This window comes from Oryx dammah, unplaced genomic scaffold (genome assembly GCF_014754425.2).
Source record: "Oryx dammah isolate SB20612 unplaced genomic scaffold, SCBI_Odam_1.1 HiC_scaffold_24, whole genome shotgun sequence".
NCBI lineage: Eukaryota > Metazoa > Chordata > Mammalia > Artiodactyla > Bovidae > Oryx > Oryx dammah.
Genome location: NW_024070208.1, coordinates 19,541,495 through 19,613,384, shown reverse-complemented (window position 1 = coordinate 19,613,384; position 71,890 = coordinate 19,541,495). Strand labels below are relative to the sequence as shown.

Below are 71,890 nucleotides of genomic sequence, written 5' to 3'. Positions count from 1 at the left end.
AGAGCAAAACAAAGGATCTAAAAGGACTCTAGAGTCAGAATGACAAAACTTCCTATTTCCTAGAAAACTCAATAAAACCAATACACATAAATCAAGAAAAAATATATACCTTAACTTTTCAGATTGACTGTGCTGTGCTTAGTCGCTCAGTCATGTCTGACTCATTGCAACCCCATGGACTATAGCCTGCCAGGCTCCTCTGTCCATGGGGATTCTCCAGGCAAGAATTCTGGAGTGGGTTGCCATGCCCTCCTCCAGGGGATCGTCCCAACCCAGGAATCTAACTATGTCTCGTGCACTGTAGGCGGATTCTTTAGCATCTAAGCTACCAGGGAAGATTGCTTTAATAATGTCAACATAATAATATCCACAAAGATACAGCTATATTGCCCCTTCTTTATCTACCATCCAGGATGTTTTTTATGTCTTTGTGTCCTCCCACATGACATGAGTCTGAACAAGCTCCGGGAGTTGGTGATGGACAGGGAAGCCTGGCATGCTGCAGTCCATAGGGTCGCAAAGAGTAGGACACAACTGAGTGACTGAACTGTCCTCCCACCATTTGTTTATTAAATGTGGGGGGAAAAAAAATTAGTTCCAGGCTGCCACTAAACTGTCTGTGGTTTCACAGGATAAAAAGAACCTTGGGGACACCCGTAGCCTCCTTTTAATTATGATTGATAGACTGGTTATTGTAGTTCACATTTAGAAACTCATTCTAGACAAAAGAATTCGATAGTAAAATGTAAGAATTATGAAACTACAAAGTACATACCCCAAAAATGTTTATGTTTAATACAGCAAATTTTTAACATTAGTAAATGATTTCATCTACCCACAAGCCCCAGATCTTGATTGTAGAGCCTAGAGACATTTGTCAAAGAAAAAATGTTACAGAACATCTGACAAAATTAAGATGCAAGTAGTATTGTTGTTCAGTTTCTAAGTTGTATCTGACTCTTTTGCAACCCCATGGACTGTAGCCCTCCAGGCTCCACTGTCCATGGGATTTTCCAAACAAGAATACTGGAATGGGTTGCCATTTCCTTCTCCAGGGGATCTTCCTGACCCAGGAATCGAACTCACGTCCCCTGAATTGGTAGGCGGGTTTATCACTGAGCCAAGTGGAATGTACTTGCAAGAAATCACTAGGCCTAAATATCAGATTCCCTAAAATGCCAAATTGAGAAATGAAAGATTTCAAGGCACAAGAAAAAGAAAAAAGAAACCAATGGGAAATGGAAAATCAAAACTTCTTTTAAAAACTTAAAAGGCAACTACACGTCTCCATTTGAGCTAATTCAAAAAGGAAAAGACAGATAGAATATGCTACCAAAGACTCTAGAGTCCTGTGACCATAACTTGAGCTTGATAATGTGGTATCATATGAATGGCCCTCTGCAAGATGCATGCCAAATATTTTTAGTACTATGAACCTAAGAGATAATAACTGAGCAACTTGCTAGGTTACCAAGACCTCAAAGTGATAAATCATATTAGTAGAACATAACTGAACAGCTGGATGATATATCAGGCTCTGAGGAACCATTCAGGCTTACTTCTCCACTTTTCAACTTCAAAAAAAAACATCTGAATGGACAGATTCAGACCAAGGAGTGAACAGGAAATAAAAATGATTGCCAGCTAAGTGGGATATACCTAAGGTGGGCCTCTTAAGACCAAGAAGTTTCATCCGATGACCTAAACTCCCAATAATGTCACCGGATTTGGGTTATCTCTGTTCAGTTCAGTTCAGTTCAGTCAGTTGTGTCCAGCTCTTTGCGACCCCATGGACTGCAGCACTGCAGCCAGGCGTCCCCGTCCATCACTAACGCCCAGAGCTTGCTCAAACTCATGTCCGAGTCAGTGACGCCATTTAACCATCTCATCCTCTGTTGTCCCCTTCTCCTGCCTTCAAACTTGGGTTATCTACCTCTACTTTGAAATTGGAGTTATAGAAAAAAAAAATCATGAACTACTTATCAGCTGAAAAAATTCTAAACTTCAAACACTGAAAAGAATACTATTTGGTGATGCATTAAAAAATCTAATTTTAAAAATCGCTTCTAGTTTTAGAGTTATCTATTTTGGAATTTAAGTATAATGCCATTCTCTTATTAGGATGAAAAAAATCTGATTTGTAAAACACAAACACTAAACGAGAAAGGGGAAAGTACTGTCATTGTACACATACAAATATCTCAACTTGAGTTTCTGTTTTTCAAGATTACAAAAAGATTACATTTCAAGATTACATTTTCTCCAAATGTGTAGTTTTTAAAGATCATTTAGTATTTCTAGGATATCTTTTTACCTTGTATGTTTCTCCTTGAAATCAATTATACCATTTTTCCTTATGTTTTTAACTTTTTAGAAAGGGATCCCCAAAGGTCTTAATCACGCAAATTTTTAAATAAAAACTTGTAATTCCCCTTTGTTTATTTTAGTGTCCTACCAATTGTGCACAGAGGTTATCTTAAAACATTTTGAGGTGAAGATAAGGTCTTAGGTTTTCTCCACAATCAGCATGTTAATTTAACTGGATCCCTTTCCCCAAAATGACATTTCATGAAAGACAGATTATAAAGTGTGAAAACTTAAGAACTGTCATACTGCCCGGGATTTTTAAGCTGGTATGCAGGACCACGGGGTATGTTGTGGGAGAGGTAAACGTTCATTCCTGGTGTCTACTGCAAAAGTTAATATCCCCAAATATGTCTACCTTTACCCCCAAAAAAGTACATTTTATTTAAATACTATCAGTAAAGAACATATACAGACTTTTTTTCCCTCCTGAAAATTAAAGCCAGCTTTCACAGTTGGTAAAATAATAGTGGGACCGCATTAAGACATTTTTAAGGGGGAAAAGAAGTGTCCATGACAGTAGAGTGAAAATCAGCCTGAGGGTCCAGCCAAGAATAACGAGGAGAAAGTGAATAACTGACTCAGAAGCAACTATCCTTAATATACTGACAGCCTATCCCAATATTTTGAGTTGTGCAAGAGTGCCAGCGATGTAACAGGAGACCAGATTTGCCATGGAATATACCTGCCTTAATGGTGTTTAAGAAATAAAGTGGAATAGAGAAAAATTAGTAGCCAAATCAGAATGGCTCAAAGAACAAATATACAGAGTGTAAGGAAATCAGGACAAACTGTTGAGCCTTTACTCTATGCCAGCAACCAAAAGAAACCCTTAGGATAGAAAAAGGCGTCTCATTCCATGGGAGTGGAACATAATCTATGAAATTATTTCCTCCTACAACGTGAATGACCATAGACGCAGTTTTCCCTGGACTATTTTGATTTATTCTTGTTGTCCCATGTAATAAAAATTCTTTCACTCTGAAAAGTACCCCAATCTGGACAATAATTATCTGGTCATTCCACCCAACTCTACTAATTCCCTCCCCCACTCCAAAAAAAATTATTTTTAGTCATCATTTTTTCTAAGAAAATTCAGGCATGAGAAAATTTCAGTTTTGAGGGGAAACATTAGGAACTGGTATAGAATAGAGGCTTCAAAGTACAAAATAAAGTACAAAATACCTGATTCCTGTTTGGTTATCAGTAGTGCTGTCAGAGCCGCATTGGAAAACCAGGTCATGATAAGATGGTCTTTGTGGAGGCAGTGGAAGTAAGGTCATCTGAGGGGAGGCTGGTGCAGAAGATTGTTCTATAAACACTGTAATCCTCCCAGTTAGCATCTCAATTGTTTTGCTGCAAGAGCCAAACACCCTGAAGAAAGCCTGAGTATTTCGGCTTAGGAAATGTACCTCCACAAGAGCAGGTCTTGGCTGTAACATGTGTTCTTGGTTTAAGAGATCCACCAGAGGACTGAGTTCATAGAATAGAGCCTCTCTCTGAAGTCTAAGATGATCTGAAAAGTCAGTGGGTAGTAGAAGTTGGTGAGTTCTCAAAAAATCTAAGATAAAACTAAATAAAACACCATCTCTGTCCACAAAAATCTGGCCACCAACCATCTTGAATTCTTTGTCTCTGCCATCTAGCATTCTCATCAACCGAGAGCCAGGAAATTGCTTTAAGGTGGAAGACCTTGTGGTGAATACCTTCCCTCCCACATTCAAAGTGACCAGTTCCTGACCACTCATTCTTCTCTTGCTTCCAACTAAAGGCCACAAACCATCAGATACAGCCTTAGGAACCTGTAAATCAACCTTAACCACAGTGTTAGTTATATATGATTAAGAAATCCAGGGGAGGGGAAAATAACAAAAACAGAGACCTAGAGTTCCAGGTAACTACTGTTAAAGCAAATAGTGTGTCCATAGCTGGGTTTACAAATTTGAGAGTTGCCTGGGAACCTGCAGTATACAAAGTGAAAAAGCAACAGATGAGAAACTGGATAGTTTAAGGAAACTGCCAATAAGTCTGAGAACAGGGAACAGTTACAGTATCCCATTTAAAAAGAAAAATCCTTCATAAAAACCTCTTGTAAATATGTATTAAAATATATCCTGGAACCAAAAAACCATTCAGCCTCTCCACACCTCGTATCTACTCGAGTCCTCATGGCAGAGACACTATTTCTAAAGAAACATCTTAATTTCTTATGACCCCTTTAGAAATTTAGTGGCTAAATCCTAGATTGACAGTTGACCTCAACCAGCAGCTTAAGTTGACTACTCTTCTCATAACTGCAAAGATTCTTCTGTACTTGAAATTTAGTTACCACTTTTTTCCCATCCCTGCTTGTATTACCTCCTCTTAACCAAATTAATGTACTGGGGTAAACACCCTCTGGGCTGTCAAGGAATGTCTTGCCCCATGACAGAAATAAGTTTGACTGAAAGAGGTTCTAAGTCACTTCCTGTTTTCGTCTGAAGCCTAAACAAGGTGAAAAAAATTACCTATTTTTGTTCTGTGGGAGATAGGGCATCTTTATCTCACGTAAACAGACAGGATAGTACTAGTGTTTAGCTGATTACTTTGTACTTTGTAATAGCTGATAGACTGCTTCATCTACTGTCAAATGAGTCTCACTAAAGTTCTTTTAAACAAATGGATTGGTTGGTTGTACAGTTGCCATTATATTTTGGAACAACACTTAGTTGCCAGTAAAAAGGAGGCCTTCCCACTTCCTGCTTTTGCCATGTGTTCTTTTTAACCCATGCCTTGGCTTACACAGTCACTAACACTTCTGTAGTTTACCACCAAATTCCTTTGGTGATAAATTTACAAAACCTAAAAGCAGATAAAAGGCAAGCTGAAATAAATCTCCACCCTCCTAAAAATGTCAACTTAGCATAAGAAAATGCCAGTTTTTGTTTACATGAGATTTACATTGTATTGAAAAAGGAAATCAACCCTCTGCAGAAAAAGCTGCAAATTCAATCCATCTTATTTTATTCCTTTTTTAAAGAAAGCTCACTCTCAAAAAACAAAAACAGTTGCTTTACAAGAGTAGTCTTTATTACATGCTTAAAAACAATCATTATTACACTACTTCATCAATACAATATTAAATCATGTACTCTCTTACCCCCTCCTTTCATAGCACAAACATAACCGATACTGGGGATAGGATGCTAATTTCAAAAGCATCTTAAAAAGGAAGGAGGGCTGGAGACTAAACTATTAAATTTCACTTTTATTTTTATGCTACCTAATTTCAACATGTATAAGACATTATTTTTGAAAGGAATACTTTTAGAGGGCAATATCTGACTGGAATCTTAACCAAATCTAAACTATCACTCTATTCTAACAAATTTATAACAAAAGACACAGAACTATGTACTTGAAACAGATTTTATAATAGTTTATATTTGCACACAAATTCTGCCACATTGTTCAGCACCACCAAAGTAAAACTCTTCAATCTCTCACTGAAAATGAAAAGCCCATCTGTCAACTGTTCCCAGTAAAAAACTGATTGTTCTACAAAATCAGCTGATCTAGGCAGGTAGGAACTAAAGTTTGAAAGATTCTCTCTCCAAGTTGCGATTTCGTCAAATAGGGACCATTCTAGGAACATGGTGGGACTGAAGAAAATGAGAAGGCCAAGTAGAATGACCACCACAAATAACGGATAAAGTCTCCAGGGAATCTTGCTAATGAACATGCCAGTGTCTTGAGGCAAAGAAAGTTTATCCACGTCCACTAGTTTTATGTCTTCCCACTGACTGGTATCAAAGCTCTTCATCAACGGGCTTGAGGGCAAATTTGAGGGAGGCAAAGGAGTTTCCTTGATGACTTTTATTTTCTCCCTGAACTCCTGCATCTGCTGCAGAAATATGATGGGTTCTGACACGTCTTTGAAAGCCTCAGCAATGTTAAAGGCCATTCGCTGTTCCTGCAAGATGGTGTTGAGTTTGTTGATCTCTGGGTCATAGGCCTGCATCACTGCAAGTTTCATGGTCTCAAAGTCAGACAGGATTTCATTCTTCTTTTGATCTAACGTGTGTTGTAACTTCTCAAAAAACTCCTTCACTTTATCTGAATCTTTAGTCAGCAACTGTAGAGACTTCCTTTTGCTAGTTTCCAAGGTATCCAAGCGAGAAAGGGCATCTCCCCGACGCCAGGTCTCAAAGCTCTGGAAGAGGGACTCAAAGGCGTCCCTTTCCTGAGCATAGGCATCTTCGATAGAACAGAAGACATGCTTAGTGTGCTCACCCCGAGTCGCACAGATGCCACAGATCAGCTGCATGTCAGTCAGGCAGAAAATGTTGAGAGGCTGTCCCAAGTGTCCTTTGCACACTGGCATTTTGGGAGAGATCTTAATCTTGTTATACTTTTCCACAATACCCTTCAGGGAGTAATTAACCTGCAGGCTATTGACTCCCGTCGCTGAAGTTTCCTTCCGGCACGTGGGGCACTTAAATGGAGAGGATCTCCACAGGGAATTCCGCACATTCCCCTCTAAGATCCCTTCTAAGCACTTTTTGCAAAAGTTGTGTGAGCAAGGCAAAACCCGGGGATCATCAAACAGACTGCAACAGATTGGGCACGTGAGGTCTTCTTCGAGCAGCTCCATCACATCTCCTACCAGAGAGAGAGAGAGATTTTATTTTACATCAGGAATCCCTTCCATTTGGACTATGAAATAATTAGAAGAAACTATCTTCACAGCCATTAAAAAATGCTCTTGTCACAGAAATAACTGGTCAAACAAAATAAGAGAAATTTGGGATGGGAATGCACACCAAAGCAGATTTCATCTGCGGGGACTAGAACACACTCCTTATCAGTGGGGCTCCCTGTACAGAATGCCTTTGTGTGGGCTCTCCAACAACAGGCATTGGCTGAGACAGGGCGAGGGCCAGGACAACTGCAAGTGGAGCCAGCAGGGCCCAAATGCTTGCTTTAAAACAGAGCTGACTACTAGCTGTCAGAAACAAAGCCACTCAGTGTCTGAGCAGAATGAGCTCTTTAGTCTGGGCCCACAATCATAAAATGGTATGCTATTTAAAGAAAGAAGCAGAGAGATAAATCCAAGCATGTTCTCTCATGGAGACTTTTATTAAAAACTGGCACATTTTCCTATTTCAAAGGCAAGATTACAATTATTAAAATCAGGGGTAAAAACAAAATGAGAGAGCTGCAATTCATTCTTCCCTAGAGAATTAAATGGGTATTTTTTAAAACCACTGGGACAGTAATCAAAGCTGTTTGCACTGTCTGGAGCAATCAGTTCTCAAGATGCAGTGGGGAGAAACCTGGGCTCCCTAAGGCTCTTCCAGGGCACCTGTGAGAACAATACTATTTTCACAGTAATACTGAGATGCTGTTTACCTTTGGCAGTGTTGACACTGCGCCGTTAAAAAAGCAATGGTAAGCAGACACAGCTGGGGCCTTAGCAGGAACCAAACAAGACCACAGGTAGCCCCAAACTGGATTCCTAATATGTTCTTCACCACCACACACCCACAGCTGGGCAAAGGTGAGGGCAGCCAGTTTCATTTTAGAATGTTCTTGATGAAACAGTAAAAATTATTCATTGTACTGAATCTTAATACTTGTGTAAATGTCTTTTTAAATCTTTCATATAATGAAATATGAAGTAACCACAAAGTATTTCTATTGCATACCAGCAGATACTGTCTGGAGGAAAAGCAATTAGGCAATTTAGCCACAAGCTAATCAGCTGCTTTTTTCAGAGAATGCTGTTTTTATACTTGAAACAATGAATGACAAACTATGGGTGTGGAGACTTAGGTATCTGGCAGACATTTTTCTGAAAACAAACAAAATGAGCCCATCACTTCAAGGGAAACAAATGACAGTGTTTCTCGCCAATGATAAAAATTTGAATTTTTAAGTGAAAACTGGATTTTGGCAAACATAGTTGCCACTTAAGAGCTTGATAGCTTACCATTAATTAAAGACTTTTCTAATGAAACAAGTGGTAATATTAACATGCGTATTGTTTTACGACAGAGACCTTTGTATAATGAAATATGTCACTGTTTGGAGATCTACTGGAGAAGGAAATGGCAACCCACTCCACTATTCTTGCCTAGAGAATCCTGTGGACAGAGGAGCCTGGTGGGCTGCTGTCCATAGGGTCACAGAGTCAGACACGACTGAAGCAACTTAGCATGCATGCATGCGTGCACTGGAGATCTACATTACACAGCAAATTAACTGGTTCAAATCACCAATGCATGTTACAGGTCATGCCTGGGTAAAAGATCAAAAGACCAATATGTTAAAAAAAATATGATTTCAGATTTCATACTTCAACTAACTTTTAAGAAACTACCCCTTGTTGAGTTTTGGTATAGTATCAAAGAAGAGTGATAGTTTTCCAAAAAGGGCATTAAAATATTCCTCCTTTTACCAACTATGTATCTGTGCCAAGCCAAATTGGATTTTCTTTGTATATTTCAACCAAAATAACTGATTTTAACAGATGTAATGCAGAGATACAGAAAAGATTCCTGTTGTTGTCTACTAAATGGCGATTCTTGACAGAGATCTCTAAATATGTAAAATAAGGCCACCCTTCTCACAATTGTTCTGAAAAGTTATTTTTCACAAATTATGTATGTTAACGTGATAGGTTTATCATCATTTTAAATGAATTACCTTGTATTTTTTCTCAATTTTAATTTCAAATACACATGTAAATAAAAGCTCTTGGGAGCCTCAGCTTTCAAGTGTAAAGGGGTCCTGAGACCAAAATATTCGAGCCCTCTGAACTAGAGAATACTAATTCTCAATTAAAGTTTATTCTTTTAAAAATGTATATTTTAAAACCTTTATCCCTGAAGTTTTAGAAACAAAAATAGCACTAAATATGTCCCCATTCAGTTTACTAAGATAAATATATCCTTCAGTATTTATATGACCACCAAAGTAATAAATAAAATTTATAAATAAATAAATAAAATAGGGTCTACTAATCTCTATGTCATCTTATCACCAAAAGTAAGTAAACCTTTTGACAGTAATTTAAAGAATCACAATTGGACCTACAATGTCGAAGACTTAAAAGATAAGCTGAACTTGCAGGACTGTTTATGGTCTTAGGTTGTGAGAGATATATGTATAATAAATATATAGTACATATATATGTGGAATTGGGGCTTCCTTGGTGGCTCAGTGGTTTGATCTCTGGGTCGGGAAGATCCCCTGGAGAAGGAAATGGTAACCCACTGCAGTATTCTTGAAATCCAATGGACAGAGGTGCCTGGTGGGCTACGGTCCATGGGGTCGCAGAGTCAGACACGACTTAGCAACTAAACAACACTGTAGAACTAAAGTAGAGTATTCTGTCAAACTTTAGTGTTATATGGAAAAAATGGTGATGAGCTTATTTTTCTGAAAAATCTTTTGTGACATGAAAAATCAATCTTTGAAAAGCACTGGAAAGAGAATGGCTTCCGAGACTGAGGTTAGTGTGCTGAAAGGTTATCAAGCAGTTATAGAACACTCTCTTTAGAGCAAAGAAAACTTTTCATGATCTTCCACCACTAGTCCTGGTTCTGTCACCTCCCCTGCTCTCTAACATGTTTCACCTAGAATTATATAAACCTAATTTACTCTTCCTTGCCAGGTTAGTATTTCCAGAGAATCCTATCTAAGTACGTTAAACAACTAACAGAAGAACAAAGGAGACCAGGTTTTGTCATGAGAAGGAGAAAAAGGCACCCAAGACAAAGAAACTTTGAAGAAAACTGAGGATACTGCAATAGCGGCCAAGAAGAATTTTAAGGCAATCAAATATCATCAAAAAGAAAAAAGGAAAATGTCACACACAGGAAAATTGAGAAATAATAGTCATCCCAAAGCCATAATCAATTTACAGCTCTTAAAATGAACCAGAGAAAAACGTAATTTGGAAAGTCCCTTTTCTAAAAAAATTGCATCATAACCATAGTAGATCCTGTTGTTCCACTTTTAGTGATACAACTTATAAATTTTAGTTCATAATTTAAAGACTTTCATTTTAATCCACATTAAAACAATTTTATTTTCTTAGCTTTATACTCAAAACCTTATGTCAAAACTCTGTGACCAATTCCCTAGCTTACTTTTAAGAGAAAACTGAGATATATTAGCCTAACAACCCAAGAAACCATGGCAAGTTTGCTGCTTTTAAAGTTTTAAAGGAAAACAATAAGGGTTTTAGCCTCACCAAGAGAAGGGTATGCTTCACAGAAAAGGAACTTACAGATTCTTTTCTTAAAAATGTGCTAACATAAAAATCTAAATAAATCACCTGAGCTTACTTCTTCAATGAAACTAAAATATACGTCCCCTTTTTGGGGGGACAAATATAGATGTCAAGAAACTTTATTATGTGAACAAAATTTCTGTTCACCAGTCATAAAATTTCAACTTAACCAATCTCAAACTAAGTATACAAAGGCAAAAAAGTTTTCCAAGATTCATTTCTTATTTTGAATCAAAAACTTTCCAAGTTCTGTTTATTTTGGCTGTTCCACACAGCTTGTGGGATCTTAGTTCCCTGACTAGGAATTGAACCTGGGCCTGTAGTAAGGAAATCGCATTCTTAACCATCACACTGCCAAGGAATTCCTAAAAATCTCCCAAGTTCTATACCAACAAAGAAAGTAGCAGAATATATAACTAGTTACCTACCACCTCCTCTGGTTTTCAACTGCATTTGTCTACTGTTATTTATACTTTAAAATATATTTTTTAATTTACAGAGAATAAGACTCCTTTTGGTACATAATTCTATGAGTTTTGACAAATGCAGTTGTATAACACCACCACAGATTTATTTTTAAGCAAACTTTCAAAATATCCATCAAGGAAGACTACAAAAACTGTCTGATCAATACTACCTTGAGTGGGTATATATTAATAGCAACAAGAATATTTAATACAACAACCAGAATATTTAAAAGATAGAAAAGCTAACAGTTACAGGCTTCCCTGATGGCTCAGACAGTGAAGAATTTGCCTGCAATGTAGGAAGCCCAGGTTCGATCCCTGGGTCAGGAAGATCCCCTGGAGAAGGGAATGGCTACCCACTCTAGCACTCCTGCCTGGAGAATCCCATGGACAGAGGAGCCTGGCGGGCTACAGTCCATGGGGTTGCAAGAGTCAGGCATGACTGAGGTCTAACCCAAAGGAAAGGAGTCATAAAACACAAGTAAAAGTTGACTTCTCCCTCCTGGGAGCCTTTTTGGTTTTATATGATCAACTCAAAATGATTATAAATGAAGAGGTGTTCATTTTATTCACTTAAAAGATAATTTTAATAAAACCTTTTAATTAAAAGAACCTTTCCTTTAAATCTTGGCACTTCATTAGTTGACAACAATATAAAGTGCAAAATAATATCCATTGTTTTTTCCAAATCCCATTAGAGAATAAAAAGATTATACCTTGTATCTTAGAAATTTAAACCTGATTTCCATCCTCCTTTGATCTTTGAATTCAGAAATTTCAAAGCAGTATCTAAATACCTAACAAGTAACTAGATAGAAAATACTGAAACTCACTTCACAGACAAAACTAAATTATGTGAACTCTACTAAACAGCCAGTCATCAATCAACCTTATTTTGAAACAAAGGTAGAATAAAAGAGCTCACCTTTTAAAAAACTTATATCCTCTCATCCCACTAGTTAATCTTATTTTCAAGTAGTATACTGATAATTTAGTATGAGATCCACTAAATGGTTTCTTGAAACTTACTAAAGATGTATTAATAATAATTGAATCTAGGTGGAGGATGTAAGGATATCTATTGCAGTGTACTTTTTAATTTTCAGTATATTTGAAAATTTTCACAAAAGTTCGAAAAAAAAATCAATAGTGAGACCAGTTATAAGAAAACCATATTTTTATCTTTTATAAAATAAAAAGTATCTTACTGGAAATCTCTGGATCCAGGCCTATGAGTAGACTGACATACTCATTTTGCTCTCAATCTATGACCTTGGACAAACCACTTACACGTTAGTTTTTCTCCTCATTGAAAAACTGTTTTGAAAGTTATCTAATATATGAAAACTATTTACCAAGTTGTTTTTAAGTCCTCTTTATCAGTATGTTATTAACACTTCATTCTGGCTTTTAGAGACTGTGCCAAAACATGATCCAAACAGGATAATGTGAGATTAAGAAAAAAACAAAATTTCTGATAACTTAAAAAAAGAATATGAAAATATACCATGTATAGTATCTAAAATAGCTTATCTAATTGTTACATGGCCCTTGCAAACACCATATAATTTACCTTTGTGGCCATATAAGACATAAGTAACCTACCTTTTCTGGCACTGTCCTAGAATAAGTGGCAGTAATAAGTAAATAAGTAATAATAAGTAAAATTTTCCCCACTGTATTTCTAATAGAATTCCTGATTAGGGCAAAATAAACCTAGTACAGAAGGTCTAGAAGCTTAGAAGCCCTACCTACTCCGAAAGTTCATAAGTTTTTGGACTAAGACGACATCTCAAAAACCAAAAACTAGGTCATTACCTTCATAGTCCAGACAAACTTGGAAAAAATTAGTTTTTCCTTTCCTTCATTCTCTTCTCTATGCCACTCTTTTCCCTTGACTCTCGTTTACTCTTCTATCTCATCTTCCCCATTCTACTTCAAGGAACATAGTCTTTTTGATTTCCTCTTATTCCCTCCTTATCTCACACCTTCTCTCTCACCTGATAGTCACCCAAGATATTATTCTGTAATCCTGTTAATCAGTAGCATTAAATCAATAGTTCTAGGATTATGAGCTAGATCAGGTATCATTATCCTATTTATGAACAAGTATTTAGAAATCTATGAGGATATCTAATGGTATGGAATCCCATTCTCTCCCACCCAGATGCAATTAATTAGAATAAAATGAGGGTCTGAATTTCAAGGAAACATAACATATGGCCTAAATTATTCTCCTAGTCTGGTACCAACCAGATTCAGATTATTTATCTTTACCTGTTAAGAGTTAAAATTAGCTTAAATTGGAACTACCAACAAAGGTTTTACGAACCAGACGTGTCTGGCTTCTTTTCTCCCAAATAAATGTAAAGAGGTTTAAATGAAGCTGAAAAAAATTTTAGAACAAATCTTCTTTTGCAACAATAAACTTGGCAATCACTAGCCTAAATTATTATCCCCAAAAGATTGGTATCTATTGAACGTTTTCATCATCTAGCCGTGCATTTGAGGTTAATGCCAGCTTTCAGAAAAGTACTGTCAATTCAGTACACAGCAAGCTAGATCTATCTCGTAAGTGAAATCACTTAGTGTGTAATACTGCACCAAGAGAAAAAGGTTATTCTGTGGCTAACTGATCAGTACTACCTACCAATAAAATTGGTCTGAACCAAGTTCCCTTTGTTCAGTGTAGAATTACATACACATTTTATTCTAAGTAAAACTCATCTAGAAAATATTTCAAATAGAAAGCTGATTATATTAAACTTTAAGCAGTTTCCAGGTTGGCAATAGTCTATTCACTATGCTGACACTCCGCCCTCCTATTCAGTATCTGCACATATTCGGGGGAATAAATAAAGAGCTCCTCTGGGAATTTTAAAGGGTTGGCCAGGCTATTGCCAAATAGGACACACTTGTGTTTATTCCACAGGAAAGACGATTTAAGCTACCGGCAAAAATTTTCAGTTCCACTTTTCCTTAGAAATGTATCTACATCTATAATGTAAATGAATTAGAAAGCATCCACATTAAGGGAAGCTGCTTGGATTCCCTCAAGGGCTTAACTGGAGTGTAACTATTCCCCATGTCAAAGGACACCTGTTTTTGGTTACCTGTTAGGGGTGCTATTCCTCTAGTACCTGAGAGTTCCAGGCAAGGTAATGAGAGCAGCAGTGTCTTTCATGAATACAAAAATGGACAATCCAACCATCTAATGCTGTTTTAAAAGATGAAATAGTAAGTAAAAAATCTGTTCCTGCCCTAAATCCCAAAATATAGCACATTTACAGAGGTATTATCATACAACGTGTGATAAATGCCTTACAAAAGGACATAGAAAGCGGACACCATACTACTGTTGGAGAGGTTATCCATACAAGTGGATTTTGTTTTTCTAAAATTATAACGTGATTACAGAAAATTCAGGAAATATAGGGGAAAAAATACCCATGGTCACACTGCCAAGAAATAACCATTATTATTATTTTGGTGTATTTCTTCTAACATTATTTTGGCATATTTCTTCCAATCTTGTGTGTATGCACACCATATTTTAATAACTGGTAGCATAACACAACTCTGTGTCCAGTTTTCCCACTTATTTTATTACTTGCATTTCCCCTATTGTTCCCCTATTCTTTTAAAACATGATCATCTATCTTATGGATATGCTATTTCCTACTGTTTATTTTGGGGGGATTATAACATTTTAATGAACAGTGTAGCAAAGTCTTAGTCCAACACTCTAATTACTTCCTTAAATGGTTCCTTTAAGTGTATTGTCAGGTGAGTCAAAGAGTAGAAACATTCTCAAGGCTCCTGAAAAAACCATCAAGTTTCCCTCTAGAAAAGAGTATACCACTTTCTGCACTCTAACCAATGATGTATGATGGTGCTCCACCTCTCCAAGTAGTTCCTGACCTTACAACAGAACCATACTTTTATAGAACTTAGTAAAAATAAAAAAAGAAAAAGGCATATTTTACCATACCTACTTAGGTTTAAAGTATAAAAGTTGAAGGCAGTTAATATTAGTATGTGTCTGCATATCACCAATATATAGTATATGGTGCTAAAAGTTATGGGGTAAGAATAAAATACTGGGCTTAAAAACATCTTAGCTCTTAGCGATCATTTAGCTAAACACCTAACTTTACAAGTGAAAACACTGAGCGCCACCCCACCCTGCAAACTGTACACAGCAAGCAAGGCACAGGACCTGAGTTGCCCAATTATGAGACCTCAGCACTATCCGACGGAGAAGGCAATGGCACCCCACTCCAGTACTCTTGCCTGGAAAATCCCATGGACCGAGGAGCCTGGTGGGCTTCCGTCTATGGGGTCGCACAGAGTCAGACACGACTGAAGTGACTTAGCAGCAGCAGCACTATCCGAAAAGTGGGTCAAGAATTCAGGATCCTCACTCGTTAAATGGAGACATCTAATCATGAGTTCTCTAAATCCCTTCTAAAATGCTATAATTTTTACAAAGTAGGTTGTAACAGATTTTCCAGTGAAGAAGGATAAAGAGCACTGAAACTGCATCTAACTACCTAGCTTTCCAAGCACTAGCTCTACCCTTCATGGAATCAGGATTTTTATAATACCTACCTCATGTTCTTGGAAAGATTAAGTAATGTGTGACAATCTTGTAAACTATTGACCTACATCATTGTAAGGGGATTTAATTAACATATGTGTATAGATACCGTAAAAACTGTAACTACACATTTACAGTGTTATGTTAGAGCATGAGTGTATTAACCAAGAAAAGTCCTAAGACAGTTGGACTCTCTTGAACTATAATTTCAAGGGAGGGCAAAGTAAGTGTTACACAGCATACCAGGTGCAAATCACCATTGGTGGAGATGGGCATAGCTGAACAGCTATGGCAGAAGTAGGGCCAGGTAACCAATACATGTAGAGAATAAAAATAACGTGGTGTTACAGAAAGACTTGCCAGAGAGGCTTAGTATGTCAGCTGGTGCAAAATAAAAGACAGTATTTTTAGGGAAAGACAGGAGATTATGAAGAAATATATCTTCTTACTGTGCAAGACAGAAGTATAACCAGTTAATCAACAACTCCATCAAGTTCTACCAGAGGGACTGGCTATGTAAAAGAAATTCTGCTTTTAAAATACCTATTATAGGGTCAGAAAACTCAAGCCCTGTTGTACAAACCCAAGCAGCAGTGACACAGGAGATGAAAAGGAAAAAAAAAAAGACAAACCCTATTTAAAACCAAAAGTTGTTGTAGCCTCTCTTCCTTTGCAATACAAATCTTTGGATTATGTTTCAAATAACTGTCATTTAAAGAATGTCTAAGTATTGAATCTATTTTTCTGGGTTTTGACAAAATATGAAAAGAACAAAGACCATTTATGAGGGTGGGAACACATACACTCGACAGAGTTCGATTTTGAAAGATTCTGGGCCTGAAGAAATTGGGTGCTTTTTTGCTTAATGTAGGGAAAAGTATTGTAGTTTACCTCTGTCACTTGCAAGCCAGGAGTATTGGTCAGGGTTACTGTTTTCCAAGGCAAAGCAATCAGGTTTTGGTTTGTTTTTTCTTCAGGTCGTGACTGGTAATCAAAACGAGGCTATTGCAAAGAAAGAACAAAGAAGAGTGTTATGCATTTATCTGCACAGGATCCTTAGTCTTGACCCTCAATTTTTTTTTCCAATCATCCCCCCACAAATAAAGCCAGCCGGCAAGGACCTGGTGAAAAAGCCAGGAGCCTGGGAGAGGCTGGCGATCTTTTGTGCTAAGGAGCTTCACGGCTAGGGCGCCCTCCCCCGGCACCAGGCAGCCTCCCCACGCTCAGTGCCAGAGGGTGGTGGTCGCGCGCTCCGACTCTGGTTCACCGCCGCCTCTTCTTTTGTAGGCGACCCCGAGGAGCCGGCGATGAAGCCAGGAGCGCTTGGTAGCGGAGCAGGTTTCCTGCAGCCCGGCCGCGCTGGCCCGGCCCCGGCCGCCCACCCGCACGCCGTTCCCCCTACCTCCGGTAACCGGGCCCGGCTGCTCTCCGCGGAGACCAGAGCTCAGACTGAGGTCTCCGCCAGCCCCTACGCACGCAGGTGCCCGCCCAGCCAGGGCAAGTCCCCACCCCGCTTCCCCAGGAGAAGCCGGCCGGCGCGTACTTATCTCGGACCTCCGGGGTCGGTGGAGGGGAGCCGCGCAGCCGCCGGTCCTCCGGCCGCGGGTACCGCGCGTTTCCGAGGCGGGAACGGCTGCAAAATGGACTCGCGGCGCCGACGGGCCCCGCCCCGACGCCCTCCTTCCCCCGGCACTTCGGTCCGCCTCCCCCGCCGAGCCGCGCCTTTGTTCCGCCTCCCGGGACTCGCCTTTCCCCCGGGGGAGGGAAGCCGCGGGTGAGGGGAGGCGGGAGCCCTTCCGGTATCTCCAACCGCCGCCTGCAACCGCCGGCGCGCGCGGCGCGCGGGGCCGAGGGGCGGGCTCCCGGCGGCGCGGGCTCCCGGCAGCGCGCTCCGCTCGCTTCGTGAGGGCTGCGCGCGCCCGCGGGGCGCCGGGCCGGGAACGCGGATCGCGCGGACCCGCGGGCTGGGCCTGGGCAGAGCGCGGGCGACAGGAGGCGGCGTGGTCGCCGGTGGAGCCGCCTGGGAAGGAAGCCGGCGCACAACGAGATGGTTGGGTTTGGATTGTTGTACTTTTTTTTTTGTTCGTTGCATTTTTAGGAACAAAAAAAAAAGCCCAACCCTTCACACCGCTTCATCTGCATCTCTCACGACCAGAAGCTCGCCTCAGCGCCTTGGGGGAGACTGAGACGGCTGTCTGCCTGCACCCACAACCCGGGGTGGGTGGGACGGGCACTTGCGCTGAGACCAACGCCAGGGCTGTAGCCAAGGGCTCCAGCCAGAGCACAGTCAAAATAGTTAACTATTGCCGCCCCCGTCCTCCCCATCTATTTCTTTGCAGGCTTTAGACTGAACACGAGGGACGCAATTCAAGGTTTCTTGTTAGGGAAAACACCACTGCCCTTTCCTTCGGAGAGAAAGAACTTAAATACAATTAGCCGCTAGCCTGACTCTGTATTCTGACGTCCAGCCCCCCCCCCCCCCCCCGTATAGGGACATTCTCTAATAGCAAAGGCGTTAAGCACTTACAAACGAGCAATTACAAGATTACAAATGTGAAAGAATGGCTTCTCCCAAACTTGCAGCCTTGAGGGATGTGAAACAAGTACAGAAAAATCACAGAATATGCCCTGGGTTTGAGTCTGTCTGTGCACAGGAAGTCTGTGCTTTGGAAGTAGAATTCCTGGAGAAAAGGATTGGTGCTTGGGCCCACTAACACTGCTTAGCTCAATCGCTATAAAAAGCTCCTCCCCACTCCCTTCTAAGATGTCCAGTTCCTGACCATGCTTAGGTCCCATAAAACCCAGTTGTGTGTATCTGTTAAACCCAATTTTGCCTTTGAAGAATATGTTGCTGTCAAATATAGTCACAATCTGAAAGTTGAGAAATATGATTTATTCAGTGGGAATTTTTAGGACTTCAAGCTTGGGAGACAGCATCTCAAGCGACCCTGAAAGAACTGCTGGGGGTAGGGGTGGGTAGGGGGATCAAGTTTGCAACAAGGGGCGGGTGGTCTGAACATCAAAAGAATTGTGAATTAAAACCAAGGAATTTAGTGTTTTCTATGTACCAAAAGATGCAAGTGTCTGGGCTCACTGAAATCATTCTTTTCATATGCATCTCAGCTATCTCGGGCCATATCCTGTTTTTTCTCAGTGCTCAGCATAGGGAATAGCTGCAACCTAGTGGCTGCCCTGCAGCAGGTATTATTTTCCTTCCTGGTTGCCCTGGATGGCTGAAATCACTGATAACTGTGACATCCTTGTTTATTGATATGGCAGGAAATACTCCATTTCTCAAAGAGTTCCTATATTGATGGCATTTTGTCTTCATAAGAACACTGTGGAATGGCTATTGTGATCTATAACCTACAGATGAGGAAGCGGGTGAAGTGATAATTCCAAGACAAAAAACAGGCAGAACTGAGTCTCTGAAGTCATATTCCAGGTACACAGTCTTTCTATAGCAAGGTAACTGTCAGTACAAAAACTGCATCCCAGTTGCCTACTAAATAAGTGTTGCTTAAAAAACACCTGTTTGTATAAACATTTTGAATTACGCTAATATTAAAATGATAAAAGAGGGAAAAGTTATTAATTCATAAATCAGAAATTATCCTTGGTAGTGGTGGTGGTGGTGATTTAGTCACTAAGTCATCTCTGACTCTTCCGACCCCATGGACTGTAGCCCACCAAGCTCCTCTGTCCTTGGGATTCTCCAGGCAAGAATATTAGAGTGGGTTGCCATTCCTTCTCCAGGGGATCTTTCCCACCCAGGAATCGAACCTGGGTCTCCTGCATTGCAAGCAGATTCCTTACCAACTGAGCTGTGAGGTAATCTCTCTGCTTGGTGGTAGATATTAATAAATAAACTTCTGACCAACTAAATGAACACATTGGTTAAATCTGTGTAGAATGCTTAGATTGTTTTTAAAATTAACTACTATGAAAACGTTGTGTATTAAACTCTCAAGTGTAGAAAAATAGGGAAGGAAGAATAACCTATTTTCCCTCCCAAGGCCCTAATTTTGTAAAATAGACAATCAGGCAATCACCACATATAGTACTACTAGAAAAAGAGAACTACTGTTGGATTAAAACCTACATACCCAGCACCATCTTTCCTGGAAGAGCACAATGTAACTAGATCCCACTGGAGATAGCACTAAGAGATTGTCAAAATGCTTGTCACACTGGAATTTCCTTCTATTGACTATTCTTCAAATAAATAGACTAAGCTTAAGATTGGAATTCTTATGTTAGCATAGCAGTAAGATAGAGTCTTATGTAGGTTGATCTTTCATGAAAAAAAAGTATTTTTACAGGTAGAATTCCTTTCTGCTTTTTTTTTTTAGTATTTTTATTTATATTTACTTTTTGGATCTTCGTTGCTGCATGGGCTTTCTCTCGTTGCAGTTGAGTGGGAGCTACTCTCTAGTTGCGGTGTGCAGGCCTGCGGCGGCTTCTCTTGTGGAGCTGGGGCTGTAGGCACACGGGCTCGGTAGCTGTGGTGCATGGGACTAGGTGCCCTGCAGTACGTGAGGTCTTCCCAGACCAGGGCTTCAACCCATGTCTCCTGCATTGGTATGTGGATTCTTAACCACTGGACCACCAGAGAAGTCCCTAGAGTTTCTAATGTTATATATTTGAAATATATAAATATTCTTATTTTTTGTGATTTATTTCATGCTGTTGCTTTTGTCCTGAGCCTTGGCGAAGTTAAAATTCACCAGCATTCCTTACATCTATCAAGACAAGTGATCACATGTTAGATAACAAAAGGGACAGCACCAAATTTGGTGTACACCGAAGTGTAAAATGGTCAAGAGTTGGGAACATCTAACAATTAAGACTGAAGCAATTATGTGCAGGAGAGGGGCGCTGGTGAGCCTCCCTGGATATACTGGAACATTTCATTACTATTCTATCCTTCCCTTCCCAGCAGCCGCCGAAGTCATGAACGCAAGCCCCAACATTCCCCAGCAAGAATTCCTGGCAATACAAGGCACTGACATTGCAAGGTGTAGCAAAAAGGGCAGTGACTTTGGAATCAGTTCTGCATCCAAACTCAAGCTCTGCCATATACAAGTTGTTCAAATTACTAAGCATCTCTAAGCCTCAGTTTTCTCTTCTGTAAAACGGGGGTCACGTTTAACTTGATTGGGAAAATTAGATAATGTACAAAGCAACCAGCATGGTATCTGACGTATAAGAGGTGCTTAATAAACAGCTGCTACTGCCATATGGAAGAAGAAAACCATGTCAGTTTTGAATAACAGATACTTTGGGTTTGTGAGTGTCAAGCACAACAATCTTAAGCAGAGGTAAACTACCTATACAGTAGAGGAAAGTAAAGCGTTAGTTGCTCAGTCGTGTCCAACTCTTTGAGGAAGCTGGCACCATAATTTGTGCTTTTTTACAGTCCAGGGTGGCCTTTTAAAGGCACAGATCCTTCTACTGCTGTATCTTCTTTATCTTCTTCTTTGTGCTTAGGGAAAGGAGAAGAAAAAGAAAAAAACATCTCACTTAATGAAAGGAAGACTTTGCAGTGGTTTTTAAAGCTTTACAATTTCAGTGAAATGGTTGGAACATCCAAAACATTCCATTAAAAAGAAAAAAAAAATCTACCTGTAAACATACATGTATCACCAAAGACAGAAACTTACCTAAGACTTGGGTGAAATTAAAGGAATTAGTCCTTGGTTGGAAGAGAATTTCAGGCTCCATGTATTTCAATTGCACAGTGAAGACGGTACATTAAATGAAGCAAACAGCAAGACCAGTTAGCTTTGGGAGAGAATGAGAGATACTTAAGCAACAGTAAACTTAGCCTTTAGTTGTGCCATTTCTTTAGATGGAAAGATAATTTATAAGAATAAAGTAAAATGTCAAAGGTAATTAAGATGATACTAACATTTATGGACTTCCCTGGTAGCTCAATTAGTAAAGAATCTGCCTGCAGTGCAGGAGACCCTGGTTTGATTCCTGGGTTGGGAAGATCCGCCGGAGAGGGGATAGGCTACCCACTCCAATATTCTTTGGCTTTCCTGGTGGCTCAGACGGTAAAGCATCTGTCTGCAATGCAGGAGACCCAGGTTTGATCCCTGGGTTGGGAAGATCCCCTGGAGAAGGAAATGGCAGCCCACTCCAGTATTCTTGCTTGGAAAATCCCATGGACAGCCTGGTAGGCTACTGTCCATGGGGTCGCAAAGAGTCGGACACGACTGAGGGACTTCACTTCTTCACCCACTCCAGTATTCTGGCCTAGAGAATTCCATGGACTGTATAGTCCATGGGGTTGTAAAGAGTCAGAAAGTGAGCAACTTTTACTTTATAATTTTATACTCAGGACTGTGCTGGGCACCAAAGACAGTAAATGAGGAATTTCCCATTGGTTAAAAGCATGAACTAGTATAGTAATAGTGGCTGCTTAAGAGCCAATGTAAGTGGTGAGAACAAGGTCAGAGGAAGGCCTGGAAGCATCATAAAGATTTCAGAGGGGAGGTGGGAGTCTAACAGAACCTTTAAAGATCACAGGATTTGAAGATGAGAAAGAAGAAGAGCACTAGAGGTAAGGAACACAGTTCAGCGTGGGAATGAACTTCACTGATACAAGTCAGTGAGGGGCATGGCTTAGTTTGGGGGAAAAAAAAATTCTGAGGCCAAATTGTGCAATGTTTTGATGTCAGAGTTGAACTTCATTCTGTAGGAAACGGGAAGCCACTGGATAATGGCACTAACAAGATGAAAACAGAATTGTAGGAAGACCCATCTGGTAACAGGAGCCAAGACCTAAGGTAGAAGTTTCCTTTATTTTAATACTTCTGAGGTTATTGAAAATTATAGATTTTTTAAAAATGCAGTCGGGTACAACTGAATGACTAAACAACAACAACAATGTATATAAAAGTACAACGTATGTTAAAAAAAAAAGTACAACATGTGTGCCTAGGTTAAATCCCATTGAACCATTTAATTTCAAATATATTGCTTATTAAAGTTCTCAATTTGTAAATAAAATGGAAGAAGAATTAACCATGACAGATATTTTCCTAAAGTCCTCTGAGGGGAAATTATATGTGTGTGTATATATATATATATATATATATATATATCAATTCTATATAATTTATCTTACCATATATGACTGTTAGTATATTGCTTAAATATTAATTACACTTTAGAGTATTCCACATTAGAGCTTTAAAAATCATTACTTTGAAGCATAATGCTCTATTTTGATATTTTAATGATGATTACATTCAATTATGTTAATCTTTTCTAAATTTAATTCCCATACATGTAGAATTTTTTGCTTGATAAAGAGTTATTTTATGGGGGCCTTAAGAAATGATTCATTCAGGTAAATATTTGCAGTTTTTAAGAGAACTTGATGTGCAGAAACTGTTCAGTTTGGAATTTTTGTGTTGAGTTCATTAATCATCATGTGCTCTAGTTTTCTCTTGAAAATGTCAGTTATAATAAGAAATCTTATAATTTCAATTTAGGAAACTACTCTCACCCTGTTCTATGAGACATTTTTAGAATATTTCTTCCACAAATAAGGGTACAATAGTTTTATATTATAGTTTTAAATAACTGGTAGATTTCTATACTTCCAATACACTTTCTTTATCTCAAGTAAAGGCAGTAGTACATCATAGAACTTTGGCTCTGAAGATCTAAATGTATCAGATACCTACCTATACAGCACTGCATGAGAAATATATGCTGGTTTTTTAATGAGTCCAGTTGAGTCTCTCTGATATCAAAGCATGTGGTAATAAATGTCTTGTCAAAAATGTATTTATCTTATTGGGGTTTCCCTAGTGGCTCAGTGGTAACGAATCCACCTGTCAATGTAGGAGACAGGGGCTCGACCCTGAATCGGAAAGATCCCACGAACAGCTGAGCCCGTATGCCACGACTGCTGAGCCTGTGCCCTAGTGCCCGGGAACCACAGCTGCTGAAGCCACGTGCCCTAGAGCCTGTGCTCTGCAGCAAGAGAAGCCCGTGCACCGCAACTAGAGAGAAGCCCGCGCAGCCACGAAGACCCGGCACAGCCAGAACCAAATAAATAAAAGTATTTTTTTAAAGATATATATATATTTATCTTATAATGGTCTTGTTGTTTACAACACTATCCTGGTTGTGGCGAGAAGGTGGCCAGGTCTCCAGGAGCTTGCGCTGGATCTAAAGCAGCCCACACTCCTCCCAGTCACGGCAAAAGACACACAATCCAGAAGATGCGAGAGACTTGTCAAACAGTATGAGCCCAGGGCGGGCATTCGGGGAAGGTCACTGACCTCTGGGTTGTAAAATTCAACGGACAGTTTTTTCAGTTCTCATTTGCTTTGGTCTCTTGGCAGTTCTCACTGACTCTTCCTTAAAAAGCCCTCTTTCCCTGGCCTTTAGTAACATCACGTTCACACCCAGTTTTTCTTTTTCCCGCTCAGGGACTCCTGCCAGGTTGTCCTTTTGTATCCAGAATGTAAGTTCTAGAATCCTTTGAACATTCAGGTTCAGGACACTCTCCAGACTTCAGCTATCACCTAATGACTCTCACATTCCCAGCCAAGCAGAGATCACAAACGGATAACCCTCAGTCTCATGGTTCTTAAGTTTACATACACTTTAGGGAGGCGTGGCCCTTCTTCCTCTCCCACAGTCCTCCTCTCTGCAGGTGTTTGAGTTAGCCCTCGTGTTGCTCAAGGTTCCTCCTGTTGCTCCAGATTCACAGTTCCTTGTCTCCCTAACAAACGCCCCTCGCTGGGCCCCACTTTCCTCCTCCTTGTCCTCATCCTTCAAGCACAGCACAACTGACAACATCCCAGGTTAGCTCTCCAAGATTTTCCAGGCCAATGTCAGATCTCTCTTTTTTTTTTAATCAAATTTACTTATTTTTGGCTGCACAGGGTCTTCATTGAGGCACACGGGCTTTCTCTTAGTTGCAGCAAGCGAGCATTACTCTCCATTGCAGAGTGGGGGTTCCTCCACAAGAAAAGCCACCGCAATAAGAACCCAAGCACCGCAACTAGAGAGTAGCCGTCACTCACCACAACTAGAGAAAAGCCCTCGCAGCAACGAAGACCCAGCATAGCCAACATTTTTTTTTTTGCCAACATTTTTAAAAACAAAATTTTTTAAAGTTGTATCACAATATACAAGGATGCATATTTTTTAATATAACATTTCAATCATAGAAATACATGCTGTCAACTGCTAGTTGGGGATGAAACTTTCCAATCTGTCTTCCTCCTTTCCCCAGGAAGGGGTTATGATGAAGGGTGAGAGCTGAGACGCTTGAGAGGCCTTGCCTGTCCTGGAATCCAGAATCTTCTAATCACCAGCAATGGCACATTTAACAAATCACTTATTCTGATCTTCAATTTCCTCATATGTAAAACAGAGGTAATCACAATCCCTATTTCATAAAGTCATTTGAGTGTAAATTAAGGCCATGCCTGGGAAGCACTTGGCTAGTACAGTGAAGCACAGCGCCCAGATGTGTTCAGTTAGCGTTTATCATCATTGTTGTCATCTTTATTATTGCAGATATGAATCTAGACATCCCTGTCTCTTCCTATAATGAAAGTGTTACATATAACCAGGGCCAGCTCAGAGTAGGGGAGGCTGACGGGTTTTCTGCCCTCTCCCATGGTGTGCCGATGAACAGTTAACATTCAGCTTTGGGCAAGGTGGTGGTGGGGGGTGGCGTGGAGAGCCATACTTTGTACTGTTTGCCATTTTCCATGTTGTAAATTCTCCCACCATGGCTGATTTTAAGCTGTCAGTGTGAGTTCAGAGAACTCACATTGGGAAGAGTTATCAGAATTGAGAAGAGTTGGGGAGAGTTATCAGAATCAGTTCTCAAGTCCTATGAGCCTGCTTCAACACACCCAAAAGAGAATTTATCATCTTTTCTGCTGCCTCTTTGTTCACTGCTGAAACTAGGATCTGATTCATCTCAGGCAGAGGACTAGACATACCTATCTGACGGGCTTCTGCAGAGTTAAGAGTTTATTTATGCCTGGAAGATAGAGGAAGTCTTCAGATCTGAAACCCAAAGCAGGGCTTAGACCCAGCTTACCAGGGTGCTCATAGCAAATGACACTTTCTCATTTGTGATGTTCTCTTTGTCCCTGGGAGATCTTGCATGTGAGTGTAGGTGTGGCCGCAGTCTAGGGTAATATACTGTTTTCTCTGGTCATGTGGCCATAATGCCTTCTTAAAAGCATCAGCACCTTACCTTTTCTTTATTATTATTTACTTTTATTTTTAGCTGTGCTAGGTCTTCATTGTTGCTCCTGGGCTTTTGCTAGTTGTGGTGAGTGGGGGCTATTCTCTAGTTGGCTTCTCATTGAAGTGGCTTCTCTTCTTGCAGAGCATGGCTCTAGAGTGCAGGCTCAGACAAGTTTAGTTGCCCCGAGGCATATGGGATCTTCCCAGAACAGGGATCAAACCCATGTCCCCTGCATTGACAGGTGCATTCTTAACCACTGGATCACCAGGGAAGTCCCACCTTACCTATTTTTAGCTTGTAGTATTTTGCATTGCACTCTTTCTATTAATACTTAAGATGTTCAGGTAATCATTTTGTCATCTTTCCACAGTTTTATAGATACTTTCTGATGGCTGCATAATTCCATTAATACACCTAACTGTTGAGTTTATGAAAGGAAAAGAACCAGGAGGCAAAAATCAGGAAAAGGAACATAGATGGAAGGGAAAAAAAAAGAATCTAAAGAACTGAACATAGTCATAACTCTTGACAAGAAAAGCAAGTTGAGCTCTGAAAAATAACCATCAAACCTTACAATTAGGTTTCTAATGCTTTCAGGAAAAGAAAGTTCACCTCTGGACAAGGGGCAGTGGTCGGTAGGAAGAGAGTAAAGTGCCTTACCTCGTGTAGAAGGCGCAGTGGAGAAACCGAGGCTGGAGTGGTTCACTGACCTGCTCAGGGCCACACAGAGCAGATCGCCTAGGCCAGGCTTCACCCTACCATAGTCGGGAGTGAATGAGAATTAAGGAAGTACATACAGGAGGTATGAACAATTCTTTCTGGAAGCAGGATGGGGAAAGAAGAGAAAGAGCAATAACTAAATTGAGTATAGGGACACGTAATCATTGCTTTTTAATAATAAATATAGGCCTCACTGGGGCTTCCCAGGTGGCTCTAGTGGTAAAGAACCTGCCTGCCAGTTCAGGAGGTATAAGAGACATGGGTTTGATTCCTGGGTCGGGAAGATCCCTCAGAGGAAGGCATGGCAACCCATTTCAGTATTCTTGCCTGGAAAATTCCATGGATGGAGGAGCCTGGCAGGCTACAGTCCATAGGGTCGCCCGGAATTGAAGACGACTGAAGTGACTTAGCACGCACAGCATGGATAGGGCTCACTTCCTCCTAAGCTGCATCAAGAAAGATCCCAGTGAAGGCAGGGCCAGAAAAAGACAGACCACAGAACCCTAAACCCTGCCCTGGAGATGTGTCTGTATTGGAAATCTCACCCTGATTGTCTTTGCTCCATCAGAGCCTCCTTGGATCCATCCCTCCTTTGATAGCTGAGGCCCAGACGTGAGATGACAAAAGGCAAAGTCAAAGCCAGAAAGTTTAAATGGCTTTTCTCAAGGCAAGAGCAATGTTTCCTGACCTTGCCGGTCACAGAAACTGTCCCAGACTCTCATTTAAATATACAGAACGTCAGGAGATTTGGATTCAGGTCTATGTTGGTGGAGGATGGGAGAGGGTAGCTGAAAGTAAAGTCAGTTATCCTTAAATTCCGGTAGTTTTGTGTATCACTGTACTGGCAAGTAATAAAGAGAAATAAACACAGTAGCACAAATCCCCATGGTTCGGCTCACAAGAAAAGGCTTACTCATAAACGTGCTGGGGGTCCTCACCCTGCCTCTGTGGTCTGATGCTATCTTAGTACATGCTGGCTTAATCTCCAGCCCAGTCTGGGCACAACAGAGAGAGGTTCATTGCCAAAATTATAAAGTGGCAGGAGAGGAGGGAAATGGGGCTTCATCTGTTCTTAATCTGTTTCGAACTGACTATTAGTTCCTAACCAGCACACCAATCCAGACAAGGCCTGTCCTTGCCTACCTTGGGTTTCCCTGGTTGCTCAGCAGATAAAGAATCTGTCTGCAGTGCAGGAGACCCGGGAATATCCCCTGGAGAAGGAAATGGCAACCCACTCCAGTATTCTTGGCTGGAGAATACCTTGGACAGAGGAGCCCAGAGGGCTACAGGACATGGGGTGATAAAGAGTTGGACATGACTGGGCAACTAATATCGCCTACCTCCTCTCCTTCTCTGGCCCTCCAGCAGGCGCCTGGTGGTGGCAGCCACCCCCCCTCCTACAGGCTTTTCTCAGTCTTCGGGAGGGTGACCCTACTTTGTTTGCCTGCGAGAGTCCCAACCTACTCCTAAGAGCCCGGAGTCCTCTCAGGTTTGGTGTCCACCTTTATATTCAAAAGGCCCCAGTGTGGATGACAAATTCCATGTTCATGCTGCCTGTGAACAGAGCAAGAACAAAAACACAAGTGCATGAAAGCAAGAAGAAGTCTGCTATCAGTTTACAATGATCTCCATTTATCACGCAAATCACTCAGTCATCTCAATTAATCTTCACAGCCACCCCATGAGGGAGCTCTGGGCACAGGGGTTTTTGCAGATGAGGAAAGTAACAGGGTTAAATGACTTGACCAGGGTCATCCAACTAGGAACAGCAGAACTGGATTCAAACATCTATCTGTGTGACCCCAGCTTATGCTCTAGAAAGGGACTGCCTGCCTCCTCAGGCCATGTGGACACCCACCCACCGATTTCTGAATGTGTTAAGAAACAGAACTTTACCCAGAAAGTCGGTTGGTTGGTTTCAGCACTAAAGGAGCCCTCTCAAGTTTCCTATTTTTCATCTTACATTTGCAAGTAGAAATCTATTTCTGCAGCTGTGTGTATGATTCAGCTCTTGTTTCTGTAACCTAATTTGAGAGAACACGTCCAAAAGCAGCAATGACATCCACAAAAGCACAGTTTGACTCAAGTGGACCCAACCAATTTGCAAATGGAAAATAACACTGAAGAATAAGCTTTACATCACAAACGTGGCTGCTTCAAGTCATCCTTCGTGAAACTAAAGATGTAAGTGCAACCCAGAGAATGGTTCAAAATCTTTGCTTTACATATGCGTAGTTTAATCTTCTAAACCAGTTGCTCTCCCAAAAAAGACAACTTGCACCCTTTGCTTTCACCGCCAGATTGCCTGCAGTTTCCCTTTCTTTTTTCCTTTTAAAAAAAATGGGTATGTTTTTCATTTTCAGTTCCAAAGCACTGCCTTTTAAAATATACACGTATATATTTATTTATTTGGCTGCACCAGGTCATAGTTGTAGCATGTGGGTTCTTGTTCCCAGACCAAGGATCAAACCCAGGCCCCCTGCATGGGGAGCGCCGAGTCTTAGCCACTGAGCCACCAGGGAAGTCCCAGCAAAAGCATTGCCTTAATGCATTTTCTTTGAAAAATAACAGAAAAACTTCGATCAATACCCCAATTTCAGACCTGTACCTTGTACATTGTTACTGGTTTGTTTTAGTCCTTCTGTTTTTCTATCCACTATCTGCTAGCCTACATATTTCTTTTTTTTTTTTTTAATTAAAGTTTGGTTGAGTTACAATATCATGTTAGCTTCAGGTGTACAGCATGCTGCTGCTGCTGCTGCTGCTAAGTCACTTCAGTCGTGTCCGACTCTGTGCGACCGCATAGACGGCAGCTCACCAGGCTCCTCCGTCCCTGGGATTCTCTAGGCAAGAACACTGGAGTGGGTTGCCAGGTGTACAGCATAGTGTTTCGGTATTTTTGCAGATTATGCTCCATTATAGGTTATTACAAGATAATGCGTATCATCCTACATATTTCCTTGATTATTGTAAGCTCTGGACAGAAACAATTCACCCAGCATTTAGAATAGTGCCTGGCACGTACGTAGTGGGTGCTAAGTCGCTTCAGTCATGTCCGACTCTTTGCGACCCTATGGACTGTAACCTGCTAGACTCCTCTGTCCAAGGGATTCTCCAGGCAAGAATACTGGAGTGGTTTGCTATGCCCCTCTACGGGGGATCTTCCTGACCCAGGGATCAAACCGATGTCTCCTGTGGCTCCTGCATTGCAGGCTGATTCCTTACTGTTGAGCAACCAGGGAAGCCCTCAATAATTCTTTGTTAAATGAATGAAGACTTTGCACAAGGCAACCAGGAACCGGATCATGTATGGCCTTGTAAGTCCTCCACTTTATCTTAAATGTGAAGGAAAGTCGTTGGAGAGTATGTGGTCTGACTTACAGTTTGAAAAATTACTCTAGGACTTCCCTGATGGTCCAGTGGTTAAGACTTCGAGCTTCTAGTGCAGAGGGCATGGGTTAGATCCCTGGTTGGGGAGCTGGGGAACTAAGATCCGGAATGCCATGGGGTGTGGCCAAAAAATAAAAATAAAATTAATTAATTAAAAAGACCATGCTGGCTGTAGTGTGGAAGAAAGATTATAACAGGGGTGAGAGTGGCCTAGGGGTAGTTAGAGGCTAATGCAACATCCAAGCAAGAAAGATAATGAGGACTTGAGTTAGGGTGAAAAAAAGGTCAGATTTTTAGATATATTTTGGTGTTACAGATGGCAGAACTTGTTAATAATGAGGGTCTGGGGGAGGGGAGAGGAACAGGATAACATCTAGGTTTTTGGCCTCAATACTTAATCTTCCTGAGCCTGTTTCCTCTTCTGTAATGTGAGGATAATTAGAGCATCTCTGTGTTGGGATTACTGTGAGAAAAAATAGAGGACGTTGATGGCTCACACAGCACTTGGTAAACCCTCAGTAAATGTTAGCTCTTCTATTGCCTTAAAGATAAGCATTTCCTAGGACTGTAAAAATATCCACCCCACAGAGACCGAGGGAAAAAAAAAATTGTTTTGTAGAGTGTACCCTCCCCTCCCAAGGGACAGATATTTATTTAACAGAATACTTAGCATTAGTGTTGGAACAGTTTACTTGCACACAGATACCCAGAAGAATTCCTCATATTTCAAACGGCTCATAATTCTCCTTTAAGTAGTGTGTCCATTTAATATTTAGCAGAAAGAGTAAATAAAAGGTGAAATTACAAACCTCTGCTGATTAAAAAATCAATCGAAATGTAAGAAAAAGTACATCTGAAATAATAGTGATTAAAAAGAAAACAACTATTTGCTGCATTTTAATACACCAGGAACTAAAATACCACACTCTCTGGTTCAGTACAGGACACCTGGCAACCCTCTTTGTCAGTTGTAACTTTCTGCAAAGCCAACAACCAACTCTTTTTGGCTGCATTGGCCTGTCCTTATTTCCCCCTGGAAAACTGTTTTAAACTTAGCACAGATAACATTTTGCCTCTAGTACAATTAGCAGCTTCTCTCAATGGGTCACCTGGCTTGGCAAGTGCTTGTGTGGGGTAATCCAGTATCTTCTTTCACAGCCTCCCAATGGTGGCCTCCAGGTAACATGTGAAAAGCTATCTGTGGGGAATTTAGTGGTTCCTTCATGCTCCTCAGGGACTTTCCTGCAAGCATCTTCTTCTGCCTCAGCCGATCTCCCTGATTATTGGTTATCTGAGCCCTCCACCCAACTAGAGACCAGCCTTTCTTCTTCGCAGACAGCCTCTCAGCCCTGCCCCCTCACAGCCAAAGCCTTTTAGGGACCCTTTTCTCTTCCTGAAGACCTCCACTCAGTCCTCTCCTCAGGTGAGACCCTAGGACATTTCTTCCAGGGCTGTTTTCCTGCTTTATTGACTACTACTCCAAAGCCTTTCACTGTGTGGATCACAACAAACTGTGGCAAATTTTTAAAGAGATGGAAATACCAGACCACCTTATCTGCCTCCTGAGAAAACTGTATGCAGGTCAAGAAGCAACAGTTAGAACTGGACATGGAACAACAGACTGGTTCCAAATCGGGAAAGGAGTACGTCAAGGCTGTATATTGTCACCCTGCTTATTTGACTTATATGCAGAATACAGCATGAGAAACGCTGGGCTGGATGAAACACAAGCTGGAATCAAGACTGCTGGGAGAAATATCAATAACCTCAGATACGCAGATGATACCACCCTTATGGCAGAAAACGAACAGGAATTAAAGAGCCTCTTGTTGAAGGTGAAAGAGGAGAGTGAAAAAGCTGGCTTAAAACTCAGCATTCAGAAAACTAAGATCATGGCATCTGGTCCTATCACTTCCTGACAAATAGATGGGGAAACAAAGGAAACAGTGACAGACTTTATTTTTTTCAGTTCCAAAATCACTGCAGATAGTGACTGCAGCCATGAAATTAAAAGACGCTTGCTCCTTGGAAGGAAAGTTATGACCATTCTCGACAGCATATTAAAAAGCTGAGACATTACTTTGCCAACAAAGGTCCATCTAGTCCAAGTTATGGTTTTTCCAGTAGTCATGTATGGATGTGAGAGTCGGGCTATAAAGAAAGCTGAGTGCTGAAGAATTGATGCTTTTGAACTGCGGTGTTGAAGAGGACTCTTGAGAGTCCTTTGGACTGCAAGGAGATCCAAGCAGTCCATCCTAAAGGAGATCAGTCCTGAATATTCATTGGAAGGACTGATGCTAAAGCTGAAACTCCAATACTTTGGTCACCTGATGCGAAAAACTGACTCATTGGAAAAGACCGTGATGCTGGGGAAGATTGAAGGCAGGAGGAGAAGGGGACAACAGAGGATGAGATGGCTGGATGTCATCACCAACTCGATGGACATGAGTTTGAGCAAACTCCGGGAGTTGATGATGGACAGGGAAACCTGGCATGCTGCGGTCCATGGGGTCGCAAAGAGTCAGACACAACTGAGCAACTGAACTGAACTGTTTTCTTGCTATCCTTCTACCCAACTAGGGGGAGCTGCCTCTTCTGTACTCTTGGAGCTGCTTTGATCTGTCCAGTGACAGCCCCTGAGAGCTGGGCCTGACTGACCCAACTTGGTCTTCAGCTGGATCCTAGTGGCCTCTCACAGGGCAGGGACCCCCCTACTTCTAATGGCTGACCCTGGAGTCCAGACATACCACGTGGGCTGGACAGATTATCCTTGATCATCTTTCCTGCCAGCCACTCCCTGCAGCACCCCCAGACAAGCAGAATACAACAGTGGCTGGCTCAGATCACTCAGGAACAGGCGAGGAAGCTGATGAAGAATCAGCTTCAGAAAGAAAGTTGTGGTTCCTCCGAAACAGCAGACTACAAGGGGGCAGTTATATTTAAAGTGCTCCAAACACATGATTCTCTGAAGATTTGGGCATTTGAATCTGGGGTTTCTGTTTTGGGTTTTTTTGTCGTTTGTTTGCTTTTTCAGCCGCGGCACACGGCATGTGGAATCTTAGTTTCCCTGACCAGGAATGGAACCTGCGTCCCTGACAGTGGAGGCCCAAAGTCCTAACCACTGAACCACCAGGGAATTCCTGGGGCTGTTTTTTAGTTTTCCAAAGTGAGAAAAAAAAAAAAAAATACTGTCAGATGACTTTTCTGCACCCTGGAAACCAGAGCCTCACCTGGAATCATAACGTAAAGCTTCAGACTCAATCTGGTGGACAGGTTCACCACTCACACATTCTTTCTCACATCTTTATCATTTATTACATGATAGATTTTCCCTAAAAAAGATATTATTAAAGGCCAACTTCAAACCTTTTAAAAAGTACCTATGAAATGTGATCTACATTCATGATTAAGATAGTGTTTTCAAAATTTTATGAATTTTATTTAACAGTTATTATAGTACTTTTTTATGTACCAAGTATGATCCTAAGAGCTTTACAAAATTAACCTATTTAATCCTTAAACTAATGAAACATTTACTATTATTAACCTCATTTGTAGGTGAGAAAATTAAGTCACAGAGAGGTTAAGTAACTTACACAAGGTCACACAGCTAATAAATGACAGAACCAAGAAGTCAAACCCAGTGACATTGTGTGCTGAGGTCACTAGGCTATGCTGCCTCTATAAAGGGCCTGAAAAATAGATAGATAGATGTGCTGTGCTGTGCTGTGGTTAGTCAGTCACGTCTGACTCTTTGTGACCCCATGAACTGTAGCCTGCCAGGCTCCTCTGTCCAGGGGATGTCCCAGGCAAGAACACTGGAATGAGTTACCCTGTCCTCCTCCAAGGGATCGAACACAGGTCTCCTGCATTGCAGGCAGAGATAGATAGATTTTTAATATATATTTATCATATATAAAATATATACTGTGTGCTCAGTAGCTCAGTCATGTCCGACTCTTTGCAACCCCACAGACTGTAACCCACCAGGCTCCTCTGTTCATGGAAGTTTCCAATGGAGTGGGTTGCCATTTCCTATTCCAGGAGATCTTCCTGACCCAGGGATCGAACGCACATCTCCTGCATTGGCAGGCAGATTCTTTACCACTGAGACACCTGGGAAGCCCCATAAAATATATACTATATGCATATATTTTTGTGTGTAAATGTTATATTTTATACAGGTACATATGTATATGTGTGTGTATGTGTATGTGTGTGTGTGTGTATGTATGAGAGAGAGCAGGATTGTAAGTGCAGTTTTCCAAATGGCCCTGTTTTGGGGTGTTTTCAAAGCATGGCTAAAACCCAGAAAAGTTCTATATAATTTTTCTGTAGCTACATCCTCTTGAGGAGACTAGGGGACTGGACTCATAAATGTCGGCTTCTCCTCTGACAAATGAGATAGCTAAATCAGAAGAAATAGTTCGTCAAGTGAGTGTAAGAAGCGTCCGAATGCAAAATTATTATTTCCTGGAAGGCTGACCAGGTAATTTTCCTCTTTAGATCTGACTCTGGGAGGTGTCCTGACTCAGTATTCAGTAAGCTAACTCCGGACTCTTCTTGTGCCTTTTGGACAAAATATAATGCGAGTTTGTTCTGTTCAATAGTTCATATTCTAATACTTATGTGCAGGTTTAAGTTTTAATTTCTAGGGTCTCACGCCTCCGGATTCACCAAAAAGGTAACGCTCAAGTAAACAAGTGGGGCGTTCTAGCTACTGGTGCAACTGCGCCCCCTGCCGGCGCTTGGCCGGCAAGCCGTCCTCATCAGGGGGCCTCTCCCGCTTCCCCCAGCACAGCGCAAACTTTAGCCCTTCCCCTCTTTTGCAGCTTTCCAACCAAGCCAAATTGGCTTAGCGCTGCCCTGAGCTAAGCACAAGTGCACTTAGCGCTGAGCATCGAAGGTAAATCAAACCCTCGCAGCCTTAAAATATCTCACGGTCTATCGGGGCACACCCGAAGCAGCCCAGTAGAATGCAGCTGCAGCCAGCCTCCTGTCCCATACGTTTGCAACCACAAGTGGCACGCCAGAGCCTGAACCAAACAGCATAGTACAATGCCCTTTTGTTGGAAAGGAGGACTGTGACTCACCCCATCATTTTCTGTGTGCGCAGAAACCACGGCCTGCACAGGCGCGACCAGGCCAATTGGTCGGTGCTTCGCTGAAGCCCCAGGTTACCTGGAAGCTGTCCCGATAGCGAGCTCTCCAGGGTGGGCGCCAGAGGGACTGCACAGAAAACTAACGATTAAGGTTAACAGGGGCCAGGAGGAGATCTATGCATTCGGATATTGAATTAATAAGTAACAAGTGCATTAAAAATATGTGACCAAGACCTCTAATGCATTAGTAACAGGATGCTAGTTTAGCTTCCCGACTAGACTTGGTTGGATTTTTTAAAAACAGAATTTTATCTGTTTGTGTTTTTCAAACTAGGCCAAGAGGCCTCCTCGATTTCTAAAATACAAAAATTGTTTCTGTTCCTCTTCTCAAACCAAATCAGACTCTGGACACACCCAGCAGCTCACTGTGTCTTTTAGTTAACTCTCTGTCGCCTTTTACTTTAGAGAAAGTTCTGCTGGTAACAAAACCTACTATACTAGTCAAGAGGGAAAAGGACTTGAAGGAAAAGGAAGAACATGTTTTTAATAATTGTTCTCAAAACATATGAGGATAAAAAGTAAAAGTGGAGAAATATACCACTCCATGCAGGAGCCACTCTGGACAAGTGTTTCCAAGCTATGGCCTATAGGTCAGCCATCATGGCAACCAAAGAAGAATGTAATTACAAATGAGGACCTGTGAGGAATCTCTAAGGGTCCCACAAAGGGTACAGTGGAGAAAAGAAATCTGTGCAAACGAAGAAAGGCAACACTGGAACCTCATGAGAGCAGAGAAGAAGAAAAAGGTGAAAAAGGAGAGAGAATGAGGTGGGAAGCAGAGAGAAGGGGTGACTGTGAAGAGCCACAGGCAGGCTGCATCAGGGTGAATATCTCACGTTTATAATTTAATGTAAGTAATGCGTGGCTTTGTAAAAAAGCAGGCCAGGGAAGAAGAACTTCAGTGTTCTCATACACATACACATAGAGTAAATGTGAAAATGCAGACGGTGCAGAAGAGCATAATGTAGAAGTGAAAGTCTCTCCCCCACCAACAAACAGCTATTAATGGTGGAGCAGAGGTGCAAGGGGTGGGGACAGGCAGGAGGCCAGGCAGCCCTGAGACAGCAGCTAGAGGCCAGCCCTGGACATTGTGGTTTAAACCGAAGGTTTTCAGCTAATGGCTTCACAGGAAGCCCTTACACAGGCTTCCCCCACCCCTAAAAATCCTCGCCTAATTCTCAGCAAATGTGAGAACTGTGGCCAAAAACAACAGCCACCTCGCTATTTGATTTAATCAGAAAAACAAACAAACATTAACACCTCTATTTTTATGCATGCCTGATATGTTAAGAATGTACCTGTAGCAAATTTGAACAGAGAGCATTAAGCTTTGTTATGTACTTAAACTGAGTGAAAGTGTGTGTGACAAATATACAAATGTCACTCTCAGGACCTGGGTCAGGTGGTGTGTGGTAGTAAAAGCTGGCCAGTTATGTCATATTTATATCTCTGTCCTCTGTCCTAATTCACAGGAGGTGACTGTGGGAATAAAGATGAGGCTGGAGAGGAGGAGGTGGTGGAGTAATGTCTTATGCCTGGTGATAAATGAAAATACTGAATTTCCACAGGTATTTTAGGATTTCACACATCCCATAGAGAGGTTAAGATAGCATTTTCTCATATAATGTTAACATAAAATAGTTAATCCTGAAGAACGATGAACATATTCCCTATTAAAGAAATAACAATAATACTGTTTATGTAATAAATCATGAATAATAGATATTTATCAGAAACAGAGTCTCCTTTATACAGTTATAAATGAGTTCTAGTTGTTATTTTAATAATAATCCTTTATATAATAATTCTTTATGAATTATTAAAGTACCAGTTTCACCTTTACCTGGAATATCTAGCAAAGTTAGGACTTGAATAGTCCTCACTGTATTGTACATATTGTATCTCTGTATACCTCTGGGGCTTTCCCGATGGCTCCGCCAGTTGTAGGCAGATGGTAAAGAATCTTCTACAGTGCAGGAGACACAGGAGACCCGAGTTAGATAAGAAGATCCCCTGGAGGAGGAAAGGGCATCCCACTCCTGTGTTCCCTGAGTAATCCCATGGACAGATGAACCTGGTGGGCTACAGTCGATGGAGTCACAGAGAGTCAGGCCCAAGTGAACACATGGCACTTGGCTTGTTAGTGGGTTGATTTATACCCTGCTTTGTTGAACAGGAGATTTAAGGTTGCCCAGTGCCTTTCTCATCAGACGTGCTAAATAGTCTCCAACTGCACGCTATTAGGCTGTATATAAATATATGTATCACTAATGCAATGAACGTGAACTTGGGCAAACTCCAGGAGATGGTGAGGGACAGGGAAACCTGGCACGCCAAAGTCCATGGGGTTGCAAAGGGTCAGACATGACTGGCTAACTGAACAACCACAAGTATATACAAAAAATATATGCCAGTTAGAGTGATCATAATGTTAGATGACTACATTTGAATAATATTAAATACTAAAACACATGGTAACTGAAATGGTTTCTCTCTCTCTATCACACACACACACACACACACACACACACACACCCCTTGTTTTTAACCCCATAGCTTTTCTGAACAAAAACAGAAGAAAAATGCAGAAAATATAAAGCCAAGCTGGAGTGGGTCCTATGCAGTGAGCTCTTTGGGGTCCCTAGCAGAGACATACATTCCAGTCTGTTTACAGTCATCCAGAGTAAGACAGCAGAACAGGGACGTGAAGACTTGAGAAGACTTAGTCTTGTCAGCATCGTCCTTTCAAAGAGCTATCATCAGACTCCTTTTGATTCTAAAGGGAAAAGAATAATAACACTGTTCTTCTTAGGGAGCTAATTCCTTCTGGCTGAAGTAGTCAAACCACATAGCTCTTTCTGTTTATTTACAGTGTTGTAACTGTATAACAGGATAGAAGTACCAATGCATTCAATAGATAAAATACTCTTTATTTAAAATAAGGGAGGATTTCCTGGGGGTAGCATAAAATTAAGAATGTTATGGTAATTTTGTAAACTATCCAGGTGTAATTACCGACCAATAAAAATAAAATATCTCATAATACTCTTAGTTTTCACTAGATATTGGTTTATAAGTCATGGTTCTATTGTTTACCTTGTCACAACAAAGTCTTTAAAACCAATATTCTTTATTTGTTGATATGTACTAGGTGGAAATCTTTATAATCCTGGATTTTACGTGCAAAAAGCTGCCCAGATAGGCCCCAGCTCTGGGTGTGCGGTGCGTACGGGCCACGGGAGCATCCTTGTGATCCTGGGGTCTAGGTTGGCTGGACCTTTCCCAAAGGACCCTGAAATAACACAGCTAAAAGTGGAGAAACAGAAGCTAAAATCTCAGCTGATAAGATGAGCCTTGCATGAGGTCAGAGGACAAGTAGTCATCAGTAAGAGAACAGTAGTGATTAGAACCGGAAGTTGAGAAAAAGCACAAGGCTTTATGAGGGCTAAAACAGTTCAAAACTAAGGCTCTAAAGGACAAAGAGTGAAAGAATATTCCCCATCCCCTGTTTTTAGTCACTGGTTTAGGGGATGATTTAGGGGGTTCCCAGGTGGTGCTAGTGGTGAAGAACCTGCCTGCCGATGCAGGAGACATGAGAGATTCGAGTTCAATTCCTGGGTTGGAAATATCCCTGGAGAAGGGCAGGGCAACCCACTCCAGTATTCTTGCCTGGAGAATCCCACGGACAGAGAAGCCTGATGGGCTAGAGTCCATAGGGTTGCAAAGAGTAAGACACGACTAAAGTGACTTAGCGCACATTACTGATGTAAATTGACACTGAGAAATTCATGGCCACAAGCAACCAAAACGATGATGATGGTGGTGGTGGTGGTGGCATGATTGGTGTATTTTCTCCCTGAGTTCCGGACGGGTGATGCAACAGCTCTTAATCAAGAGTTGGTTGCTTTTCTGGTTTGATTGAGAAGTCACTGTCACAAGCATCAGAAAAACTCAAATAGTGCATTCTTTCCACGGGCCTACATGGGAATTAGAAGGTAGCCCGATGAACAAGGAATCCAATGGCATAAGGTGATGATAGTTTAAGGGTCCATCTCTCTGTTGGAGTATCTTACTCCCCCACAGCATCTGCATTAGAGCTGGATTTGCCACTGGGACCAGGAATGCTGAAAGGGAGAATCGAGGGGACTAGGAATTGTTTCTGCATTCTAGGGAATGTGGAAGATTTTGCAGTTTCTTTTTTGTAAATTGGAGGTATGACACCACCACCACCATCACCCGCCCCTCCCCCCACCAAAAACAAAAACAGAAACCTCCTAGGCTCTAGGAATGGAGTCTTGTAGTCCTCAGTGGATAATATGGTCCTGTCAGTTTTAGCCTCAGCCAAAGATGAAGGAACTAGCATTTCTTATAGAATTAAGAGATCGAAGATACTATTTACTGAAAATAAACCATGGATGGAGGATTCAGGGAAACAGGGACAAAACTGTATCCTCAGCACCTGAACAGGGCCTGGTTCACAGAAGGTGAAGATAAGCATTTGAAAATGAATAAACAAATAGATAAACCAGAAAACCAAAATACAGGTAACCAGTTTTAAGTAATAAAAACCCTGAGAGATCAGAATCCAGGAAATTAGATTCAGTCTCAAAGGCTATCGAGCCCAGAAATCAGAATACAGGTCTAATCATAACAGTGGCTTCTTTTGCATTTCCTGCTGATCTAGGATGAAATTAAATTTCTAGATTTTTTTCCCCAAACATTTTATTATGCAAATTTACAGCAAAGTTGAGAGAATTTTATAGTGAATACTGTGTAATTACCACCTGGATTCTACTATTAATATTTTACTATACATGGGTTTTTTCAGTTCAGTTCAGTCGCTGAGTCATGTCTGACTCTTTTCTACCCAAGGGACTGCAGCACACCAGGCCTCCCTGTCCATCACCAACTCCCGGAGTTTACTCAAACTCATGTCCATTGAGTCGGTGATGCCATCCAGCCATCTCATCCTCTGTCATCCCCTTCTCCTCCTGCCTTCAATCTTTCCCAGCATCAGGGTCTTTTCAGTTCAGTCAGTTCTTCGCATGAGGTGGCCAAAGTATTGGAGTTTCAGCTTCAGCATCAGTCATTCCAATGAATATTCAGGACTGATTTCCTTCAGAATGGACTGGTTGGATCTCCTTGCAGTCCAAGGGACTCTCAAGAGTCTTCTCCAACACCACAGTTCAAAAGCATCAATTCTTCAGTGCTCAGCTTTCTTTATAGTCCAACTCTCACATCCATACATGACTACTGGAAAAACCATAGCTTGGACTAGATGGACCTTTGTTGGCAAAGTAATGTCTTTGTTTTTCAATATGCTGTCTAGGTTGGTCATAACTTTCCTTCCAAGGAGCAAGCATCTTTTAATTTCATGGCTGCAGTCACCATCTGCAGTGATTTTGGAGCTCCCCAAAATAAAGTCTGTCATTGTTTCCACTGTTTCCCCATCTATTTCCCATGAAGTGATGGGACCAGATGCCATGATCTTAGTTTTCTGAATGTTAAGTTTTAAGCCAACTTTTTCACTCTCCTCTTTCACTTTCATCAAGAGGCTCTTTAGTTCTTCTTTGCTTTTTAAATTCTTATTCATTCATTTATGTATTTTTGGCTGTGCTGGATCTTCGTTGCTGCACACAAGCTTTTCTCTAGTTGCTGAGAGTGCTCTCTAGTTGAGGTGCTTGGGCTTCTCACTGCAGTGGCTTCCCTGTTGCAGGGCTCGGGCCCTAGGGCTTGGGCTTAGTAGTTGTGGCGCACTGTCTAGCTGCCCCTTGGCATGTGGAATCTTCCCACACCAGGGATCAAACTATGCCCCCCACATTCACAGACAGATTCTTAACCACTGGACCACCAGGGAAGTCCTGCATGCGATTCGCATGCATGCCAAGTCACTTTAGTTGTGTCTAACTCTGCGCAACCCTAAGGACTGTAGCCCACCAGGCTCCTCTGTCCATGAGATTTCCCAGGCAAGAGTACTGGAGTGGGCTGCCATTTCCTTCTCCAGGCATGTGGAAGGATCTTCCCAACTCAGGGATCAAACCCGTGTCTCTTTACATCTCCTGCATTGGCAGGTGGGTTCTTTACCACTAGCGCCACCTGGGAAGCCCAATATAATCTCTATATACCCTCAAGTGCTGAAAGATAACACTGGAAGAACCCCTGCTTTAGAAGCAAATAGTCCTAATATCTGGTCCTAGCACTTCCTAGTTATGCTTTTGCATAACTTAAGCAAAAGCAAAAGTAACTTAATCTTTCTGAACCTCCGTTTCCATATCTTATAAATGCAGATCATAACTTTCACAGTGATGTTATGAGGCTTAAGAACAGATGAGAAACATTGGTGTCTTGCTGATTAGTATTAACTCACATCCAACTGCATTAGCCAGAATAGTTTACGTTTTTTATTTTCATGTGAATTTCTGAGATGAACATCCATATATGCACTTGTATAGTAAATATATTTATATATGAAAAATCTTAATTGGCTATTATTTCAAAATGGCTAATACATAAAAGATATGGTAATATTCAGTTGATTATTTGAAGTTTTGTTCATAACTTTGCTCACAAATAAAGTAACCATTGTGCCAATATGCTTTTCTAGTGAAGCAAAAAAACCATCATGTACATTTTACAGAGAAACACTGATAAAGTTAACAAATATATAATATTTCTACTATTTAAAGGAATGTTGTTATAAAGCCTGATTGTAATTAGAATAAATCATACTCTGATTGGAATTAGAATAAATCTTTTAATTAAAAGGACAAAAGTCTTGTTGTCCTTTACAGAATGGCACAATCACAAAATGTGATTATTTGAGCCACATAATGTTGGAGAAGAATTTATTTCTTAATTATTGTTTATTTCATTAAGCAATGATACAGTTTTGATATAGACCATTAAGATAGTGAGAGATGTCAAAAATCACCTGTGTGATGAATTATAGTCAATATATTATAAGCAATATAGTCAATATATTAAGTCAACACATTATTATTACATAATATGTACATAATTACATAATATATGTATAATATATATAAAATGTGTATAATAATATATACATTAAATATGTATATATGTACATAGTATACATATATTACATAATTATTACATATATAATATAATTATATATGTAATTATATGATAATTACAATAATTATATATATTACATAATAATATATTGACTATATTATATACTTATATTATTATAAGGGGCTTCTCTAGTAGCTCAGATGGTAAAGCATCTGCCTTCAATGCAGGAGACCTGGGTTTGATCCCTGGGTTGGGAAGATCCCTGAAGAAAGAAATGGCAACCCACTCCAGTATTCTTGCCTGGAGAATCCCATGGACAGAGGGGCCTGGGAAGCTACAGTCCATGGAGTCCCAAAGAGTTAGACATGACAGACTAACACTTCACTTTACTTCACTATATTATAAGCATCTGAAAGTAACCTATGTGATTATGAAGTTTTACTGCCTATATATAGAAAAAGAAATGTCATTTAAAAAATTATTGACAATACATATATAGGGATTATCAAATGGTGGAACCCTGAAAAATTATTTCATAGAAAAAGTATACCCTTTTGCAATGTTATTGTGTATGCAGCAAATAACATACTAAGCTACTTTGATCAGCAATCAAAGCAGGATTTATAGCTAACCTAAAATGTAACACTGGCTCCTTCAAGTAATTCATTCCAGTGTTTATCAACAAAGCTTATTAGCCAAAAATCCTAGTGAAAGAGTTCATAAATCAATGAATGTGGCTGTCAATGCTGAGAGGTTTCTTGAACAGATATAAAAGGCACTCACCGAAAAGGAAAAAAATTGATAAATTGGATCTAATTATAATTAAGAACTTCATCAAAAGACATCACTAAAAAAGCAAAAAAAAAAAAAAAAAACAAGCCACAGACTGGAAGATGTTACTGAATGCAAGTTCACAAGTTTGTGTGCCCAGTGCACAGAGGCCAAACAAACCCAAATTGTCAGAGTTTGGAGCAGAGAAAGTTTTATTGCAGGGCCATGCAAGAAAAATATGTGGCTCATGCTCATAACCACCCAGACTCCCCTGGTTTGGGGGGAAAAGCTTACATGGGCAAAACTTGGGGTAAGGGCTGCTGGGTATGAGACTTTCTTCTGATTGGTTGGTGATGAGGTAACAGGGTGGTGCTCTAGGAATCCGGTGAAAGTGAAAGTGAAAGTGAAGTCGCTCAATCGTGTCCCACTCTTTGTGACCCCATGGACTGTAACTTACCAGGCTCCTCCCTCCATGGGATTCTCCAGGCAAGAGTACTGGAGTGGGTTGCCATTTGGTACTCTCCCTGAAGTACCACTGGGTGGGGATTTTGGTTCAGGTAGAACTCAAAGATATTGTTACCTATACCTCTTGAGGAGGCACCAGGGTCTTGCACTATAATTTTCTGATTGTTCCTTTTTGTTTCTACATCCCCTTACTTCCCTGATTAGCAACTGTCTGAATCTGCTCTTTGGTATTCAGGAAGGTCTAGGAGACAGAAGCCCTTTTCCTGCAAATAAGAAAACAGGGGACACAGAAACGCTTTTGTGCACAGGAGGGCCCCACAAGGGTTCTGCTTGCTTTCAAGATATTCATAATATCTTATATCTGATAGAAGACTTTTATCCAGAAGATATTTTAAAACTCTTACAAATCAATAATGCATAAACAATTCAGTTGTTTAAAAAAGGCAGACTTAAATAGGTACTTTATGCTCAAGACAACCTGCTTTGTGTTCCACAGAAGGGAATTAAGGTACACGTCTTCTAGGTTTAAAAAAAAGTGAAAGTGTTAATTGCTCAGTCATGTCTAACTCTTAGTGACCCCGTGGACTGTAGCCTGCCAGGCTCCTCTATCCATGGGATTCTCCAGGCAAGAATACTGGAGTGGGTTGCCATTCCCTTCTCCAGGGGATCTTCCCAATCCAGGGATTGAATCCTGGTCTCCTACATCGCAGGCAGGTTCTAAAGAACCATTTGAGCCACCAGGGAATCCAGGTTGAAAGATTTTGGTAAATCACATATTTTTTATTCCCTGGCATCTTATTTATACAGTACATGCTATTGGTTTTTTTCCCCTTCCTTTTTAATATTAAAAAATAGTTCTGCTTTATCCTCTATTATTATTTTTCCTGTACTTTTATAAAATACCTTTCTTTTACCCCGTTTTATTTTCCCTTCCTATGCCAGATCTCTATATTTTCCATCTGCATCCTGGCTTAAGTGTCTTTTAAAGTACTAAATATCCTTTTCTTTGGGCCATTTAGAGACATCCTATGAAGGACTCTGCTGGAAAATAGTCAGTGGTGCTGCTGACAGCAAAGCTGCAAGATGACTAATGTCTGTGTGTTGCAAGTGAAAGGTTCTCCATGCTATTTGTCTTGTTTTTGGTTGTTGAATGAAGGTAATACACCTTATAATTCAGCAAACCCAGATTGAATGAGTGCAACTAATGCCAGGTAAATTTAAACATCAACTTCTGAGGTAAGGAAGAGAAGGAAGTAAATGAAAATGGGGTATTGACTCTTAAATGTGACACCCTAGGGAGGCAGTTTGCATCATGGTTAAGAACACAGACCAGATTTGCCTGGATTTGAATCTAACTTCCTTTATTGACTATGTGACTCTGGGCACATTTCTTATCTTTTCTTTGCCTCAGCTTCCTCATCTGTAAAGTTGGAGGACAGTTTGACCTCATGGGGTTATTACAAGGATTAATTTAGTTTATTAAAAGTACTTAGAACATTGCCTGGCAATATTAAACACCACATAAATGTCAGTTACTATCACTCAAAATTATAATAATGAATAGATGAAGGCTCCAGAAACATTTTTAGATTTTAGAAGTCTGAGGTTATTTTTTGCATATAGTGTTTCTGATTTTTAAAAGATCACCAATGGGGCTTGGATTACTCCAAGAAAAAAAAAGTGTGGCTTAATACACTGATAAATGAGTTTTTAAGAAAGAAACCATTTTGTATGACCCAGTACAAGGAGTAAGGTTGACTCACAGGAGATGTCTGGCTGGCATGAAAACCATTAAAGAAAATTCTGAGCACAATGTTGACCTCAACTCGGAAACACATGCTTTACATTATTATCCTATCACTTCTTGAGCTCCTGGCATGTGTCACTGAAACAGACTTGTTTTTTTTTTGTAATTTTTTTCAAGTAGTCATTCTCTGTTATTGCTTTTGACTTAGATAAACGACCTTCTAACTAACTATTGGGAAACCTTTTGTAGACTTTATTTGTGATGGTTATGTAAAGTGATAGCTGCGAAAGACTGTCAAAATATCTCTTAACAGTGTGCTTTTCCAAAAGAAAGGACAATTTCTTTGAGAGTAATAATGAAAGGATAATAGAATCCCAGATATAAGAAGGACTAAGGGCTGTGAGCTCATGGATGGCATTCATCTGCCAAGACAGGGAAGTCTGTCTCAGGAGCTAACCGGCTTTGCTTGCTTCCTACCACTGAGTACACTTGAGTGGCTACAACAGGAGCTAAGTACACTGGGCAGTGCCCCAGCAAATGACATTTCTTGCCAGGAAAGACTAGGGCAATTCTGCCTCTACAGTAAAGGCTGATTCACAGCTGTATAAGAGTCTGGCATTTCACTGAAGATGTGACTACCTTGAATGGCCTGAATGTTCATTATATATTCAGTATATGTACTACTTTTAATACTTTCCTGGTGGTTCAGTGGTACAGAATTGGCCTGCAATGCTAGAGACACAGGAGACGTAGGTTCCATGCCCTGGGCTGGGAAGATCCCCTGGAGAATGGCTATGCCCTCCAGTATTCTTGCCTGGAGAATCCCATGGACAGAGGAGCCTGGCAGAGTACAGTCCACAGCCCCGCACAGAGTTGGAGATGACTGAGCACGCATGTACGCAGGCACTACTTTTAGTAATATTTCTGAATATTTTGCCTTATAACAATTAATTTTATTTTATTGTCTAAACACATGAGTTATGGCTGCTATGGCCAATTCAGATTAATGAAACATACAAAAATAAAGTACACACCTGCCTTTTGAACTGAGAGCACATTTAAGAGGATTGTAGCCTTAACTGCAAGAGTCAGAACTTCAGAATTTGAAGCAGGGTGATCTGGTCGAGCAAATACAGGCTTAGGAGTCAAACTGATGGGCTTTGAATCCCACCTTGTTTATTTCCTAGTCATCTGTGTCTACCCAAATTACTTCCCTGGTGGCTCAGAGGTTAAAGTGTCTGCCTGGAATGCAGGAGACCAGGGTTCGATCCCTGGGTCGGGAAGATCCCCTGGAGAAGGAAATGGCAACCCACTCCAGTACTCTTGCCTGGAGAATCCCATGAAGGGAGGAGCCTGTAGGCTACAGTCCATGGGGTCCCAAAGAGTCAGGCACGACTGAGCGACTTCACTTTCACTTTCACTTTCCAAGCCTATTGCTTCATCTGGAAAGTAGAGGCAATATTCACTCTCAAAGGTTTCAATAATTCAATTAGATATACATGTGAAAGAGTGCCTACCTCACACACACACAGAAAATTTTTGTCTCTGCAACATTCTTTTCAAGTCCCCACTCCCTCCCAATGGAAAAAAAACTAGAACACTAACACTTCTCAGAATATTGGTCAAAGTTTTCAGTAAAAGAAAATTTCACGTGTAAAATGACTACCAAGAAAATAGTTTATAGGCAGTGAGGGGTTCAATCATCATCTTAATTATTAATCCTACCATAATAAATCTCCAAGTACAAAGCGCTCAGTTGCTTCAGTCATGGCTTACTTTTTGCGACTGTGTGGACTCTGGCCCTCCAGGCTCCTCTGTCCACGGGATTCTCCAGGCAAGAATACTGGAATGGGTTGCAATGCCCTTCATAAGTATTATAATGAAAACACCATTTGTATAAACATCAGAGACACAGGCCCCTGAAAATTTTCTCCATAAAGGATATTTGTACTCAGGTCACCAAAATGTTGTGTAGAGGAACCCATTACATTGTAAGAGAGTATTCTGCGTCGGGGTTTCCAGGACTTGAAGCCTAGGGAAGCCTTCAGGAAGGAAACCTTGTTTGGGAACAGTGATTTGAGCCAGATTTCAGGTTAATTCTAGATAGTCATCCCACACCATCTCCAGAGGCCAAATGGGATCTGAAGATGGAAAATAGATCGGGGCGGGTGATCTACGTAAGCACGAAGATGACAGGTAATCACCAAGGGAGATTCCTGTATGGAAATAGGAAAGAACAAGCGATAGAAACGGAGTTACTTCCCTCGAAGGCCCCGCATTCTTCCCGCTACCTCCAGGTTCCCATCACACTCATCAGAACTCCATGCCCACGAGGAGGATGAGCTTGGAAGAGGCAGGTCAAGGATCGCCCTCCCGCCCTGCCCAAGGGGTCCCTCCCAGAGTAGCCTCCTGTGCGACTGCGACCGCGCGGCACCCCAAGGTCACGACGAAAAGCTCATCTCTGTACCTAAAATGCAGCAGGACCAACGACTCAGAGCGCAGGATGTGTATTCACAATGCAATCATTAACAGCCATTAATCCTGGGCCTTGTGCGTCTGTTTAGGATTTGAGAACACTCTTCAGAAACCAGTCACGGTAAGGAGGGTGGGGGTGGGGAGCGCGTCAGAGGCTCTCGGGTAGAGGCATAGTTTTCTCAGTCCTGGGCGTGCGGGGACAAGCTTGGGACTCTTCTAAATCGGTTCCCGTTCCCCAGCCAGATTTGCCTCTGTCAGCTCATCTCTAAAGATAATGTTTAAGGTGAGGGAAGCACAGTTTTAAAGATACAGCACCCCAGGACCCCTGAGCGTACAGTGAGACCAGCCAAGCTCACGAATCCCTCAGTTATCAGGACACACAAGCTGGAATTTGCAAAGGAAAAAAATCCTCCTACGCGCAGGCGCGCGCCGTCCCCGTGTTGTCCGCCAGGCCACCACCCCCTTCGCCACGCCACGCCACGCCACGCCACGCCCCTAGCCACGCCCTCCCCGCCATAGCCCCGCCCTCCCCAGCTCCGCCACGCCCGGCTGGTCTTCCGTGTCTTCCGCCCAGGGAGGCTTCGCCTCATCCTGCGCTGCGCTCTCCCGGCCTGGGGCGTCGCGGTACCCGCCTCCGCGCTGCGCACAGACCTCCCCCACCCGCGCCGCACCTACTCAGGCGCTCGGGCGCGGGCGGGAGGCGGAGCGGAGGGGTCGGGGGCGGTGTCGCCTCAGCCCAGCAGCTGCAGGCGGCGGCGGCGGCACCGGAGGTCCCCGAGATATGGCCGCCTCGGTGTTCTGCTGCCTGCGGTGCTGCAGAGATGGCGGGACGGGCCACATCCCTCTGAAGGAGATGCCGGCCGTGCAGCTGGACACGCAGCACATGGGTAAGGGCCCTCCCTTCCCCAGACCCAACGGCCCACCCTGGGTCGGGCGCGGCGGGTCACGGGGCAGCCGGGGGCGTCTCGAGGAGCCCAGCACGCGGCCGGGCCCCGCCGGGCTCCGGGCGTCGTCCCCTGCCCCTCGCCCTGCGACGCTGCCGAAGACCCGGGTCGGCGTCGCGGATCTCCTCCGGACTCCGGCCGACCGCACCGTGGCCTGGTTCTGTGTTCAAGCAGCCCGGTCGGCTCCTGTCTCGGGGAGATACGGGCGTGTGGACCTTCCCGTTCCCACAGGAATCTCCTCTGGGCCGCCACTTCCCGAGACTCGTCAGACGTCCCCGGCGAGGGGCGCGGAGGCGACTCGGTTCTCCTCCTGTCCCGCCGTCGAGCTTCAGTCAAATACGCACATGTTGAGAACACTTAGCTGTCCTCAAGGACAGCTCCTTCCTCTGCCCTTGACAGCTTTCTATTAGCCCGTCAATTATCGGTTGTTTGCTCTCACCTCCTAAAGTCAAGACAAGGCAAGTTGCAAAAGCCTAAAGTCACAGCCTAGCTCAGGACATGTCATTTCAACAAAAACCTCCCCTTGTGCGGCTCCTCCTGAGTCATGCTTGGAGGTGGTGTAATTTCACCTGGCTGGCTTCTTCCTAGCAGGTCAGGCTATTGCAGAAATAGCGTGTTGCTTCTTCCCATCTGTGGTTTTTCCTTTCAATTTCAAATAAGTCTATAGCTTCTCCTATAACATTCTCCTGTTCCCCTCTATAGCCTCTCGCCACCTTATTATTTCTTTCTTAGACTTGTCCCATGTAGTTTCATGCTTCTGGAGTGTGGTTCTAGGAGATGACATTTCCCACTGTAATTATTTCAGAGTGCTGTCTTTTTGCCGAATTATTCTCTTTTAAATATACATCTGCATTTTTAGTTTTTCCCATATCTCTCTTTAACTAAAGGACAGTGCATTGAAGTAACAAAGGGAATTCTTAAATATTTGTAGCAAACCCCTCTCCTGCCCAGATTCTTTATACTCTGAAAACACTCTGCTCATTATATTTTTCTTTTTTCACATTTCTATAGCATGTACTAAATAACAAATGTGATAATTGTTTACCACTTTGTATGCGGGTTTTTACTTTTCGTTCTTCCATCTCCCCAGTGTAATATAGAACCCCAATGCATAAATATGTATGTAGTGAAGTCGCTCAGTCGTGCCCAACTCTTTGCAACCCCATGGATAGTAGCCTGCACCAAGTTCCTCCGTCCATGGGATTTTCAAGGCAAGAAGTACTGGAGTGGGTTGCCATTTCCTTCTCTAGGGAATCTTCCCAACCCAGGGTTAGAACCCAGGTCTCTCACATTGTAGACAGACACTTTACCATCTGAGCCACCAGGGAAGTCCAATATGTATGTAGGTGTACGTATATCTCCTTGAATTATTTCTTATTCATCATCACTTATAGACAGAGGTTCAAATTTTGTGATTTCCCTCAGGAAATGTTTCCATTTCATGTATTCATTGACTCAACTGATATTTGTTGAGTGACTGTCAGATGGCAGGCATTGTTTTATATGCTAGGAACACAGTAAAGGAAAACCACACACAGTTTCTGGAGGTTGTGATCAGTTTTAGTTCTTTCTGTCTCTACTGCCAAACTCCTGAATTACTACAATCTGCTCTTTAAAGTATTTGTTTTCTCTGGTCTCCTCTGCACGGAGAGCTGGTCACTGGTACTCGTTCCACTATGTTCTCCTTTTTCCAAAGCTGCCCCGCATCTTTCAGTAGAGTAACGTCATCCCCTGATTTTCTTCCTGCGTGGAAACTTTTTCTTAACCTGTCTTCCAAAAACTTCCAATTCCTCAATCACAGAAAAAGCCTGATTTTAGAAAACAAATAATATAAGAGGAGAAGCTTACCAAGTTAGGAATAGGTTTCAAGCATGAATTAATCTTAAGTTGAAATATGGGAAGCCCACTGAGTGAATATGCATGTATTTGGATATGTGAAAGTTTAATATGATTGCCTTTTTTTTTTTAAGTCTCTGCATTTCATATGCGAATAAGTGTTGTCTCTTTCAAAGTTGTCACTTATATTGGTAATGCTACATCACCTAAAGTGATTTGGAATTCCTCTTGGGATTTTCTGTGGTGTAGTTTTATAAATATCTTCTTTTGTACCACAACCTCCATATTTAATTGTGATTTGGTTTTTTAGAAATATAGAACTTCCCTGGTGGCTTGGGTGATAAAGAATCTGCCTGCAGTGTGGGAGACCCGTGTTTGATCCCTGGGTCAGGAAGATCCCCTGGAGAAGGGAATGGCAGCCCACTCCAATATTCTTGCCCCGAGAATCCGAAGGACAGAGGAGCACTGTGGGCTACAGTCTGTGGGGTTAGAAAGAGTTGGACACGACTGAGTGACTAATACTTTTTAGAAATGAATGTCTTCCAAAGTAGGTTCCTTGAAAGGGATGTTATTCATTTAGAAATGTCTAATGCTTTTTAAAAAATACTCTTTGGCTATGTTTATATATTTTCTGACTGTACTCAAATTTGCCTTGACTATCTAAACAATCTTGATAATAAAACTGTACAAATCACACAGATCCAAATATAGGATATCTTTGTACTTAAAAAAGAAATAGAGCAGGCTTGAAATAATTCCCTAATGATTCACAAGCACTGTAGAATGTTCTCTGAATATACCCCTCTTTATGTATAAAACATCTCAGTACCTAGCAGAATCCCTTGGAGATAAGAAGTGTTATTGAAGTAAGAACATAATAGCATATTCAGATTTGGTTGTTTGGGTTCAAATCAGAGTTAACATGTAAGAACCATAGAGTATTGCTGGGTTTAAAAAAATACCGTGTATTTTCATAATTCTTGAAATGTTTTTTCACTTAGAGTGCTTTCAGTTACAAGCAGTAAAACCTACAACTCAAAAATTGTTGAAAAATGAAGGAAATTCATCGATTTGTGTAAATTTAAAAAGTAAAACGCAGCACTAGCTTCAGAAAAGACTCCGTGCTGCCAAGGACTGGGCTCCTTTTATCTCTTTCCCCCATCAGCTGTTGCTTATTCCTGAAGGCTGGCATCCATGACAACTTGCAGCCTCTCCCTGTACTATAGGCTTCCTCATTTGAATCCAGCAAGAGCAAGAGAATCTTTATCCCTTCATTCTCTCTGGAAAAGTCTTGAGACTATCTCTGATGGTAGTGGCTTAGGTCACATAACAGTTTTTCACTCAGTCACTGTGGCCAAGAAATGTGGAATGCACTGATTGACTTAACCCAGGTCAAAGCTGTACCCCTGAAGCCAGAGATTGAGTCAGCTTCCTTGGAACTGTTTTGATCTCCAGAGAGAAGTTCGTTGGGAAAGAGAAAACAGATGCTGCATGTCCACGACAAGTACTTAGCAGAGCATATTCATTCATTTCTGTATCAGTTATTTGTCGAGCGTCTGCTGGATGCCAAGCACTCCATGGTCTTTGCTATTAAGGAGGAGCTGGGCCCTGGTTGCTCACCAGCAACTGCTGGAGATCTGTGAGGCAGCTAGAAGTAAATTATGTATAAAGACACTTTCCCAGAATTTGCAGTTTAGCATTTTGTAATTAGAAAAAAAAAAGGATGCTAATGAATTTTTAATAATCATATAATAGGATCTTTGGGCTTCCCTGATGGCTCAGTGGGTAAAGAATCCAATTACAATGCAGGAAACCCAGGACAAGCAGGTTCAGTCCCTGGGTTGGGAAGATCCCCTGGAGGTGGAAGTAGCCACCCATTCCATTATTCTTGTCTAGAAAATTATATGGACAGAGGAATCTGATGGGCTACAGTCCCTGGGACTGAGCAGGCACATAGTGCAATACAAAGGATCTTAGTTTTACCTACTATAAGAGTGTCTTTAATCAGCCCGTTTAGAATTGTGGTAAAGTCTTGAAAATTTCGTATTTCTCATGTGTATTTGTCCCAAATAATTTTTTGTTCAAGTATCAATTCAACAGTGAGTTGAGAGACCTGCCTCTCTGTTAGTACATTTGTTACTATTTTCTAATTTTATTTTACCCCCTCTGGAAAGAGGAATTCCCTACAGTTCCCCTAGCCAGATCTTCTTGATTTGTAAACTTATTAGCAGGAAAGTTTTACTGATTACAGATCTTGGGAGTCTGTCACGGGATAGTTACGGGATATTTCTTACAGACAAGCATTTTGTTAAATTTCTTCATGTTCTCTGATACGGTTTCCTAAATCAGTGTTTGGAAAAGAATTGGTATTGGAGTCACATGATCAAGAGATTGTTTTTCTCACTCTCATCTATCAAATGTTATTTGAACTAAGCTAAGATTTTCCATGAGAATAAAATGCATTTAATGACGTTGAAATCTTGTTTACATCTTTTCAATGTGATTAACAGCAGCAATCTTACAGATATTTTTAAGATCCTAAAATTGGCATTTTTCCATGTCAGCTATTTCAAGAACATAGATGTATGTTTCTTTCCATGGCTCATTACTCTTCATTCTTACTTGACCAGTGCACTTGCATAAGACCTTGTACATACATTCATTCAGCTTTTACCAAGTTGTTTTGTTTGGATTGAACTGAAAATTGTACTAATTTCCCAGCTCCTTTTAAGTGTTTCTGTTTTTATTTAAATCAAGAGATTTATGAAGTCATCAAATTGATTCACTGGCTAAAATGGAAGAAAGTCTACTTCAGGGAGTTCCCTGGTGGCCTAGTGGTTAGGATTGTGGGCTTTCACTGAAGTGGACCCAGGGTTCAGGGAACTGAGATCCCACAAGCCGCACAGCACAGCCAAAAACAAAAACAAATCTACTTCTACCTTAAAAGTGTTTAAAATATTCAGTATGTATATAAAAAAAAATTCAGTATAATTCAAAATTATTGTTTATTTGAAGCTGTCTAATTAAACAAAATTTCTAGCCATAAATTAATATTAAATATAAATGTCCTCCCAGAAAAAAGTGAATTAAATATTTTAAATATTTTATCATTATTTCATGTTTCGAAGTATATATAGTTATCCTATTTTTTGGAGACTAAGAGTTAAAAGTGAAATAGAAATTAACCTTGGGGGACTTCCTTAGCAGTCCAGGGGTTAGGAGCCCACCCTACAATGCAGGGGACACAGGTTCCATCCCTGGTCAGGGAACTAAGATCCCACATGCTGTGGAGCAACTAAGCCCGTGGCCTGCAGCTAGAGAGTCTGTGGGCTGCAGTGAAACATCCCACATAACTCAATGAAGATCTGTTGTGCCACAGCCAAGACTCAACACAGCCAAATAAGTAAACAGTAAATCAATAAATATTTTTTGAAGCTTAACCTTGATTGTTGGGTAAGAGAATACAAAACTTTACACAGTGTCTGTATTTTTTGTTTAGGAACTGATGTTGTTATTGTAAAAAATGGAAGACGAATATGTGGAACGGGAGGTTGTTTAGCCAGTGCACCTTTACATCAAAACAAAAGCTACTTCGAATTCAAAATCCAATCCACAGGTTGGTATAATGGTACTTGACTGTTAGTAGTCTGAATGTGAGGAGGAATCTTCAATATATGGAAAAGATTAATGAGGTAATTTAAAAAAAAACCACTAAATTCTTAAAGACCTTTTTCACATCTTCTTGTGACATCCTGGTTTCATTAGTTAATTTAGTTATATTAAGTTCAGTTTTCTCATCTATAAAATGGATTACAGGAGCCACCCTTCCTGCTTCATAGGAGCTGTATGTATGAAAGTGTTTTAACAGCGGTATGTACTGGTTCCGTTTAACACACAAGCGTTGTTATTAATATGGTTAATGATTAGCAGGAGCTAGATGAACCATTTCATTTGGTCAAGCGTGTAAGGTGTAGACTCTTGCTGTTTTATCTTAGGATAAAATTAATCTTATGATCCTGAGTTTTTCCCTTAACTCTTGTCAAGATTCCCTGATTCAGTGTCTTCTAAAGCGATTGGCAGATTTAGAATCTTGGTAGAAGTCTAAAGTCTCTTTAAAATTTTTTGAATATGTACACCTGAAACTAACACAATACTGTAAATCAACTATGCTTCAATTAAAATAAAAACTTCTTAATTATGAAGTTTCTTGACTTGTATGGCAGTTCTGCATGAGTATTATAATAGTTATTATTAGTTAACTTGTGGCAGTTTTGAATATGGGGAAATTTTTTTAAGCCTTTATTAAAAGAAACTTGTAGTAAAATATGGCATGAGTAATATAGGTACAGAACAGGGAAACTAGAGTGGAGTAAATTAATTCTGCTCTTACACAGACATAAAGTATCCCTCTGGGACTTGTTTTTTAAATTGTTTTAAATACTAATTTTTCTTAAGTGTGTAAAATAAATATAAATCTGTCCTTCATTCCATTCTTTTGTAAGTTAACTCACTGGCTGCAAAATGTCTCTGGTTACCGTAATTTTCTCAAGTATAACATACCTTTTCTCAAGAGAAGTGAATATTTCCTTGAGCCTTAAATGTAATACAGATTTCTTTGTGGGTTTTCTGTAAAGGATGCTATCCTCAAAGATATTTCTAGAATAAGTGTATTGTTGGAGTTTGAGGCATTGATCCCTCGATGAAAGCTTCAGGCAGTGTGCCAACGGGTGTCACCGTGCACAGTTCTTCAGGAGGAAGAGGACGCTGTAACCCTGCCTAGAGCTGTTGTCACATGAAATTAGTATCATCCCCTACTGGCACTCTTGTCTCACTTTGGAGGATAAATTATCAAATTATTTAGGAGGCCAAGACAGTGAAGTCCAGACATGCAGCTTTCTGATGGCCTCACTCAATCCAGGAAAATTGATTGACAGTATGGTCTTCAAGCATTCTTTAGAATTTCCCCTGATTTTGATAAAAACTGAGAAGGAAACAGTTTGAGATATAATCAGGAGCTCTACATATTCTGTTAGACTGATAAACAAGAGAGCTGGTCTCTTTAAAAGTCAGCTTAGACCAGACGGTTTTAAACTCATGGACTTAAGGTATTGGATAAGAAAATGATTTTACATTTTATCATTAATTTACTCCTCTCCATAGTATTGATCAGGTCATACATCATTGGTCACGTATTACAGATGCAAAAACTAAAGAAGTAATTTTCTGCTTCTCAGAGGTGGTGCTTGAAATAGAACCCCAGGCTATTTAAATTCAATATGTGGCTTTTTAGTAATATTTGGGGGGAATAATAATAATAGTAATGACAATAGCTAGCATCTTTTAAAAATACTTCCTCTGTGCTTTACTTATCCATTAAAAAAAAAATATAGCGTTCCAGTTATTTTACTTGGATGATCTTACTGTATCTTCTGATAACTTTAAGAGGCGGGTTCGGTTAGACTCCATAGTTCACAGGTGAGTAAACACAGAGGTTACGTAACTTGCCCAAGATGACATAGCACAGGCAGGATTTAAACCAGGCAGTACAGCTCCAGGGCCCACTTTTATCTTCCAGGCTGTACTACATCTGCAGAGATGTAGTAGAGATGTAGTACATCATTTGCAAACTACTTAAAAAAAATTTTTTTTTAAGATTAACAAAAAATAATTTAGGGATAATATGCCACTTTCTTTATAAACAATTTACACTCTCTTTTAAAACAACTTTCTTATTTGTATTCTTCAGATTTGGGGAGCATTTAAATTATTATATTTTTTAGGAATCTGGGGTATTGGCGTTGCAACTCAGAAAGTTAACTTGAATCAGATCCCCCTTGGCCGAGATGTACACAGTCTGGTGATGAGAAATGATGGAGCCCTATACCACAACAACGAGGAGAAAAACAGGCTGCCAGCAAATAGCCTTCCTCAGGAGGGAGACGTGGTGGTGAGTTTCCTTGTGGACTTGTTTTCCACTGTGAGTTATTCAACTTGAGCTGCTTTTAGTATTTCTAGTTTTGCCTGGGAGTTTGTGGTCCAAATTCCAGAGCACCGGGATTGGATCTAATGAGGTAGTTCATTTTCCAAAGAGAGCCCTTGATGTCGATGCTGCTGTCTTACATAACTGCCTTCTTTCTAGAGCTGCACTGGCCAGGAAAATCACCACGAACGCTTATTTCCATTTAGGAGAGTTTATGACTGGTTGGCTGCCAGTCAACATCTCCCGCCACTCTCACGTAAAAGAAACCTTGGCCCACAATTTTAAAAGAACGCTGACCCTTACGTTAGAAAAGATTAGGTATTTTTGCAGCTGGAGATCTCTTAGAGAAGACATTTATTACTTAATTTGTTACGGATTTCTGTTAAAGAATTACAGCATTTTTATCAGGAGTGTTGGTCCTTGTTAAACTTAACCTGCTTAAACTTCCTTCACTTTGAGAACTCTTTCAAGAACTGGCTCAAAATCCTAAGGCTTGATTCTGGAAAAGTTTTTTTTCTGGAAGCAGGGGATAGAAGGAGTTACATATTATGAAGGCTTTTTGGTTTTTATTCTCAACTAGATATATTCAAGTCTTTGTCAGAGCCATCCTATTGAAAATGTAATCCAGAGCTCCCTTTCTGTCTTTTTTAGATACTTCTCACAGTGTTTTCCAGGAACCTTATACATTGAATTCAGGCCATTAGCTGTTGAGAATAGAGTTCTTGGGTCTCTTTTAGCAAGAGTGTCCTTATACCCAGAGCCTTGGGTTCCTTGCTCTTGTAGCAAATTGAAAGGAATCTAAAGAATGAGAGTTTCTAATAATTAGATAACAGACAAGGTAAATCCAGGTTACTGAATTAAAGAAGTATACACTATTTGGAAGAAGGTGAAAAATAATGAGGAAATGAAAGCTTTTGACTATGGTCTGATCTTTCTTCTCTTCAGTTTAAAAAAAAAAAATTATGAACAGTTTTTAAATAGGTAAATTACAGAAAGTGGGTTTTTTCCCCCAAATTAACTAAAGAAAACAAGGAAACCAAAGACATAAACCATTTTTAAAATCTGCTTTTCCTTGTTATTCCTTTTAAATAGTTAGTTCTGTGTTTATAGATCGTTGCCAGATGCCCGTAATGTGGAACACCCTATTCAAGGGGTTATTTCATGAAAGAGAATCTTGAAGTCAAGTTGATGCTGTCAGCCTGCTTATACTAAAAAATGAAATTCAAACATAAAGGATAATCCGGGTAACTCTCCAGTGGTTAGGACTCCGTGCTTCCACTGCAGAGGGCCCGGGTTCCATCCTTGGTCAGGGAGCTAAGATCCCATGGTGAAACCAAAAAAAGAAGCAAGGATAATCAGTAACAAAAGTTTTTCTTTGTTGATGTACTGACTTGTACTGTGTGTTATTCTTTCCTTCCTATCTCATTCCTCATATCGACAGATTTAAGGATGTCATTTTTAGTCTGTCAGCATTGTTAAATTAGACTTTGAGTTTTTATGCCCATTCTGATAAAAGGAGGGCTCAAAAAGATGAGAGACAAGCAGAATCCTGAGAAGTAAAGCACCATCCCACGCTAATGGCTGTATCTTCCTAGTTCAGACGCTTGCAAACAGATTTCACCGAATTGCTGACAACAGCATAGGAAAGCTGGAATGAATTATAAGACAGTCAAAACATTCCATATGTGTCGAATTTCGGTCATATACCATTCTCTGAGGAGAAATCAAGAAACCCAAGCTTTCAATATCCAACCAAATGATTATGTTTCTGTAATAAGCATATAGGATCAGCAGGGCCTACTGCAGCACCAAGGAGGTACACCTGAGACAGCTCATGCTTATTTTTACCTTTTGTATATGGTTTTGAAAAGTACAGATTACATTTTAAAATTATAATTTTCAGTTTAATTTCAGAGAAGGTGAAATAGGTGGTACTATTATTATCATTTTACAGACCAGAAGTTAAGTAATAGCTTATTCAGAGTGACCCCAGGATTACAGTCTAATTTCAGAGTCTGTTCACCAAACCTGCAAATAATTATTGATAAATCCTTAGAACACATCGAGTTTTTGGTATCATAAATTATGAGAGAATCAAACCTACTATCTAGAACAAAGGGCAGATTAAGGGAATTCCCTGGCAGTCCAGTGGTTAGAACTCTATGCTTCCACTGCAGAGGCCACCGGTTCAGCCCTGGTCAGAGAACTAAGATCCCGCGGTGTGGTTTCTGACATCCTTCCTCATGTCTTTCCTTGGTATTTTTGTTGTCTAGTCACTCAGTCGTGTCTGACTCTTTGCGACCCCGTGGACTGTAGTCTGCCAGGCTCCTCTGTCCATGGGATTTTCCAGCCAAGACTACTGGAGCTTGTTGCAATCTCCTTCTCCAGGGGATTTTTGATACTGGGTAGTGGGTATTGTCCCCTGGAGAAGGGAAAGGCTACCCACTCCAGTATTCTGGCCTGGAGAATTCCATGGACTGTATAGTCCATTTGGGGTTTACTCACTCACTCGTGGGGTATTGATGCTGGAGGGTGGGGTTGAGAACTTGCAGTAGGTTATGCTGCCACCAGGTGGGGAAGGTGCCCAGATCATACCTGTTAGTCTGAACTGCTGGATTTCCTGTAAAGAGGGTTACATGCTGCTTTTTATGTAATCATGTTTTTTTAATGAAACAGGTTTCTTCACTAAAAAGCGAATCCTGGCGATCACTTTATTATTTAAAGCATTAAAGTATTATTTAAGGTATTTAAAGTATTTAGTATTTAAAGTATTATTTACATATTTATATTTAAATATATAAACTGAAATAAAGCAAAAGCAGTTTTGTTTATCTTTCTCAGTGTTTAGTCTAACCCTGGCTTTGCTAAGATTTGAGGAGAATCTTTTATAGCACTTAACATGTTGACTTATCTGGGCCTTTGCTGTCTTAACTGGAAAGTGAAGGATTTAAGACTAGATCGTCTGCAAGGTCTTTTTCTGTCTATAAAAGCTTTTAGATTCATATAATTTATCCACAGTCAGAAATCCTTCAAGTGGTTGCTTCTTGATCTATGATGATTTCTCTATTGAAAGGTCTCTGCTGTCATTCTTGAAAGGAAAGCTCTCCGTCTTCAGCTAGTAAATAACTGTACAGAGTTTTAAAGAGAGTTTTAAAAGTGTAAAAGTCTTTACAAGCTTTGAATTGCGTGGCAATTAAGAATAACTTTTCCAGAGCCATACTGCGTCAGTTTAAATTCCAGCTCTGCCACTTCCTAACTGTGCAACCTTAAATAAGTTATTTAACCTCTCCTGTGCTTTAGCTGCCTCATCTGTAAAGTGGAGATAATAAAAATACCTAGGATTAAATAAGTAAATATGAAGTGTCTAGTGTTTGGGACATAATACAGGTTGTTTTCCAGAATGTCAATAATGATAATTGTAATTTCGTACCATTAATAATATACAAAGTAATATATTATTTTGCTGTCTTTTTAAAGCCTTTTGAGCTGTTGTTTTTCTGTTTTCCACTTGATACTAATTATCAGTTATATGCAGTTGTAAATACCCACCTTACCTTAGTAATACATTTCACATATTTGAAACCAAGGTAAAAAGATAGAGAAATATATTATTTCTTTTTGAAAATAAATTGTATAAAGACAGTTCACCACAGCTGAAAACAATAATAGGTAATAATCCCTAACGGTGAAAACTTCACTGTTTTCCCCCTTTGTTATCAAATTCTACAGTGTTTTCTATATGAGTTTAAAAGGTCTCTCTGTTTATAGTATGTAGTACTTATATCACCTTAATATTCAAAATATAAAACCCAGATTATCTGAATAAAATACTAGGATTTAGTTTGACCCCTCGAATGTGGACTCATGGGATTTTACTTTTCCCCTCCCCCCACATAATCACCACTACTTTTTTTTTTTTTTTTTAAGCTCAATTCAAATAGATTTCTACCAAATTGTAAACCCTTAATAAAATCTGTTATGGAAAAAAAAATCTGTTGTGATCTTTTGCTTAGTTTTTTGTTTCCATGCTCCCCAGTTAGTGCTTTGTGACTGTTCAGGTTTTTATGGAACATATATATTTTCCCTCTTTTTAATATTTACTTTGCTTCCTAGGGTATTACATACGACCATGTAGAATTAAATGTATATTTGAATGGAAAAAACATGCATTGTCCAGCATCAGGTATACGAGGGACAGTGTATCCAGTTGTTTATGGTAAGCGAAAATATTTCTAAACATTATTAAATGTATGTTAACTTTTGCTTGGCATTTAACTTTGTAACTATCATTCAGAAGGCTGGACAAATTAATAAGGACCTTTGTATATGGAGTAAACTCAGTAGGTCATCACAATCCCTCTTTGCGGGACTAAGGAAAGTTTTTATTTCCTTTGTATTAAAAAAATAAACTTGCTAAATACAATGATTATTCTTAAATATGCAATAGCCATATTCCCTTTTAGATCATATAGTCTTAGATTCCAGACAGTTTCAAAAACTTCACGGAATTTTCAAAAAGGCATTCCTGCCAGTTGTTAGAAAGGGTTAGACAAACAGAAAATGTAATTGTAAAGAATATTTTGAAAGTAGAGATGGGAATTCCATGTAGATTGAACACTGGTTACCTTTACAAAATCACCTAAATGTTAAAACTCTTCTGAGAAAGATTATGACTTAGAATGATTTCATATTGATTGTTTTGCTTTTGATAGCCAGGTATGTGTAAGTATAGTTTCTGTGCAAGTATACCTCCAAGAACTGGGTTACTTAGAGATGACTCTGTACTCCTCAGTTACTTTTATTTTATTACAGAAAATTCCAAACATGTAGGAGTAGCCAGAATAGAATAATGAACCCTCATGTACCCATTACTTAACTTCAAACAATTGTCAGCTAATAGCCAGACAGGTTTCATCTCCTCCCTACAGTCCTCTGTTCTTCACCTCCCCTCCTTATATTGTTTTGAGGCAAATGCCAGACATTATACCATTTTATTCTAAAATATTTTATATGTATCCCTAAAAAATAAGGTGTCTCTCTTTATAGGAAACGTACTTAAGTACAGTGCCTTTATCACTCTTCTTCATTTTTTATGTTATCAACTTTAAATCAACAAGTGTATGATTTTTCTGCCTGTGCTATTAGTAGATTGCAAAACATTTTCTCATTTAAATTACTTTAAATAATTAAGGATTTGAGCCATAACAAAAATTGTTAACTTTTTTATAGTAATTTACCAGGAAAGTAACAGACTTTGTTCAGAGTGGCAGAAAAGTATACAGTAGCAAATATAAATACTTAATAATTTGATATAACAACCAAAGCCTCTGCTTTAAAGTTTTCATTTATCTTCTTTTTCCCTAAATACTGCTTTTCAGTGCTTCTACGTTCTTTGTCTTTGCATATCTTTGCGTGAAAGGTGTATTTTTAAACTTGATATAAGTTAGTCTGCTTGCAGTGTTTGGTAATCCTAAAAGTAATGTTTTTGTTTACTTAAATAAATGGAAATGTAGCTTAATATTTGAAATAGTTTAGTCTGAGAAATATATATCAGTAAAATTTTAGACTGAGTTACACAAACGAAGATAGCAAACAAGATTTTTATTCTAAATATTTTCTTTGATTTGGCATTATTTTTAATGCAGTGAAGTTTATGTAGTAATATATTTTATAAATTGAAATTGATAGCCAGATACGATCAAAAATAAAAATAAAATTCAAATTCCCTTACCCTTTGCCTTCTATCCTATACCCAATCCTAATTCTTTCCAGTTGTCCATACTGTCAGTCCTTATATTCAACCTGTGGAGAGACAAAACTGAGTAACAGTGAAGAAAAGTTTGTTCACAGTTAGGACTTCCAGCTTCATCTAAGTTCTCTGTGTTTTTTACATCTCTGCACCTTCCAGACTTTCATCGTTCTTGAGTTCCCTGTTCATTCTCTGTAGATCCATCTTCCACTTTGTAGAGAAACAGTCCATCATGGTGAACTCCAGCTTCCCTCCCCCACCTCCTAAAGGTTTTCTCTTCCAAGCTTGTCTCCTTCCCATCCCATTTTAGAGGAAGTGGTGCCCTTCATGTTCAAAAAAGTCTAGATTTCAAACTTCCCAGTCCTGGGACTTGATTGTCAGTTATTTTGTCTGTATCTCATGTCATCAACCTCGTTCTTCAATGCCTGTAAACATTCTAAATCATACTTATTCCAAAATGCCCTCCCTTAAACTTGTACCCCTCACCAGGCCTGGGTTTACCCTTCTCTATATGGCTGCGTTTCCTAAAAAACAGCTTTTGTCTCTATTTATATTGTATATTCAACTACTGTGGCTGCCTTTACCACTACTTCACTGCAACAACCTCTGTTAAAAATCACTAGTAATTTCATGAATGTCACATCTAGTGCTTAACTTTTTTCCTGCATTGATAATGAAATATAAACTATTTAGTAATGTGTATTAAACATATATACGCAACTTAACAAATAGCTATAAAGCGAAACCCATGTCATCACTATAGTCAAGATAATGAACATATTCGTCACCCCTCAGTTTCCTCCTGCCCCCTTGCCATGCATTCTGCTCACCTCTCCCCACTCCACCCCCTTGTAGCCACTATCTGCTTTCTGTCGCTACAGATGATCTTATGTTTTTAGAGTATTGTATAAATAGAATCATACAATTTGTATTTTTTTAATCTGATTTCTTTTACTCAGTGTAATTGAGACTCATCCATGTTGTAACATGTACCAAGAATCCATTGATTTTTATTACCAAGTAGTATAGTTCATTGTGTGGGTACATCACAATTGATTTTTCCCTTCACCTATTGTTGGATATTTAGGTTGTTTCTAGTTTTGGGCCATTACAAATAAAGCTGCTATGAATATTCATGTATAAGTCTTTGTGTGGATATATGCATTCATTTCTCTTGGATAAGTACTGCTTTAAAAAAAAGGAAAACAAAAAAACATGTAGAAGCTGAATAAGCCCTGCAGGCTAATTAACAGTATTGTATCAGTGTTAGTTTCCTGGTTTGGACATTGTACTGTATTTGTGTGAGATGTTACCAGTGGGGGAAGCTGGACGAAGGTTACCCAGGAATTTTTGTATGGTTTTTGCTACTCTTTGTGAATCTATCCTTTTTTAGTAAAATATTTTTTAAGAAGTAATTTATCTTAATGTATAAAATTGAGAAAATACAGGTAGGTAAATAAGGAAAAACTCAAATTACCTGTATTTACATCATCTAGAAATAATCATAATAATATTTTGATGTATTTCTGTTCAGTGTTCTTGACAGATTTTATTCTTCACTGTGGCTGTTTTTAACCAGTAGGATCGTGTTTTGTAACCTGGATAGCAGATGTGTTTCTTCTTCTTGCGTGTTAATTTTATGGCATTATGGAAACAGTTTATAAGTATGTACTCATTCAATTTAAGGTGTTTGCTTCTAATTTATTTTCTTTCTTTTTCTGTCTCTAGTTGATGACAGTGCAATTTTGGATTGCCAGTTCAGTGAATTTTATCATACTCCTCCACCTGGTTTTGAAAAGATATTATTTGAACAGCAGATCTTCTGAATGTGTTTGTTTTTGAAACTTGTATTTCTGCACTGTTAAAAGTGTTTACCATTTAATAAAGCTTTACCTGACATATAGATGAAAATATATTCTTAAAAATATGCTTGTTAATATTGTCTAAGGAACCAGTGTATACACTATACCACCCTGAAGTTGTGATTTAAAGTACTTGGGTTTTGTGATATGAAATCAGCATTTGGGGCGGTTTATTTAACTCTTATTTAAATAAATATAACTGTGGGTTTAATTAACAGTATTAAATGGGAATATGTATATAGATATTTAAAAGGGAGTCTTTCTTAATGTAAAATATTTGTATTGATAGAGACAGAGTTGGGTGGGTTTTTTGGTCATTCTGATGTTTAGACCTCATTAACTGTTTTAAGTCCGCAATCCAATTATTTTGTGTCTCAGTATCTTTTTTTATATAGCATATAACAAAGTGACAAATTTATATTATTGGCAACTTCAGTTTTGGCGATTTATTTACTGTAAAATGTACCACTTTAAAATGTTAATTGCTTGTTTTGTTTGTATGCCGTTTTTAATTTTCTTTGTGAAAGGAGATAAATGTGGTAGTAATTATTGGAGCATTTTGTTGAAGACCATCATGCTGTGTTACTTCAGTACCTGAGTAAGTGGTGGTTGACTGGTGACAGTGTACACAGCAGACATTTAGAATAGTATGATGCCTTCAGTCTAAATGGAAATGAGGTTATTCTTTTAAGGATTTTAATTTAAATGTGCATTTTTCTGTAAGGAATAATAAAATAATAGTAATTAAGGACTATTCAGTACTATATTAAATACATGTTCTTCCTGTTTTAATTATACTGTAAATTCACTTTGCCCTTGATTATTCAGAAGTTCCGAAATAAGTGAATCCTCTCCATGACCCTGACTGAGCCTTTGCTTAGTTTTCAGGAAGAATCCTTTAAAAAATACCCTACAAAGCTGAACAAGTCACTGTCCATATCTTTGGGACAGTCTCCTTTGCAGATAGGCCAGGCCAAGGATGCATGCATTTCTCTCATTTATCAACATGGAGCAGTATGTCGTACCAGAAAAACACCGCTTAAGAATCAAAGGAGACCTGAATTGTAGTTTGCCACCAGATCCCATTATCTCTTCAGGCAATTTCCTCAGTTTCTCTGGATGCAGGTTCCCCATTTATAAAAGGGATAGTCATACCTTGTTGGTAAGATTCTGAAACTGGTTAAAATTACATATGCAGAACAGCCTCATCATCATCCACACGTAATGAATGCAGCATCTTTGTTGACTGCCCTCAGTGGTTTTCATACTGTGGCCCTTAGACCAGCAGCATCAGCCTTCCTTACCTGACAACTTGTTAGACGTGGACACTCAGGCCCCACCCCAAACCCATGGAATCAGAAACTGCTGGGGACACACCCAGGAATCTGTTACAGGAACAAGCCCTTGAGGTGATTCTGATCCACGCTAAAGATTGAGAACCACTGCTCAGGAGAGAATTCTTTGAGAATGATTGCCTACTATAAATTTTCTAAGGATTTAAGACTATTGTTGACACATAGCCAAGAGAGTCCTGCACAATATTTATTTATTATTTGTTAGATAAAAATATAACAATTGGTTTTAAAACATGGATATATTTGAGTAACATGTTTACATAAATCCCAGATTTAACTCTGTAGATACACAGAATTGAACTAACTTTATTATTTATGTATTTTTGCCTTTCTGACCTTGTAATTTTAATTAGTAAAGAACATGGTTATTTCAGAAAGATTTAATATAACTACTGCTTGCGTTCTTTATAATGTTACCTACCTCCGAATTATTTTTTTAAGAGCTAACCTTTTTTTGTTAATGTTCATGTTCTTTTCTCAAGACTATCTTTGCTACCTCTAATCATACTGAATAGATACAGTACTAAAATTGGTATATGAGTTATGTCCATGACAACAGTTTGATGAAAATCCATCCCATGGACAGAGGAGCCTGGTGGGCTGCAGTCCATGGGGTCGCCAAGAGTCGGACACGACTGAGCGACTTAACTTTCACTTTTCACTTTCATGCATTGGAGAAGGAAATGGCAACCCACTTCAGTATTCTTGCCTGGAGAATCCCAGGGAAGGGGGAGCCTGGTGGGCTGCCGTCTATGGGGTCGCACAGAGTCAGACACAACTGAAGTGACTTAGCAGCAGCAGCAGATGTGCTTTTAATCTCTAGCTTTCTATTTCTCATAGGAAAATTACCTATAACCTCAGTCTTACCTTGAGAAAAACATCAGATTCATAAAGGGGCATCCTACAAAATACTTGAGCAGTACTCTGCACTGTCATGGGCATCAAAAACAAGGGAAATCAGAGACACACACCCCAGGGAGCCTAAGGAAACAAGTCAATGTAATGTGTGAACCAGGAACAGAAAAGGATATTAGGTAAAAACTAAGGAAATCTAAATACATCATGGGCTTTAGTTAATAATGTATCAATATGTTTATTACTTGTAATAGATGAACCATAAAAATGTAAGATGTTATTAACGGGAAATTGGAAGAGGGGACATATGGGAACTCTGTACTACTGTCTCAATTTTTCTGTGAATCTAAACTGTTCCAAACAATAAAGTGTATTTAAAAACCTACATTCAGCCAGAAGAAAATTAAAGCCTTTCTTGAAGACATTGGTATGGTATATACTTAAGCATAAGTATTCAGTGATAGCCAAATATAAACATAGATGGGACATAAAACATCCTTGTATTTTAACACACAAAAACCTGCATTTGTTTCTGGCTGAAGAAACTGTCCATTGTCTTGATTCTGTTTTTCACAGAAATCCACTTGTTCACACTGATGTAGCTTTTTATACTCACATTGAAAATTAGTGATTTATTATCCATGTTATTCTTTCAGTGATTTAAACATTGCAAGGGACTTGCAATGGCATATATGTGAAACAATGAACATCTCATAATAAGTTTACATTCTTAAAATCCAGAAAAAGATACTGGCTTTTAACTGCTGTCAGCTCACTGGTTAAGATTATTTGAGTATATTTTCCACTTGGATTACAAGCTATTATCATTTAAGAATGATACAAAATATAATTTAAGGCTTTTAAAAATCATTAACAAAAACAGAAACGTAGTGTTGCTCACATCTTTATTTTTTCTTTTAACTGCATGTTTACTTCTTAATGTAAGTCTAGGTATGGACCAGCAAAAGCATAGCTGAAAATTTGAGTGAAATCTTAGACTATTCTTGATAAGCTACATTAAATCAATAATTTCTTTTGATAATGTAAAAACACTAGATACTGTGAGAAGAAAATTTTTAATCAAAACTGTGGGAACTTTCCTGTACATAGTACTCATAGCGAAAGTGAAAGTCGCTCAGTCATATCTGACTCTGCAACCCCTGGAGAATCCCACAGATGGAGGAGCCTGGTAGGCTGCAGTCCATGGGGTCGCCAAGAGTCGGACATGACTGAGGGACTTCGCTTTCACTTTTCACTTTCATGCATTGGAGAAGGCAATGGCAACCCACTCCAGTGTTCTTGCCTGGAGAATCCCGTGGACGGCAGAGCCTGGTGGGCTGCCTTCTATGGGGTTGCACAGAGTTGGACATGACTGAAGTGACTCAGCAGCAGACTATACAGTCCATGGAATTCTCCAGGCCAGAATACTGGAGTGGGCTGCCTTTCCCTTCTCCAGGGGATCTTCCCAACCCAGGGATTAAACCCAGGTCTCCTGCATTGCAGGCGGATTCTTTACCAGCTGAGCCATAAGGGAGGCATAGTACTCATAAGTGGAATATAATTAATTACCACATATTAATTTGCAATATTTATGCAATCTGATAGAGAAATACTTTGGAGCTAAACGGGCTGTTCTCATGAATGAATGGAAATAGAATCAATTAATTGTCATCCAATAGGATATGAATATCCTTCAACTTGTTCTTTTAAAAAAACCAGGACCAAATTATTGAAATAATCAGTATAAACAGCACTGTTAGATACAATTAGCAATATAAATGAATCACATACCATCCAAGATTTCTATAGAAATTTGAAGGAAAAACTGTCCCAGGATTGGCTGAGATGCATAATGTGTAAGTCCATAGGAATCACTACAATGTAGTCATTCGAAGATGGAATCATTTATGTGTTGTGTCTCATGAATACTCAAAAACGCAATATTCTGTGCCCTCAAGGAACTCTGCTAATTGTAATTCATTCATAAGTATGGCTCTACAATACCCAAGATCTACTAGGAAAATTTTTCCCGTAGAGCCATACTTATGAATGAATCATTTCTTGTATCATATTTATGAATGAATTACAATTGTATGTATAATATGATCCACAGTCAGGTAGGTGGGACCTCGCTCTTTCACTGCTGGGGCCTGGGGTTCAGTCCTGTCAGGGAACAAAAATACATTCCTCAAGTGTGGCAGGGCCAAAAAGCAAAACCCCAGAGACTTATGCATAGGAAAAAATATATACTATACACCAAAATGGGAATAAGATTACAGGGAACTAAGTCACTGCAAATTTATCTGATAATTTTTTTTTTTTACAATTAACATTCTATTTGGGGAAAACATTTTAAGAGAAGAGAAAAGTGACTCTGGAGGAAGCTGTGTGCACTAGAGAACGGGATTTTACATGCACACTGAAAAAATCTAAAAGGCTACAGTAAAATCACAACTCAAGTACAGGATATAATGTGTTTCGTGACAATTCATCTTAAAAGATTCAGAAATTTTAGTTGATACCATGCCTGGCATCACTATAGACCGGGTCCCCAGGCCCATGGAAATAAATGAGAGGGGAACCACACGTGGAGTAGACCAGTTCCAGCAGACGCTGCACTTGAAATCAAGGACAGGGAGAAGCCAGTGAAGGCCACCGGACTGCTGAGCAGCTGCTTAATTAATCCATGCAACCATGAATGAATGGTCATTAAGGATGTTGGTAATGTGGGAAGACTATATTTAATCCACTGAGCTATTGAAACCAAAATGACTTGTGAAATACTAGTCATTTGAAGGAGACTAGAAATAAAGCCCCCCAAAATCTACAGTCACATGTGTGATTCTCACACATGTATTTCAGCAAAGACAATCATAGATGTGTTTCAGATATCTGATGGTTCATCTCTTTAAATAATGGGTAGATTTTTTTTTCTATTGTCCTACAGGCAGAGTTATTAGAAGGTAAATCTCGTGGACGGCGGAGCCTGGTGGGCTGCCATCCATGGGGTCGCACAGAGTCGGACACGACTGAAACGACTTAGCAGCAGCAGCAGAGGGAAGGGGATTTCCGTTTAAGATGGAAAAGAACTTGCCTATTTAGTTCACTGTTGAAACTGCTACCTTGTAAAGAAATGAACTTCTGGTCCCTAGAATTGTTTTAACCAGTGTTTTTAAAATGTAAGTTTTGTCCTTATTCAGGTATGGTGAGCAGGGGAATACTGCCATTGAAAAAAGATAGTTTGTTACGGTTCCGAAGAGAGGGCACGCCATGCCACACAGGCACCCACAGGTAAGCATCAGAGTTGGTCAGGAGGCAGGAGGAGTATGGGAAGGTGTGGGCATCAGCCCGTGTGGTTCCCATGGGCAAGGCAGGGTAAGCACACTCAGGACTGTGTGCTGTGCGTGCTCAGTCGCTCAGTCATGTCCAACTTGGTGTGACCCCACAGACTGTAGCCCTCCAGGCTCCTCTGGCCATGGGATTCTCCAGGCAAGAGTGCTGGAGTGGGTTTCCATTTCCTTCTCCGGAGAATCTTCCCGACCCAGGGATCCAACCTGCATCTCCTGTGCATTGCAGGTGGATTCTTTACCCACTGAGCCATCAGGCATTGGCTGGTGTGAAGAATTTCAGCAGGCTCTAGGGTACAGGGGCTGACCCAGCTGTCTGGTACCTGGCCCTGGGGTGAGCAGGACAAGGGAATATTGATTGGCATGAATGTAAGAGCCAGTTGGGAAAGGGGGGGCTCTGGATTGGTTGGTTTGCAAATGAAAGGCAGACTCCTGGGGTGAGTTGTTTGCTGTCTTTAGGAATTAACTAACCCTGGGTGAAGCAGTCCCTCCTCTGACAGTAAGGCTCCAGGAAAGCATCAGGAATACAGAAATAAGAAAATGTAATTAATGCAGAGGCTAGAGGATTATCCCAGAGACCTCATAAATATGGCTCCTCCTGGGTTAGAGACCAAACTAGATGCTTTCTAAAACTCTGTGATTCCGATTCACTCAGACTATTGCTGAGTCTCCAGACAAGTTAAACTGAAAGCAAGAAAACAGTAGATGCGGAGTCTCCAGGGATTATGTAAGGATTTGTCACATTAAAATTTGTGTTAATTCTGGAAAGCGGTGCTGCTGTGTGCTCAGTTGCTCAGTCAGTCATGTCCGACTCTTTGTGATCCCCATGGACTATAACCTTCCACTCTCCTATGTCCATGAAATTCTCCAGGCGAGAATGGGTTGCCATTTCCTGCTCCAGGAGATCTTCCTGACCCAGAGATCAAACCCGCGTCTCCTGCGTCGGCAGGCAGGTGCTTCACCACTGAGCCACCTGGGAAGGGCACCTCTAACAGCAGAGGCACCCGGTTTGTCTTGGATAATTAAGTGCTTCCACTACTGCCACTCTGAGATCCAGTCTCCTCATTAGAATCGGAGAGACCTTATCAGTGATGGTATCTTTTACCTGACTCACCAAGGGGAGCAGCTCTTTGAGAGAGCTGGCAGGGGCTCCACTCATGAAAGCCTTCACCCAATGCTTTCGCGAAGCAGATGTGCTCTGGGCCTTGTCACGGAGCAGGATTGAACAACAATGTGATGAGAACAGTGAAGAAATATTTTGTACCATCTTCTGGGCTCTGTTCACAGTTGAATAACTTTTCCCTAATATTACAGGCTGTTGAGATGTTGTAGACTTTTTAGAGCATGGCAGAAGATTACAGAAAGATATTAGGATATTTCTTGAATGAAAGCCTCAGGAAGGCTAGAAACCAGAAAGGTTTCTGGATTCTTCAGCTGCCTTCATCCATGTCTCTTCTTTTTAAGATTCTGCCATCATTATGCCATGTTCCCCATCCTCAGGCTTGGGTCTCCCCATTCACATTCTAGAAGAACAAGCCAGTTTCTCTTCTGTTTTATCAGTTTTCCTGGAGCCTCCACTGACCAAAGCCAAATTCAGTTTCAGATTCAAAGGCATGCTTTTAACTGGCCTGCTTAGCAAGTATTTTGAAGAGCAAAGAACTTTCACATCAGTTTCCACAAATGCATCCAACATCATGCAATAAGCTGGGAACAGTGCTTGGGGAATTACCCAGTGGTATGTATAAACCTGAACAGGCTGTACTCACAAGGAAAAATATGTGATTTATCTAAGCATAGTAAATACTTCAGAGTTTAGATTTCAGAAAAGGAATGTCTCATGTAAACAGTAGCAGTGGCTATCCCTATAGCAAAATTTCTAAGCATGAGAATACGTCAGATTTTTCTAAAGAACATTTGCTCAGTCATAGAAGAGGGAAGAAATTTGAAAAACATATTGCCCTTTCTTTTCTCATGTCCTTTTCTTTACCATAAAATTACAGTGCACTGCATTTCAAGACCAAGGCCATATCACTAAAGCTGTCGAATTTTGCAAATTCATACCCTGACAGTTTGGTGTTCCGCTACTGGCAGACTTCTCTCTGGCCAGGGGTGGAACCCAGGAACCCTGCCCCGGCAGTCTTAGCCGCTGGACCACCACGGAAGTCCCAGCCACGCCTTTAAAGGAAAAATGTAAACTCTTTCATGCAGTCAGGTGAGACAGAATTGTGCTCTGTTAACTGTCTTC

At 40.3% G+C, this 71,890-nt stretch overlaps 3 protein-coding genes and 1 long non-coding RNA gene across 8 annotated transcripts in view; 2 read left to right on the top strand and 2 right to left on the bottom strand.

Moving 5' to 3' along the window:
* The window catches only part of KCNRG (potassium channel regulator), a 7,609-nt gene extending 2,346 nt beyond the window's left edge, over positions 1-5,263 (bottom strand). Inside the window, exon 1 of the mRNA XM_040266985.1 lies at positions 3,550-5,263. Within this exon, the coding sequence (XP_040122919.1) occupies positions 3,550-4,112 (563 nt within the window). The 5' untranslated portion in view covers positions 4,113-5,263. The remainder of the gene's footprint in view (positions 1-3,549) is intronic.
* An 87-nt stretch (positions 5,264-5,350) lies between these two features.
* TRIM13 (tripartite motif containing 13) lies at positions 5,351-17,527 on the bottom strand. 4 transcript variants are annotated; one of them, XM_040266958.1, is made up of 3 exons: positions 17,253-17,527; positions 16,601-16,711; positions 5,351-7,005 (listed from the first exon to the last, which is right to left on the bottom strand). In XM_040266958.1, the coding sequence occupies exon 3, from the start codon at positions 6,995-6,997 to the stop codon at positions 5,774-5,776; it is 1,224 nt and encodes a 407-aa protein (XP_040122892.1). In that variant the 5' UTR covers positions 6,998-7,005; positions 16,601-16,711; positions 17,253-17,527; the 3' UTR covers positions 5,351-5,773. The 4 variants fall into 4 exon arrangements, with proteins under 4 accessions (XP_040122892.1, XP_040122893.1, XP_040122895.1 ...); XM_040266959.1 differs by having other exon boundaries at positions 17,264-17,365; XM_040266961.1 differs by lacking the exon at positions 17,253-17,527 and adding an exon at positions 17,112-17,191.
* A 17,861-nt stretch (positions 17,528-35,388) lies between these two features.
* On the top strand, positions 35,389-48,173 carry LOC120883076. 2 transcript variants are annotated; one of them, XR_005725660.1, is made up of 4 exons: positions 35,389-35,967; positions 36,694-36,789; positions 47,540-47,838; positions 47,957-48,173. It is a non-coding gene; the product is annotated as an uncharacterized LOC120883076 (long non-coding RNA). The 2 variants fall into 2 exon arrangements; XR_005725659.1 differs by lacking the exons at positions 47,540-47,838; positions 47,957-48,173 and adding an exon at positions 44,515-45,470 and having other exon boundaries at positions 35,413-35,967.
* A 73-nt stretch (positions 48,174-48,246) lies between these two features.
* SPRYD7 (SPRY domain containing 7) lies at positions 48,247-66,722 on the top strand. Its single transcript, XM_040266989.1, has 5 exons — positions 48,247-48,604; positions 53,997-54,113; positions 56,278-56,444; positions 60,591-60,693; positions 63,955-66,722. The coding sequence occupies exons 1-5, from the start codon at positions 48,499-48,501 to the stop codon at positions 64,050-64,052; spliced, it is 591 nt and encodes a 196-aa protein (XP_040122923.1). The 5' UTR covers positions 48,247-48,498; the 3' UTR covers positions 64,053-66,722.
* Positions 66,723-71,890: the final 5,168 nt, after the last annotated feature.

Coding starts and splice junctions, on each gene's coding strand:
- SPRYD7 (XM_040266989.1), top strand. CDS start 48,499: ATGGCCGCCTCGGTGTTCTGCTGCCTGCGGTGCTGCAGAGATGGCGGG. Junction 48,605..53,996: donor GCTGGACACGCAGCACATGG/GTAAGGGCCCTC, acceptor TTTTTTGTTTAG/GAACTGATGTTGTTATTGTA. Junction 54,114..56,277: donor ATTCAAAATCCAATCCACAG/GTTGGTATAATG, acceptor TATATTTTTTAG/GAATCTGGGGTATTGGCGTT.
- TRIM13 (XM_040266958.1), bottom strand. CDS start 6,997: ATGGAGCTGCTCGAAGAAGACCTCACGTGCCCAATCTGTTGCAGTCTG.